General features: G+C 37.4%; 1 protein-coding gene across 1 annotated transcript; it reads left to right on the top strand.

The window, feature by feature from the left end:
• The first annotated feature begins 35,384 nt into the window (after nt 1-35,384).
• Nucleotides 35,385-67,615, top strand: SLCO4C1 (solute carrier organic anion transporter family member 4C1). The gene is made up of 13 exons (XM_072859921.1): nt 35,385-35,604; nt 40,415-40,678; nt 47,010-47,204; nt 49,887-49,983; nt 50,905-51,026; nt 51,919-52,034; nt 52,326-52,470; nt 54,416-54,611; nt 59,408-59,561; nt 62,110-62,297; nt 64,310-64,374; nt 66,224-66,361; nt 67,491-67,615. The coding sequence occupies exons 1-13, from the start codon at nt 35,385-35,387 to the stop codon at nt 67,613-67,615; spliced, it is 2,025 nt and encodes a 674-aa protein (XP_072716022.1).
• The last annotated feature ends 4,474 nt before the right edge of the window (nt 67,616-72,089 follow it).

Below are 72,089 nucleotides of genomic sequence, written 5' to 3'. Positions count from 1 at the left end.
TGAAAAAACCTCACCAAATTGTACCAGCAGTAGCATGGCAAGATAACAAAGACGGCCTTTCCTCAAAGACCTTGTTTACACTGTCCAGGGAAGATGTCCACAAGGCAAACAAAAGTTTGACTGCCTTGTGAAAGAAGTTGCAAGCCCCAAATCTAAGTTACAACTAAGAAAGAGCATTTTTCTGGGTTTGTAATTTCAGTGATGTGGTATTACTGTGTTGTTTCTGGACACAGCACCTGGAGTCCTTCATGCGCATTAGGAAGAAACCTCTGCTAAGCATGTGCTGGCATGTGCATGATTCAGCTGGATAACTGAATCTAGTAACTGTGCAATGTTTTTTTTCATGCTTCATTTCTTCCTTGTGCTGCTACAGAATCCCATGTAAATAAATAATAGTGTTTTCTTCTTTAAAGAACCCAAGAAACTTACACAGTAAAAGCTCAGATCAGCTGTTCAGTAAGGAGGGTATGAGAAAGCAGCAGGAGGGGGCTGCTGTGCAAGGGCCAGGGAGCTGGATGCTGAGGGTAGCAGTGAAGCAGGCAGGGGCACAGGGCACAGCCCATGGAGGGGGAGAGCAGGGAGCAGTGACAGTAGCCAGGGACAGACAGCAGGACCAACACGCATGTGGTGATGAGGCAGGTCCCAGGTGAAGCCAGAAAGTCAAGTTGGTGCATCAGGGTTGGGTGCAGGGACGTGTATGGCCGGGCACAGGCGCACAGGGATATCTGCAGCATAGGTCAAGCCAGGGCCAGGGGCTTGAGCCAGAGCTTGATGCAGTTCCCAAAGGAGGCAGAGATGAGCCCCATGAGGCTTCTCCCAGCTCCTGCTCATGTAGCTCTGGTCCCAGCGACTTGGGAGCACATCTGCACCATGTCAGAACTGGCATGAGCACAGGTGGGCAAACCCAGAGGAGAGGAGATGGATGGATTGGAAAGAGGTTGCGGAGCCTGTTGGTGCACTGGAGGCCGACAGTGAGTGCTAGTGTTTCTCCAAATGTTGTGCTTCAATAATGACTAAGGTAGTATGCAAGGAGTCCATTTATTAATATCTTAACAAACTGATATTACGTCATTAACAAGCTGATATTACGTCATATTACGTGAAGGATTACATCATTATTTTCGTAAACGTTTGGTATTCTCCGAGATGGATTTGTTAAAGGTCTGAACTTCCTGTCGAGTCTCACAGATGGCAGAAGACTGGGAGTGTCAGGAACTGCAAAGGACTATTTGAAGAGTAATAAGAATGAAATTAAAAATTGGACACAAATCATGGTAACATTTTTATAGCATTAATATATGAACTAGATACACCATGAAGTAGGAACAGTTAATTAAATGCTCTTAGGTTAGAGCTCTCTCTGATTTGTTCTTTGTCAGAGTGACCTGCACTAATGTGATTCTTTTAAAGGACAGCCACTTAAAGGGAGGTGCCATATTGTGGGAGAGATTCTGCTCACCAGCTAAAAAGCAGCCTCTTCTGCTCCATGTACTGTCGAATGGTGATTTTTCAGAGTATAACTTGTGGCCATGGTTTCATTTTGTGCCTATGTTTCCTGTATCTTTGTATTGGAAAGTTTGACTGGTAGATACTAAAATGCTTTCCCCTCCATTTAGTTTATACCTATGACTTGAAACTTTCTGCTCAGGTACAAATTCTTTTGCATTTAGAATACATGAACCTGGTTAATACAAAAACTCTACTGGTGCAAGCAGAGCATATTCATTCTCAAATCCAGTAATTTTATTACTTGTTAGAGAACCTTCTGAGAAATAGTTATGCATTATCAGACTTGAAAATGCTCTGCATATAACGAATATGCAAAGCACAGCCTGCTATATGTATAGGCTTCATTTTGTGTATGGAATGATATACATTGCAGGGACAATTTAATCAAATGTATACGACAGACAGATAAAGCAATTGCATTCTTAAAAAAAAAAAATCTCCCTTCAAGAGACTTTGTTAATTAGCTAGTTGATCTTTTTACTTATTGGTCTTCAGGTGACTATTTGAATCTTAGAGAAATTTAAACTGAAATAATAAACTTAGTGTCTGAATAGTTACATTCTTTATAAGCTATAATCAAGCTGTCTGCTTAAAATAAATAGTTTGCATGTAGATCTGTTTAATGTTTCACTAGTATACCATTTTAATGCAGACTAGCTTCTTTGCAGGGAATTCAGCCTGTCACTGGATGTTTAAATTTTCGGTGTCTGTTGTCATGGCAACGGAAATTGACTCTGGTACCCACTGTGTTCAACATAAATTAATTTAAAGTCATAGCATCTTGAAACATTTTATTCTCTTAAAAAAATCTTGCTTTTTCTTAGATTTATTGCAGTAAAAAATAGCTATACTTGAAATAGCATTAAAAATGCATTGATTCTGAGCTAGTTTTACTTGCAGAATTCAATAGATTGAACTTAATAAATAATGTATGTGTGGAAAATTTTTCCTCAATTTCTAGTGGAACTATAGTTTTCAAATAATAGAACTGATACATTTTAACCATTCTTTACTTTGAATTCTTGTGCTTTCAGGTTACAGTTTCAGTGCTTTCAAATCTGCATGTTAGACTGACCAAGTGAAATGGTAGTATTCATGATTTCCTCAAATTTCCTGGTTCTTTTGCAGTTTTGTCATGCTTCTGTGAAAACTGCTAACATGTCTAATTTTATTCTATTAACCTTTATGAAAAAATCTGTAAAACACAGCTATGTGTATATTTAAAGGAAATGGAGTACTTCATATGTGACATCCCCTGGGATTCTCATGGTTCTAAAGAGGATTAAGAAGAGATATTAAATGCGTGTGGTAAGAGAGGGAAGATGGTTCCAGCAAGCATAACAAAATAATTTTTTCTCTTGATATTTGTAAAGTCAGTCACTCACAGCCTAATCTATCCTCTTATATATCTAACTGAAAAGAATAGCTTATAATGTACAGCATTGTGTAGGGTTTCTCAGTACAGGAGACTGTCAATGACTCTGTTTTGCATAACAGTATTGACATTTAAAAAAAATTCCGTGGTTTAACCTTCTTGATATAGGTAGGTCTTACATGTTTCATTCCCTGTGGTTTCTACAGTACAGCACACTTCTCACAGGACTAATACTGAAACAGTTCTTTGAAAGAGCTACATTTCAGTTTTATTTTATGTTGAAAAGATTATTTAATGATTTTATAATGCATATAAACAATATGTGATCCTTTCTGAAAATGCAGGCATCTTAAAAAAAACCATTTTGAAATTAGTAAAGTGAATGTTTTTCTAGGCAATCAAAGCCTTATTTCTTTATTAATCATTCTAGAAATCTTAAAAAAAATCCCGGTTCAATTTGAACGATCATCTTCTAGATATTGAGTCTTATATAATGAAACACTTTACACTGCAATAAACTATGCTGTTCAGATTCTATTTCATTTCTGTGTGGAAAACACTAATTAATATTTAGGGCTTTAAAAATTACTGCTGAAATTCAGATGTTAATGTCTGTTGGTGCCTGTATGTGCCTAGCAGTTATAACCTTGCCATATTGACACATACTGTAATGAGACATTTAAGAAAACAGAAATCTGCTGCAGCTCTGCATGACTCATTTGCACCAGCCACACACATTCATTAATAGCCCAGCAGAGACAACAAATCTGAATCTAAGGTTCCTGTGGGGATTTGTGTTGCAACATTTTCTACAAAAATGTTAATGGTTGCAAACTTTCCTCATTTGGATTAAATCTTCCAAACACCTCTATTTCTTAATGAGTATGCTGTCACTCATTATGTTAAATCTTCTGTAATGAGCTTCAAAGGAGAAAGGCTCAGATAGCTATTCTCATCTGTCACTGATGAAACAATTACAGTCTTGTAAATGACTTCATTTTGTGGACTGCTTGATTTAAACTAGAAGTGAAATAGAATCTTCTCACTCCTGAATTTCTGAGAGGGTTTTTCTTTTCAGTTCAGTAAGCAGTAAGTATCATAGAGTTCACAGCAAAGTTGTAGTGTCTTAAGGGCGTGTTCTTACACAATGTGGATTTAAGTATCACATCAATAAATGTCTTCCATAACACAGAAACTTTATTTTCAAGTTCCCTGTGGGCAGCTGATTGCTCAGTTGATGAACTCAGTTTGTTGGGTCCCTCCTTTCCTTGATGAGAGAACCAGTTCCTTAATATTAGCCAGGTCTTGCAGTAGGCATTGTTAGGGTCCCTCAAAATGCCATATAATCCGGTATCTTTTACTTGTACTGTGTTACTTTTTAAAGCATCTGTCTGATCAGGGATCTTTCAGCTGATTATTCTGAGATTTTTCTTTAAACTGTTTACTAATCTTAAATTCTCTTCCCCTGTTACAAGTAGATATACAGGTGGTGCCTCTTTAAGATAGGCAGATTGTAATACTGAAACATGCCTTTAATTTCATCTCTGATTTTACTAAATTGCTATTTTCATACCACCAAGGTTCATTTTTGAGAGCATGAATAATTTGTCTAACTCCTGGCAAATAGTGCGTAGCTTATTACATAGCTTAGCTTTACCAAGGAGATGGTAAAAACAAATTAGTAATAAAATCTGTTGCCTGTTTGAGAATGCATACCATATGCCTCCATGATTTGCTATGATTTCTTTTCATGATTGGGGAGCAGAGTCCAAGAAAAACAGAATGCTATTGCTAGGAATATGTAGTAGGTTTACTTTTTGAAATGGTTGGCAAAATTTCCTTAAATAAACCATTCTGAATATCTTTGGTATTGTTCTAGGTAAAACTTTCCCCAACCACACATATATATGAATGTATGCAGCTAAATCACATAGCAGAAATCAAAGTTCCAATGATAATGCTCTAATTTTCACTTATTTGGAAAGCTAAGATTTGCCAAACTGTAGTTCAGTGAGGAGGGTTTTTTTGTCTGTTTCTAGGGGCTTTATAGAGGTTTATGTTATATTTTTATGCTCTTATGGAGGAAAAAAAAGAAGGATGTTAATAAATCTTGATGGTTTTGCTTTAGATCAAGATTCCTGAGTTTTTTAATATTCTTAGTTTCTCCCACAGTCACTGATAATGTTCTAGTTTTAATTACTACCTAATATTGCTTCCTTCTGATATTTGATCGATCTGATATTGGCTTAAGTGAACAGGGCAGTCCAAATTCAGAAGTAAGAAGACAGCCAATTTATTTGCCCAAATGAAGTAGTTTGACTGCCAGCCTCTGTAACATTTCCTTAAGAAATTATTGAAAATTGTGTCCATTTTTACTCTGATCTTTCTTGGACACTTGCTGATCATTATTTGGTCTGGTGGCAAAGTTCATAATAAATTCTCCTTAATCCTGAAGTGTATTTTTTTCCCAAGAATTGATGAACACACAGAGAACTAATAACACTTGCCACTTGCTCTGTGTTCTGACTTTTCATGGAAAGCAAAAAGAAGCGTCATCTTGAATTTAGTATGCGTTCCTCCTGTTAGATTTTCTGGTGTGGTTACAATTTTGTGAACAGTGCAGTCAGCAATGCATTTAATGCCTCAGTGAGTTGAATACTCTTAGGATAGTAGCCCAAGTTCTTTCACATGTGATTCAAAACAAGATTTTGATAATTTTTGTGAAATGAAAAAAGCCCCATATAAAATATGGAACAAAAAAAATAATCTGTAGAAGTAAAATCAATAGATGTAAATCTATAGATGTAGGTAGGGGACTGGGGACTGCTTGTCTGTTTTAGAGTAACCAGTGTGTTGCAGTGATACCTGCCCGCGCTCATGTTTGGCTTCCTGTGCATTGAGATTCAGGGTCTCATTTGAACTTTGTCTCCTCTGTGTAATTAGCATTTATTTCAGGAGAATGCATTTAACTTTTTTCATTCCAGGGTTAATTTTCCTCAGCTTTCTTTGAACTCAGTAAACCTGATTTTCTTTCATGTCAAGAACCTTTTGAGCCACTCTGTTAACTTATTTCCATTTTAAAGGGCTTGTGTGGTATGTATGATGGAAAAGGTCATAGTGCAAGTGAAAAATCAATGCCAGTGGCGCTTCTAGACATCTTGTTTGTATCTTTCAAAGCAATCATAAATAAGAAGGGAAAAATGTTCTCACCAGTTATTTGTTTTTTCTTTCCAAATATTGAATCTTTCTTCTTTTAGAAGACTTCTAGACGAAGGCTATAAAAATGTGTTTTGAAAGCTATGAAAAACACTTTCAGCATTTTCAAACTGAATGATGTCCTTTAAAAAGCATCCGAGTTTATTTGAAATAAAAATTTCAAAATGCAGCTTTCCATTTTACTCAGGTTACACATTAATTTCTAGCACTAGGAACAGTTTATGCAGTGAAAATGGGTACAAAAAGGAAAGCCATGTTTTTAGTTTATAACAATATTCTGTTACCTTTACAATTGTGATTGGTAAGTCTACTATGTTAAAGATGTGAACCTGAGCCCACTGAAGGGGGCTCAAAACTCCCATCGAATTCGTAACCAGATTACAAGCACTTCTTACAAAGAAAGCTTGTTTCACATAGTTATATTTATCTGTTCAGTTTAACTGGAAGCATCTAAGGTAGAATGATGCTACATCACTTTCATATGGAGATTGCTCCACTGTCTTGCAAATCTTCTGGCCAGGAAATTTTTCCCGGTGAGACAGCCTATGTTTTCCTTACAGCCACATTAAAGTATTAAACTTTCAGTCCTTTTAAGGTATTGTTTAATGCCAGGCTACTGTGACTGACATTTACAGAAAATATGAAGCCTCAGAGATTTTTGAAGAAAGCCTAAAAGAGCTAGATACCCACTTCTTAGTCATACACTTTGAAACAAACATCTTATTGGCAGGAACTGATCAGCAGGCTGAACTACTTCAGGCTTCTTTGTTCCAGTACTCTGTGTGCCTATGAAGAGGTATTTGTGTTTGGCTTTACTATTTGCTTTCATGGCAGTTGTCAAAATTTATTATTCAAGCAAGAACATTTAGTAATATAATTCATAACTAATACCCAGATTCTCGAATACCAGGCTTACGTATGGATAAAATTGAGATTTTTGTTTCAGTAAAGACAAAGCAATACAAACAGCTGTAAATCATGTGGAAACATACAGACATTTAGCAAACAGCTAAATTACATAGAGAACAAACTCTGAAAACTTAGTGGGATGTATTTGTAACACAATCAGGTCCCTGTTTGTGACAGAGCTTCTTAAGCGTCAGACCTACCTAAATAATAACGCAGACCCATGTGGTGGCATTTTAAATAGTTAAAGCAGATGGGGAGATGCTGTATACAGCTATGTTGCGAGGTTGTAGATCAGAGCTGCAAATAACCATAGGAAAATGGCAAAAGCTTTTGTCAAAGTAAGGCAGCCTTCAGGACACCTTGAGGTCCAGGGTCAGAATCTATTACTTCTATTTGAAGAAGAAAAGCGTCTCTCTGCAACAAATAATTATGGAGGAATTTCCTTCCTGTGGGCATAGTCTGGTTAGCAGCAAACAATTGTCACTATGATATATCCATATTCACTGATCTATTTCATTTTTTAACCACCTGCTCTAACAGAAACAGTTGCAATGAAATGATATCCCAAGGATAAATGTCTACTCTTTGAAAACATTTGCATCTCAGTGTTTATGTTCAGTAACTCTCTTGGTTTCTTGGCTTCCATCCAGCAACAGGAGACTGTCATCCTGGGACAGAATCGTATGCCAATTATATTATCCCTTAATTAAAATATTGCATGGACTCTGTTGTTAAATGTTGTGTCTGTCCTATTTTCAAGCTGAACTGCATGAATGACCCTGTAATTCAGAGAGGCAGCCTCTGCACATCAAAACTGCTATCTGCTCCTCTCTTGACATGTTGTCATTCACTATCACAGTGGACCCAATCCTGGTTTTACCAAAAGCAATGGAAATAATTCCACCGACTTTACAAGGAAAAGAACCAAATCCAACATACAGGAACTGAATTCTCTGTTCAAATAGTGTGTTATGTTTTGCACTTGTTTTTCATTTTTATATTGCTTTCAATAATACAGAATATTTTGCCAGAAGAATAGCAATTTATTGATCTCACTCATCTAGATAGAACAAAAGCATTGCATTCTGCCAACTATTTGATTAAAAGAATTACAATTAGCTTTTCTGTTTCTACTGGGACTTCGACTGAGAGTTATGTTCTTGTCATGTTAAATGAACCAGGTAACACAATATTTATTACAGATTCAGGGATATGGGAGATCTCATGATCTAAGTAACTGCATCATTTTCTTTGACCCACTAGTTAAAAATGGTCTTTATTTGTAATATAAATTTTCCTACTTGTTTTAAATCTAATGCTAGTTATACAAGGTGTTACCATCCAAGATCAAGGGAAAATAGTTTCAAACAGAAAAAACATTTACAGAATCTTTAACACTGATTAACTTCAGAATAGACCCACAGCTGAAGAGGTGTTTTTCCATTCAAAAATTAGGTATAAATGTCAGCCATTAATTTCCCTCTCTTGTTCTGTCTCTATTTCCCACTTAGAATTCCTTGTTACATGCTGAAAGAAATCTAAATTCCAGTGGTGAAATATAGTTATATTTCTCCAAAGAGATAAGCAATTTTGAGAAATACATTTGCTTACTCGTGCAGAGATACTTGTAAGTACACTAATAGTCAGCAAATAAATGTAATTCTGTGTTGTCATTTAGTGTATAAGGCTGTCTACAGAAGATACGTGCATTAGTTCAACTGAAAATGACACCGTTATGTAAGTGACAAGCATTGGAAGCCTCCTGAATCTTCTGTCAATCTCCTGGCTTTTATTCTTTTCTTCTACTTCTCATGCTGAGCCTTTTGTTCCTCAGTAGATATCCAAAGAATCAGCCACAAATATTCTCTTTTTGCAGCGTGAGCCTTTTCATCCTCTTATCCAGGATACCAATTTTGAGGGCTTCTTCTGAGATACTGTGCAGCAGATAGACCTATTATTTGAAGCTTCTCCTGTGCTTAATCTGTAATATCCATTACAAGGGGTCGTGCTGGATTTCAGAACTACAGGCTTCTCAAACTGGGGTCAGCTTGCAGCAACCAGTACTGTCCAAAGGTTTAACCTGCGATTAAACAAAGCTTTCTTATTCCCAGAATAATAATAGTAATAAAAAATACTCATTTAAAAATATACCCATAAACAATGGAAGCATCTAAAAGGGATGTGGGGCAATATGGGGCAAGAAGATGTAAGTCACTGAAGAGCTCTCAGATACCAGCTGTTAACAGTCCAAGTCTCCTTTCAGTTCTATATCACTACAACAATAATGACTTCAAGTGAGATGTTCTCATTTTTCATAATGCAGTTGACAGGACAAAGAGACCAGAATCACTGTCCCACACAGCTAAGGAGAAGAGAAGCAGAACACTCCGATACTGGATAATTATAATAGCTCTAGCAGTTGTAAAGGATATTAAAGGAGATGAGGTAGCGTGTTCTGAAAACAGCTAATGCAGTGTATAATGTCCAGACATCTGCTTCCAGATGCCTGATTTATTAACAACAACCCTTCCACTTCCCAAAACCCGTGTTCTTTAAAGGTTGTGAAGATATTTCTAGAGGAGTTCCATTATTATTGCTTTATATAATGGGAGTAATGATTCTACATATTACTTCTATGTTACAGATTAGAGTTTCTCCATCTTTGTTATATCTTTGTAGGCTGAGCCTGTCATGGATGGTCAGTCCCTGCTAACATTTTGCAACAGTTTGTACAATACCATTTGAGTGTTATGTGGGGACAATCCCAAGTCTTGAGGTTTGGATAAACTCTGAAATATCAATGCAGTTATTTAAACCAACTGAAATAGTTTCTGTTGCTCAGAGACTCCTTTCACTTCTCCTTTCTTTGTTGACATTTCCTTCCTTCTCCTTGACTTCTAACAGTTTCCTTGCTACTTCTTTCTTTCATGCTTACATCAAGATTTCTGCTTTCCTAACACACCCCTCAAAGAAACGACATTTGTGACAGATGTTACTCTCAAAAACCTTCTTCTAAGTCTATTGCTCCTGGTCTGCAAGAGTTCAATAGGTTACAGGTGTGTACCTCTAGCCCAAGAAAGGCTGGCTGAAAGAAATTTAAACTTTTAAAGGAAAACTACAGTGAAGATAAGCCAGAGAAACAGGGTTTTTTTAATATAAAATTCAGAGTCCAAGTATCTATGCAGCTTCAGGGAATCTGGAGCTGAATTCAAACTCATTAGTTGAAGCCACTTTATGAAAATTTTGGTGAACTTGCTGTGGAGCAGGTTGATATGTTATAACAATACCTTCTGCTCCTATATATGTATAACAATACCTCTCCTCCATTTCATTTGAATGTTTAGCCATATCCGGTAACATATCCCTTAGGGCAGTACTGATAACTGAAGCAGCATAAACCTGGTAACTTTTAACATCAGGTTCTTGTGTTAACATTTTTAGAACCATTTTACATACAGAGCTCTCCAAGTAGTTTGTTTAACTAATAATTTTCTTCATATTATGTTGTTAAATATACAATTTATTTTGAGAGCTTTTGCTTTTTATTAGAAAAACACACACAACTTCCCCTTTTAATGTATTCCCCAAACCTGTGAACCACAGAAGTAATTCTTTAGTTGAGAGTCTCTAGCCAGTAAAAACTAATTGATGCCATCTTGTGGTAAGTAAAGAAAATACAAAATTCACGTTCTTTGTCACATCCTGCATAATTGTGCACCAAATATTCCCTTTTTCTTCTCTTGCCATTTCTCTACCTCTCCATGCATGCCATTTTGTTACAATTCGAACTCTACCTCAGCTCTGAAGAGATACTGGTACAGTTGAAAAACGTTACATTAAAACAATAAGCAATCTTCAGAAAAAGAACAATCTGTAATATCTAATATGATCAAATTAAAATAGGAAATATAGAGCAAACAGTTAAGTTTATGAAACTAGGTTGAGCTACAGCTTGCTTCCTTCACACGTGTAAGCTAAAAGCGAAATTATGGAAAGGTTCTGTTTGGCGTAGGCATCACTGTGACAGCACAAAACTTGGCAAAGAGACACATGCTAGATTTTTCAGTGGAAGTACTTGTCTTTGATACTAACTGAACTTCTAGTGCTCTTTGACATACTTCCAACTTTGTATCAGAATGAGGTTGAGAATTTTTTTCCTTAGAATGTTTCATGTCAGTTTGGCCATCCTAGCTATGACACGGTTTCATCACTGCAATTTGCAGTGTCCCCCAAATGCCACCATGAACTCATTAGAAACATTTCTAGAATGTAATGAAATGTAACAGGCATCCAAAAGTGGAGTTAGAGTCCCACCGTGTCATCACATTGTCAAAATTCCATCCTGATGCTTTTCATTGTCCATCATTTTAGTGATGTTCTTGTAATGAGGTAACTAGTAAAACAATAAATAGATAGTAAAAGAACGCATATTTCCTTTAAGGAGTGTTTGGGAGCTTACAAGACTCAGAAATGCCATGAAGACCCTTATCCTAGGCTAGACTATTTCTTTCCATAGTAAATGTATGGGAGAATATAATATTGAGGATTACCTATGGAATAGTTGCAAGAAAAATTCTCACACCCAAATATCCATATGGAATACAGAAAGCCTGGCCATTCTAGGGGCAGGCTTGTGACACTCTTTGGTTATGCATTTCCACCTTTTTAATCTTGTCTGTTCCCCTTTAATCCAGTTTCAGTATCAAGTCATCCCCTAGCTGTTTCTAGGAACTCCCTTTAAAAATGTGCCCTGCTATTCCAAAGTAGTAGTAGAAAAGGCAAGCTCTGCATTATGCTCTTTCCTTTATAAGCTGTTGCAGGGGTGTTGTGAGATGGGGGTAATACATAGTGCCCTGGGTCCCATCAACATTCTTCTAATACCAGCAGTTCCCGAAAGAAAATCAGTGGAAAAGCCTTTCTGCAGTCAAGGGTACATGGCAGGGCAAGGGTGATGACACTTTCATATTCCCTCCAGTCAGAGTCCTCCCCACTGCCAAGCTCAGCACACTCTGTGTCTCTTTCATGAGGCTCAATAAGGCACAAGACCTCTCTGTTCTGTAATTCTGTGGCCCACTCTGTCTCTGTGAGAATCACTTCTCCTCTTGGTTTATGTTCTCTGCAAAGACAGACAAGTGGCACAGCGTGAATCTATGATCTGAAATTGCACACAACACACAACAGCTAATTGGAAAACTATTTCAGGCCTTTATGTGCACTGAACTGTGTATTGTAAATGCCTCCTAAATAGCTGATTATATGCCTGAGAATGTCAATAAGCAATTTTCTAATCAGGTCCCTGCACCTGGAAACATACTGTACTATCCTATCTTGCTTTCAAGAATTTTAAAGCAGATTCTGACAGAGCCTTAGGTTGCTGAAACAGGTCTGAACCCCCAGTGTTTCTTTTGTTCCTAGCATATGAAATTCCTACTCCCAATTTACCCCTTAGTCTCAATATCTTAATTGTGCAGATGGAAACTGAGTAACAAAAACTTAATGGAGTATCTGCTTAGTGGTACTATGGTCATCATAGAGAAAGAAAGACAGAATATATGCCGGCTGTTTTTTCAAACTCAAGATCAAAGATGCAGCCATACCGAATAGTTTAGCCTTCCTTTGTCTATGCTGAAAAGCAAAATTCCACGTCTGAAATGGCCAACAATAATCATTAAATGAGATTCAGCGTAGCAAGTAGTTGGATGAAAAAAATATCAACCATTATGAAAATGTGAGTATTATTTGTTCTGAAAGTTTCTTGGTAAAACCTTTCAATTTTTCATTTCAAACAGCATTTTTCATTTAAACTTAATCAACATTTCACAGAACCATATACAGCCCTGGACTCACAGTACCTTGAGATGTCACCTGATCTAACTCTGTACCCTAAGTCACATTAAACTATACCTTCAGCATTTCTAACTAAAGTTTGTTTAACTTGGTCCTAAGGACCTCCAGTGATGGAAACACTACAGCAACACCAGGAAATCTGTTCCAGTTCCTTACAATCCTTATGGTTGACCCATTTATCCCACTGTTTAACCCAGATATTCCCTGCAGCAAATGGGAAGTTTGGACATGTAGAACAGTTTTTCCCTTTCCTTTTAGCAAAAGCCTTTACAAATTTGGGGATTTATATTCCTCTTCATTTTTCTTTTCCTGCAGCTCTTCAAGCTTCCCCTGTAGACCACGCTGTCTAGGCCTTTGAACATCTCTGTAGCTCTCATCCTTATTGATCCACATGTCCCCTGAAGCATGGTGCCAAAATGCCCTATCAATGCCCAAATACATTACTACTGCAGTATAGAAGGAAAAAGACCATTTCACATTCTCAAAGCTTCTGCTTCTTTCTATTCAACCTGTATTCTTTCTTTTTTTCAACTATATGGCACTACTGACATGGTCAGCTTTGCAAACCACTATGAACTCACATAATATTCTAGGAAATTGTTGCCCAAGCGGTTGGCTTACATTCTCTATTTATGCAGTTGCTAATTTCAGCCTCCACACAGGCTTGTAAATTTGAAGTTACAAGGTTTGTAGCTGGCTTTGGAATTTCATCCTATTTTTTTCAAATCAGTTCTCCAATATATCAAGATTAATGTGCATTCTCACACAGTTCTCCTGTATACTAGAAGCTCTAGATTCTAGCTCTGTCACATGTAATTATAATTATCATATTCTCTGCAAATAGAAGAGAGCATAGTGTATTTTCAGAAAGTTTATGAAACCTGAAATACTAAATTTTCTTTGAAAATGACCAATTTTTGCCCAGTTTTTCAGGTGCTGAAAAAGGAACCCCCAATTTAAAGCAGTCTCCGTATACAAATTTACAAAACTTCCTTCCTGACAGTAATTTCTGCTCATAACCAAACTTTCTTATTAGCAAGAGCAAGCAGGGACTCTCTAAGATCTCTTTAGCTTCCCCAAATTAAGTCTTCTTTGCACTGCAAGGTTTCACTCTAATGATTCTGAGAATCTCTGAATTCGTTCCCTATGAACTGAAAATGGGATACTGTACTGTTAAAGGGTAGATTGTGCAGGAAGTTTCTGGTGTGCTACAAGTATGTTTGCAAGAGATCTGTTTCATTATTTCCTCATATTTGCTATGACAGGGTTCAGGGTTACAAAACTGAACACTCATCTCACACACCATGACTCAGTAGTCCATAATCACTTTCAGCTGTATTTTGTAGGGCTGGAGTTATTTTTTAATAAAAGCATGTGACATATCGAGCCTTAGCTACAGAGACTGTTCTTGAATTTGTTTTTTCATTCAAAAACATGGACTAAGTTAAACTCTTTTGCTGTTTTTTTTTTAGTAGGGTAGATTGCATTTGTGTTGTTTTGTCTTCTTTTTTTGGCCTTGTTATCTGTCCTAGTGTCATTCTTGACTATGCTACAGTCAAGAATGCTATATCATTGCATTGCAAGTGGAAAGCAGCTAGGGTTTAGTGGTGGCAGAATATTTTTCATGCACTTTCCTTACCCAGTTAGCCTCCACATTCATTGTTTGTCACCATGTCACAAACTACAAAGGTTGTTTGATATGTTAAAAAATTTCTAAGGAGGAAGTAGCTTACAGCAACGTGTAAAGAAACAAAAAATTTCTTTCATATTACACAGAACTTCCAGTCCAGTCAGCTGGAATTGGGTCAGTATCCATAGGCCTAACAAAACGTTCTTGTTTCCCAGTGTGTACAGGTATGTGTGAGTATAAGCATACATGTGTTCTATGCTTTTATTGTATGTATGTGCCTCAAGAATATCTATAGCATTTTGGTCTAAAACCCAATGGAAATAGAACATTATTTCTTTGATACCTGTCTTAGGAAATAATGAAAACAATATAAAAATGTATGTCTGAACTTTTCTTAATTTGTTTTTGTATTTCCAAGTTGCTTCTAGAAAGAGATGACAGTTTATGTACTTTGTAGTTAATTTTTGTCCAGTTCTGAAATACTCAATCAGAAGCTGAATGAGTAGAATTTCATTTCTATATATAAACATTATTGCTAGTAGAGAATAGCAGATGGCCTGTGGAAACAGCTACTTATCCGTGCAGCATGAATCATCACACCAAGGTTTTCTGCACAGTCGCCTGTGCAGTCGTAATCAGTCGTAATCAAAACGATATATGTTTGGTGATAGATCTTTCAAAGAAAGACCAGTGAAAAGCATGCCCTTGTAAAGAAGTGTTTCATGTCATACTGAACTATTGATGAAGGATTTTCACAATATACACAATACAAAATGTTTCATTGTATACAGAACCAGTTAAAGCTTGAATCTCTTTTTTATCTTATACCACAGGATAAAAAGAGGGAAATCTGACAAGAAAAGTAATTGAAAATGGAATTATCTACCTGAAAGGCTGTTTTCTTTTGTGGCTCCCATTTGTATTTTTAAATTAAAAGAGATCTGTGTATTGTCTTAGGAAATACAGATGAAACAGTTCAAGAAACAACATACCTCACTGAAGTACTGCCAAAAGAGTTCATAACCCTAAAAATGATTAGTGGTTTCAGAGCTCAGTCTGTCACATAGGGATATTTTCTTCTACAATTTTTCATTCTCCTTTTTTTTTTTTTAATAATAAGACAATGATAAGAGATTCAACACCACAAACCAGAAATAAGTTCTTACAATATTGAAACACGATAACGTTATGGCTGGCAGAATTATGTACCACATACCATTGATTTTATGGGTAGCATTCATTTACGTGCGCATATGAAAATACAATATAAACTTCTCTGCATGGTTTTTATTCATCATGTAGAAGGAATTTTCACAGAGGAGAAGCAGAAAACAACCTCTGATAAAATTCTTCTATCATATAAGTGTGGGATGCACCTTTAAATTTTACCGAAGGAAACTGATGGACAGAGCTTGTGTCAGTCTTGTTTTAGTGAAACTCATGTTTAGCGGAGGTTGTATAGAGGAAAAATAAGATTTAAAATCGCAAATATCCTCTATGAACAAAAACAATTTGAGGACACCCTGAGAACATCTTAGAGGTTTTTAGAAAATAACTGAAATCTCCTCCTAAGTGTTGGTATACTTAAAAATTAAGCATTAAGGTACACACATCTAAAGGCATTATGTTAAACAAACCCCAAACCTAAATAAAAATGCTGGAATAATGCAGTGGCTTGCTGACATAATTCAGGAAACAGTGAATTTTGGACAATGCCAAAACAATGGTATTATCTCCTGTGAGACAAAAGATGTCCCTCAGCAGAAAAGAGGATCACATTTCTTCTGCTACTGCAGACAATGGGACTTTATATGGAAGAGTAAGTCAGTCACTTCATTCTCCTTGTAGTGATAATCTGTGATAGTACTTCAACAGGAAATCATCCTAGAAATTTCACAACCTTTCCTTTTTGTCATTCTAACTTTGCAAACATAGTCTATGCTCAATAAACAGAGTAGGTAAAATTCATCACTGATTCCTTTTATGTCTTGGTCCACACAGTATCTTGCGTGAAAAGATCAGGCAGCTAGAAGGTAGGAGGGTGGCTGACACAAACTTTCTTGTTAGTTTATGAAGAATGTGATTATTATCAAATGCTAAGATAATGTTTTTGTAAGTATTACGAACTCATATATACTGTAGTCTATAGTATAAAATAAACAATAAGACACATGAAATTGACATGGATTATGCACTATAATTGATCATTTCAGTACAAAAAGAAACAGTTAAATTCAAAGCTTTTGCTATTTACATACCAGTTTATGTCATGTTTTCATTTTTCCATTTGGAAGCATACAGACAGACGCCACATTAATAGCATCAGAAGGTAAAATAAACAATTCTGAAAAGAAACAATTTCCCATTAAAGTCAGTAGTGAATTGAGGATTACCTAAGTTTTTCTACCAAAATTCTTCTAACAGAAATATGAAGCTGTGATTAAATATTTTTTTGTTGTAATAAATACTAATTTTTCCTAAGATATCTCTAAATAAATTTTGGCCTAAAAAACAAATTTCCATTAGGGATTTTTCTTTCTTCTTTAGTAAAATCTGAAAAAAAGATTTGCCTAAGTATTTTACATACATGGAATTCTGGGTTTAAAAGTTAATTTCACCCCAGCAAAAGCAAAGAGGAAGGATTAACTGCTAAAATCAGTTCCAGAAATGTAATGTGACCTGTTCCTTTTAATTAAAAAAAAAAAAAAAGTCTTGAAGATATTTTGCTTCTTGACAGATTTATCTCTCTTCTTTAAACAGCATCAAGTAATTACTCCAGCTTATTGCAAATCTTTTGTCTAGGAAAAATACACAACTTCATGAATTATCTCAGATAGAAATGTACCATTTAGCCCAAAAGATTGTCTCTCTTGTTAAAAAAACAGGACTTTTTTTCTCTTCACACTTGTGGTTTTGCTACAGAGACACTGTAATCAAAATAAGTTTCATCTCTAGATAATAAGAAAGTATCTTCACAGAGATAGTTTTACAGTGGCTGTAAAAACCTCTGCAAAGATCTGATGAAACTTTTCACAAGAGATGACTAACAGCCAGTTCTCTTTCTCAATGTGCAGGCAGTTACCTTGGTCACATATATTAGTTACGGATTAGCAAGAACTGTGTAGTGAGCTTTCGCCTAAAGCAGTAAGATTCAAAACAACCGGGTGCTATCTGGATCAATATGCTCACCATAAATTTCATCCAAGACCCAACTGGAGTCATGGATTCTATGGAAAATTTTATATTTTTTCTTGATATGGTGGGTTAACCTCATCCAGAAGCCAAGCACCCACACAGCTACTCGCTCACTGCTCCTCTTGCCCAGTGGGACAGGGGAGGGAATAGGAAGAACAAAACCAAGAAAACTCATGGATCAAGATAAAGACAATTTCATAGGTGAAGGAAAGAGAAAGAATAAAAAAAAAGTGATGGAAGGGCAATCACTTACCACCTCCCACAAGCACACCGATGCTCAGCCACTCTCTGAGCAATGGACACCTTAGAAGCCAAAACCACCCCCCTCCTTCTTCTACCTCCAGCTTTCATTGCTGAGCCTGACATAATAGGGTATGGAGTATCCCTTTGGCCAGCTGGCATCAGCTCTCCCAGCTGTGTCCTCTTGCCCACCCCCACCGGGCTCACTGGCAGGGGTGGGGGTAGAATGCAGAGTCGGAAAAAGATAAATTCTTGACACTGTGCAGGCACTGTTCAGAAACAGCCAAAACATTGGTGTGTTACCAACTCTGTTTTAACCACAGATCCAAAACACTTGATGTGAATAATCATATAATAAAAGAACCAGCAAATTCTTCATAATAACATATTTCAAAATGTTGCATGTATCATATGGGTCTGTAATTTATACCTCAGATAATGATGACACTGACAGCTGCAGCATCCTTTTTTTGTTTTTTTTTTAAGTAAAGAGAAAGGTGTCTTTTTCACCATGTATTCCTGTCTGTAGCAGCCACCTGCAAATAATTTTTATATGTGACAAGACCCATATACAAACATGAAAAACAACTTGTGGGTATTCTTTCTCAGTAAAGAGGGTGTTGTTTCTCCTGATGATTCAACTAGCTTACCATGACTTGTCTTGACTGAGTTCTCCAAGCACTAGTCTTTGCTAGACAATGCTAAGGAGAAATAGCTGATATCTAGAGATGTAGAGCTGAACAACATTATCACCCTAGAGTATCAAAATGTCTGTCCAAATGTCCTTATTAGGCAGTTAAGAAATTAATGTGTGTGTTTAATAAGAATGACAAGATGGAGCCTTGTAAAATCCTGAAGGTGTAACTGCCTACTCTTTGCCGGTGTTCTCAGAAACGGAGCATATTATCTCAGGATCAACTAAGGGACTAAAATCTCATGATCAGTACTAAATAGCCAATAGATAGATATACATGAGTGTGATATCTGACTTTAATTCCTTACACAGGTCAAGGCACCCAGTCAACTAGAGTAAATGTGAGACCAGAGATCTCTAGCCTGACTTCATCACATTTTCCTCATATTAATAAAGTGGAAGAATTGAAGTAGATAGGCAGCTGGGAAAGGTGTCTAGAAAAAGAGGTAGTTTCTCTGCTTGTGATACCACTGCTGCTGTATACTGACCTTTACAAGGCAGGTCAGTTCCCTAACTTTGCAGAAGGTCAAACTGCAACGTACACAGACTTTGCCAATATTACAATATTTGCATTGTATAACACACAGCTTAGAATTTATTCCAAGCATTAATGGCCATCTCTTTATAACACAATCAAGTTCTGAAGGAATGAGTGATTCCCAGTACTCGCAGTTATTAAGTTACTCTGTCTAAGAATTGATTTCCTACAACAGAACATCCTCAGCAGCCTGTTCAGTAGCATGCCCATCATTTTGTACTTGATGATTCACTGCTCTCTCTAAGTTTGAAAAATTGTTATTGAAATGTAAAATTAAAAATGTTTATTTCTTTGTGAGTCATCAAGATTAGGTTGGCTTCCTTTAAAACAACATTGCAAGGTGTATATTCTGAAATGTTCACCTTACTATTCTTTTAAAAATGACCCTGGTTTTGGTTCAGACTGTCACATAGCAAATGGCAAATCAGTGGTATCTGTGGGACACTCCTCTCTTTCTGATTCTATTCGCAGGAGTTAATTCATATAAAAAGAAGAGCAGAATTAATTTGAGTGTATATGTAAATATATTGGGTTCTGTATTTCTCAATTCAGTTCTAAAATTATAAAAGCCATGGTAACATCAAACATTCCTTTATGCATCCAACAATTATTATTCCTAACAATTCGATTTTCATTGTTTTCTAAGAATCAGAAATAATCTCTTAGATATAAACCTAGTATTTCCAATGTGTTTTCCTTGGTACATTTTTATATTGGCTCACCAATATTTAAACTATGATATTTGCTAACTTCTGAGATCCTAAATACAGAGGTATGGACACAAGCAGAATTCTCTGTATCTCTTTAACCAGAGTATTCCAGCATTTGTTTTTAGCATGTTACCAAATTCTATATACACTTAGTCATGTGAGGACTGAGAAAAATGCACAGGGATTGTCTTACAGTCTTCACATACTAATTACAAAATTTACTCATGTCCTACATTTCTTAAGTTAGAAGCAATATATTGAATTTATCTACTTAAAGAATATAAATTATAAAAGAAAAAAAAAGTATGTTCTTTCCATTTTGCAGCAGCTGGATTCCCAGAGGAACAGCCAAGGCCGAGAATGTGACTTCATCATTAATATAGTCATTTGTTCAAATCAACATGCAAAAAATTTGAGGATACACTAAGCAACCCCTTTTTTGAAGAAGAATAGTGCCATATATTCTTAATTAAATTTATAGATTACTTGAAGTATAAGGATACAAAGAAGGACTGGGGTATAATATAGATCAGAACAAATAAACAGAAAAGAAAAAAAATGAAAGCAGACCTCCATTTTGGTAGGGAAGAGAAGAAGAATCAAGTAGAGCTCTTCAGCTAAAGGTGACAGTATAACTGACAAGCCAGAAAAGATCTTGTCAACAACATTTCCTAAGGGGAAATGCACCCATGAACGTGAGAAAGGATAGGAGATGAATCAACAACCCTTTCCTCATGGTTTTGGATGAAACTGAGAATGACAGTGTAACTTGGAATGGGAGCAGAGAGGATTTTAGGGAAAAGATGGGGAATTTGCTTTTGTCCAATGCGGGCATACAGGAGGGGGTGTTAGAGAGACAAAATGAAGTGCAGGAATATAGTTTCTTAGTTCCAGAGTGAAATGCTGTGTTAAGTGCAACCAATTTAGCAATACATCTTTTACAGTTTCCTTTTATCTGAAAAGTAAACTCTCCTACAGTAAACTAAATGGCTTCAGTTCAAATCCTGCTAGCAAGAAGGAGCAGTTTATGATGTCAATAAAGCTTCTGTAATGAATCATTGCTTAACAAAACATCAATATCTTATTTTGCTAAAAGATTTGTAAGAAGTAACAGCAGGGTGGAAGACTTCCGATTGTGAAATTTGGCAAACTTTTATAACATCTAGTATTTAGTTTCTCCATTTTCATCTTTTTCCTCAGTTGCTACTGAAATAACTGACGACAGAAATTCTGTTTGTGAATGGAAACTCCATTACACTCACAGAAAGAGTTTCCATCCATGCAAATGCCAACATAAAAAAGTAAGGTTTTCCTTGCTACTAGGCCATCTGAAATCAGCCGTCTGGTCTCACTTCTATTTTAACATTCTAGTTCTTGTGCAATTACTAATTCCTGAAAACAGAAAATAGAGAGGCCCACATACAAACCTGAATTTAACTCCAATTCACTTCAGTGGAGGAGCTTGTGCTTCCACAAATCAGTAAAGATCCAACACAAGCACAACAAAGATGGAGCAGGCACAGCACTTGAATTTTTCCTTTCCCATAATGACAGTCTTCAAAAAGCCTTAAGTAATTATAAGTGACTTTTCTTGAAAAGAGCTATGTATAGAGAGCTATATACTCTTTATACCAGCTGCCAGTGTCCTGAGGGCACTGCCAGCCCTGACTGTCCCTGCCTGGCCTCCTTGGGGCTCCCCTCACTTGCCCATGGCCCAGGACCCCATCTCAGCTCCCTGGGGCCATCAGCCCCTGCCCCAGTGATGCCACAGCAGGGACCTTCTTCAGTTCCCCCCAGCCCTGCCCTGCCCATCCATGGTCGCTGCCGGGCCAGGCCCCACTGCAGCCATCCCCATCCCCAGGGAGGTGCCTGATGCCCAGGGCTGGGGCTGCCCATGGTGCCCCCTACTCCTGACTGGGGTGGTGGGATAGGCCCTGGCTGCCAGGCCCTGCCTGGTATTGTCCTCAACTTCTGTCCCATGGGAACCGCTGGCCCTTGCTGGGCCCTGGCATGGAGGAAGAATTGTAGGAGGAGGGAGGAGGAAGACGCTGCAGGTGAGCCCAGATGCTGTGGACGAGTTACCCTCTGCTGCTGGCAGAGCCTTGCCAGATCTTTTCTTCCCATGGCTGTTGCATCCATCCCATGCTGCCCTGTTGTCTCCCTGGGACGGTTTCCACTGAGAAATTAATTTCAAAATCCAAGCAGCAGCAGAAAAGGAAAAAGCAGCAGAAAGCAGTAATAGAAGAGAAAATGCTTCTGTTAAGCTTCTGTGCTTTGTTTTGATAAAAAAAATTGGGGTCATGCCCAAAGTTCTCATGCCCTTTTGTTTACTTTTAATTATGGCATTATTACATGCTGCACAGTTGTTCTTTGTGGTTTTTAAAAAACATGCTTATTAGAAACTGCCAATTAATTAATCACTTTTTGTGTACCCTGGCAAAATATACAATAGTAGCAAAGCAGCACCTGTCAATTGAAACAATGACAATAATAAATGCAAAATGTCAATTGAAACAAAATGTCAAAAGAAACAATGGTAATAATAAATGTAAAATATTTGTTACAGCTGACAGTTTATATCAAGCTGCTAAACAAAACCTTCTAGAAGTTTCATTTGCATGCAAAGGCATGTATTTTAATAAATGCGTTGCCTAGGGACTGAGGAGAAAATTATTGCTGGTGTCACTATAATACTTGTCCTGGGAACTTTCAAACTGAACAGGAACCTTCCCCAAAGATGGTATTTCTGTTAGTTAGATTCTATTAAGTAAAGGTGATCCTAAAGCACACTGAGAAACCAGCACATGAGCTCTAATTGCTGTGCTTTAGGATCCGAGGAGATATTATTTCAGAAACTTAGCCAAACTCAGACTTCCACATGTGTTTCTTTAGAACCTTATCTTTGCTAATGATGGTGAATTCTTGGTAATACAAATAAAGTCTGCCTGTGTTTTTTGAACGCCGAGTATTAGTAACTTAAACTCACTAACAAATTACTAGCATCCAGTCCAGCAACAACATTTCATTCTAAAGTAATAAATTAAATATGTACATTATACAACTCTGTTAAGTTTCTTCTGTCTTGAATTTGAGTCAGCTTATTGTCTTTCTTGACAATGCCATCGGCCAGAGCATCAGAGGATACAAATGAAGACAGTGCCATTGAGATACTCTATTTACCCTATCTTTACTATGGTTTACTGCCTTTAAATCTTCAGGTAATTGTTTTAACTGGACACCAACATAATAACTTATTCCTAAAACAGTGTTCCAAGCAGTGGTATTGATCTTTTTGTATTTACATTCTCCACTTCTGGCTGCTACCCAAGTAGCTCTTGTGAAATTGCACTGGCTAAGTTGGAACAAAACTACTCAGCCTTACCTCCAGTTTCAAGCTAACTGAGATTTCTGAGAACAGGCGTCAAATGTTGAAACAGGAGAAAATTACCTCCTTGTGGATAAAAAATTTGCCTGATCCAAGTCTGGTATAAAGGAAGAAATTAAGTTAAATGCAGCACTATTCATAATTTGGGAAATTCGAAGACTCTGGCATGAATAGCATGAATAGCATTTAAAGACCACTGTTGAAGATTTCATAGAATGTGTAATGACTGGTTTTTGGTATTGGTGTAAGAAAGTAATTTTTATTTTTATAATTTTTTTATATTTAATTATATCAACAGCATGTATATTTTCTACAATGTTTTACTGATGTTATTGCTTGCACACACTTAAAAACAGAATTCAGTAAAAACAATACAGTCAATGTTTCTGTTAGTGTTAGCAAGCATTAACAAGCTCCAGCTCAAAACTTTTCTGCAGCAAAAATCTGGAAAGTACAGAGCCAGGAAACTGGCAGAGCAGAGATGGAAAGCCTTGAAGAGTCAGGCCACTAGGAAGGTGGGGGACATGATGGCATGTCTGCTGATGATGGGATGATTTGGTGCTCCTGCAATAGTTGCTATCCCTGACATCTCAGCTGCTCTCTTGGCAGAAAGAACTGCAGCCAGCCTGCCTTTTGAGGGCTTTGCATTGATAAAGTAGTCATGGGCAGTTTGCTCATTAACTATTCTTTTCCTTTGTCTACAATTGTATTAGTTAATATAAAAAGCTTTGTACGTTTATTGTATTTTCAGAGATAAAGAGAAAGATTCTGCCAAACTCTGGAAGAAGAAATAGGAGGTAGGAGAGGCTAGAGAGAAATGGAAGAGGTACAAGGAATTTCCCCGACAGCCTACCTCCCCAGCTGTCCCTGGCTGATTTATCACTTGTCTAAGCTTCTCCTAGAGGGGCATGCAATGACAGCTAAAGAACTGGTCTCTGCTTTTCCATACCTGCTAGCACAGGCACAGCTTTTGAAATATTCATGTGGTGCTCATACAGTCAATGCAATAGATTATTTCTGGTAATGGCCCATGCCTGGGAAAACAAATGGGCTAGTTTAGTATGTATAAACGATCGTAAAATAAACTGCAGCAGGGGTGACTCAAGAGTCTCATAGCTTCTTCTCTATGTTCCCATAGCAAATCAGGAAATGACCCTCTTCTAGAACTATCAATGGAACTGGAACGCCTCTTTTTTGTTCCAGCTTGAGTTCTCTCATAGAGGCACAGTTAGCCCTAAGAATGAAATGTTGCCAGAAAAAGACAATGGTAGAAAGTCATAGTTTGAAGAAAAAATTCTTTCTTGTCAATGAATTCCTTTGTGTTTCTTGCTGGTGTGTTCCTCTGTGTTCTCCCAAAATGCAGCTGAGGACTAGGTACCTGCTAGTTTCTGCTGAACAATATGAACATAGGCATTTTACAGGTATTCTGTTATGTAAAAGGTTTGGGTCACACTATTGTTTTCACATTGCAACATAATTCCAGAAATAATATCTTTAAAAGTGGCATTCTCACAGTCAGTTGAAATATAACCCTCCTCCCGCCCCTAAAAAAAACCCCCGACCATTAGCATTAAGGTAAGATACCATTAGGACAGCAAAATATATGACTGATTTTATTGTAGGCATCAAATGTGAAACATAGTAATAAAGGAATTACCATAATATAGACTATCATTCTGTCCAGCAGACCCTGATGTTCCAAAAAGGAGCTGCAATACTTGCTGAAACTGGAGCCATGAACATTGTTGGAATTTCTAGCCATTGTGCAGATCACTTTAAATTTTTGGCATTTTGGCAGTTCACCCAATTCTTAACAACATTTACTTATTCTAAAAACATAAATGTCGAAGCTGAGAAAGAATAAATTTTGTTGCTTTATGCCCAAACAAAATTCATTTGTTATGAGGATGAGAATACAATATGCAGTTCTCTCTTCACTTATATGACCACAGATACATAAATTTGCTCACATCCATTGCTTGTTACATTCCTTTTCTTTATTGAGGACTAAAGTTATGCTCTGATATCATTAACAGCAATTTTTTGAGTTTTTTTAACCTAAGTTCCAATACCAAACTCCTGAGTGACCAATAAGCAAACAACCAAACTCTCTGTCCTCCCCCAGTGACTTGATACAGCAATATGCTCAGGCTTCTCTTTGGCCTGTGCCTTAGAACTGAACCTCCGAAACTGCTCTGTCACTGGCAGGTGCTAGACAACCTGCCATTGCTTGCTATCCCTTCTCATTGTCGCAACTTTTATGAAGTTGTGGTGAAGGTGTCTTCTCTAGAGACATGCACTGAAAAGGCCAGTTTCTCCTGTTAATCACAACACTCAGATTTCCGGGACACAGGCAAGTTTTTAATACACTGCTGCAAGTTTAACAGGGCAATTGCTTTGCAGCTGGCTAAAACACAGATACTGATCTGAGCCTTACTGACTCATAGCACAGACTACTTGTTGCCTGTGCTTTCAATGTATGTTGAAATCATGGGGTAATGACCACTGCTATAATTGAGTGCATTATTCACCTTTAGCCATGAGGTGTTCTTAGGCCTTTAAAAGCTAGAAATTAAATTCAAATAATAGATAACTGAAAGATATTTCATGCATTGAATTCCTTTCTCATTTTTGTAAGAACTTTTTGTAAGACAAACTTGCACTTTCAATTTTGTTATTGAAAACTGTTAAATAAACAAGATGAGAAAAAGAGAAACATAGGTTCTAAAGTATTTGTTTTATGAAATAAGTAAACACTTTCCTAAATACATTATTAAGAAAAATTTTGTGGTCTAAATCAACTAAACTGACTAATCAAGTGCTAGCTTGCAAGCAGATGAAGACCAAAGCAGTAGCAACAAGTTAGGTATTTCCAGAGTGTACCAATGTCTGTGAATATAAATCTAAACAAAATAGTAGCCAAATAAACCAATTATTTCAAAATCTGGATTCATTTTGTCACACAGAATGTGGAAAGGCTAATAAACCCCCGCAAAAGGTTGTTTTGTTTTTTTTTTTTCTTTTTCTCATCTTAGCAGTCCAATTTAGAGCCCTCTCCTTGAACTTCCAAGCATCAGGAAGGCCAAGTGAAATTCTAGTTAACTTTGTACACTTGAGACCTCATGCACAGAATCAGTGTGTTTCTTTAGTTCTTTTACTTTATATGAGTCACGTTTTTTATACCAGCTCTTCTATCTCAAATATTCAGACATACAACAGTTGTATTACTTGAAGCAGGAACTTAGAAAATTCTTCAGCTATTATGTATTTTAGAAAGACAGAAAATTGGCAGCTTGAGACATGCTACTAATTTATATATCCTAAAATGTTATACTCTTAATATTAACATGAATCTAATTTTAATTTTATTTTTTGTACAAAAATGGGATTATGGAAAAACAGCAGACCACTTTCTCACACTTCCAAATGATTTTTAAATATCAGAATTGTGAAGTGATAGCCATGTATTTAGTTAATTAAAGATAAAACCTTATTGCTTCAATATTTGAATTGAATTTAATACTTAAAACATGGAGTCCAAACTTACTGTTACAGAAATTTTTTGAAAAGTTCTCATTCAGATATGTAGATTTGAAATAAAGCTGCTTTTACAATTTTTCCTTTCTCAAAGGAGAAATTAAATAAAAGTGAATTAAAGTGAGTTTGAAATATTACACAGGAAAATGTTATGTGAATTATGTCAATAATATATTTTAATAAAAAAATTTAAGTATTTAACAGGTGAAGGGGGTTGGACCTGTCTTCACAACCATCTCAACATAAAGGATGAATTGAGAAAGTTAACAGTAGTACCAGTATGGGATGGGATATGAATAATCCCTTCCTTTAAAACTGCTTTTTTTCTCTCCCCTTCTCCTTCCTCATCCTTTCCACATACACGTTCACTATTTGCAGCAGACATGTCCTACAGATTTGATTGATCAGTTTATTTCTGAAGGTCAAAACCAGAATTTTTGAATGCTTAATCTGGTTCTGAAAGAGAGCCTGAGTCTCTGTGGAATAACATTAGCATGCAGGGTGATGCGTGGGTGAACACTGCCTTCAAATTTTATTCAGACTAAATGTTAGTAGTAAACCCATGGGGTGACTGCTTGGGTAGAAGTTTATTTTTCATAACTACTATTGTATTTAGTTCTTACTTTCTCATGAACATTTCAAACATTCTTTGCATTGTTTGATTTAGTGCTGTGGATTTAGCTTAATGTGTACGGCTAAATCAATTAAATGTGAGGTAATATTACAATTTACATATTGCCACATAACTTATAAACTGGACAGATTGCATTTATGAACTGAATTTTTAAAGTTTCACATGTAACACAGCTTACAGTAATGCTGCCCCCGAAAAATAAGTGGCATAAAGAGTTTCATAAAAATATCCAGCATCTTTTTTTGTTTCATCCCATAAAAGCATTTAAATAATGAAACTGTTTTAAGATAAATAATCTTTATATTAATTTGTAATATTTGTATATTATTTTATATTTTGTAATATTTTATACTTGCATTTTATTTTTTATATCAAAATTTTATGTATTTTACCTAGCTTAAACTAACAAATCCTGAAAATTACCAAATTTTTAGCAGTATCTTACTTTCCTGTTTCCACATAATGAATTTATTCCTCACTCACATCATCTGCTACTAGAGACACACAGGTAATTTATTAATATCAGTGGATATTGTCCCTTTACATCCTCTGAAAAGTATTTCCTAAGGAGTTTCACCTACATTTATGGAATAATATTGCAGTCATTGAGAGTTCGTACATTCTTGATGATGAATACACAGTGTAGTGTTCCTACTCACACAGGTGTCCCATTGATGTCAAGGTGATTATTAGAGTGGATAAAGTGTATGAAATGGGTATGGTCAAAGGAAAAAAATCCTTGCTCAATGATGTAAATGTCAGGATAACCTTCAGCTTCGATAGTGTCAGATATTCGGAGTATATTCTTAAATCAGGCTTTTAAAATAACTCCAGTCAGTGGGATACTTACTTCTGGCATACTTGAATTGAGCATCAACATTTGTAATTCTACCTAAAAACCATCTTGAAAACTTCCTTTTCCCTTCTTCTGGACAATTTAAACTTCTCTTTTGGGATTTACACATTTAAACACATATTTCAAATGCACAGTTACATCATAGTTATATTCTGGTTTTCATATGCTTTTAAACGCTCTTCCCAGAAACTGGTGCATTAAGCTATATGCATAGTTTCCTAAGGGAACACATCTCTCAGCAGGATTTGATTTAAAATTATTTGCTTGTGAAGCGTTAGATAATTTTTTAGTGAAAAATGTTTTGTGTGACACCAGTTCCAAATGTCAGCTGGGGCATGTGTCATCATAACTTGTTGTAATTGTGACAGCTAACATCAGTAGCAAAAATAATGGAATCATACCAAGGACAAGTTATGATGACACCAGATTTGCCAGAAAATTCCTGATGTGTTGTCTCTATAAAGTAGTTTGAGCTGTCCAAGAATCATTCACAGAAACATTATTTTTGGCCAGGAGGATAATAGTTAGTGAATGAAATCAGACTTAAGTCTCCTAAACAAACAGAAGTTTTATATCTTTAGAAAGAGGGAAAATCCTTGAAAAACCCTGGGCAAGTTTATGCTGCACCAATAAAACATGGAGCAGAATTGTGTAGTTTCAGTTTTATTACACTTAGTGGTAAAAATTTCCTGTAAAAGGCTAGAACAGCTTGAAATTTTTGACATTAAGACACTTCTGAAAATCAAAGCAACAAATTCAGGATTTACATATTTATCTGATTATATACCTGATATATAGACAGAATTATCTAGCTGATAAGGAGCCTTGTTCATGCACTGTGTGGCTATAATTTGCAAAAGTGCTACAAGACCCATATAATCTTGATCCCGTGAATTGCAAAGAATGTTGTATTAATTGATCCATCCCTTAAAACACAATGGATTTTCTAAAACTGAAAACATCCTTTTCTCAGAAAAATCTGAGATTCCTCAGAAAATTCAGGTATCTATTCTGTCAGTTTTTAAGACAGGAGACATCAAGTATTGCAATAAGACTGCCCAAATCTAACAATCATATTATTTTGTCACATATTTTTGAAAATTTAACTATACAGACTGTACAGCTTTAATATTGATTGGACTTCTTTTGCAGTGGCATCTCTAACATACTAGCAAGTTTCTTTCTGTACAGATTTCTTTCAGGGATTTTTTTAAAAGCCCAAATGGAGAGACTTGATATAATGTCTTTCTAGATGCACATTCATAGCAGTGTTCTCTGTTAGTAAAGAGGCAAAATCAAGAGTAACTAAAACTGTGACACGAGATAATTATACCATCCCACCCCAAAAAGGCACTTTTTTTCTGCTGCTGAAATCTTTTTTGTGACAGACCACAGAATCACAGAGTGGTTGAGGTTGGCAAGGACCTCTGGAAGTCATCTTGTCTAACTGCCTGCTCAAGCAGCACCTACAGCCAGGTGCCCAAGACCATATCCAGGTGGTTTTCGAATATGTCCAAGGATGGAGGCTCCACAACCTCTCTGGGCAACCTGCCCCAGTGCTCGGTCACCCTCACAGTGAAAAAATGTTTTCCTGACGGCACCTCCTGTGCTTCAGTTTGTGCCCACTGCCTCTGGCCCTGACAGTGGGCACCACTGAAAAGAGCCTGGCTCTGTCTTCTTTGCACCCACCCTTCAGGTATTTATCGACATTGATGAGATTCTCCCCCTGCCCCCCGATCCTTCTCTCCCCCAGGCTGAACAGTCCCAGCTGTCTCAGCCTTTCCTCATAGGAAAGATGCTCCAGTCCCTTCATCATTGTACCAGCCCTTCGCTGGACTCTCCATTAGCTCAATTTCTCTCTTGTTCTGGGGAGAACTGGACACACTACTCCAGATGTGGCCTCACCAGTGCTGAGTAGAAGGGATCTGAGGATGGAGCCAGTGAAGCAGAATGAACATAGAGGGGGTGTGCATTTTCACCTGCCATGTGAATATTAGAAATAGATTAAATTCACTGCTAAAAAAAAGGAGTTGCCATCATAGTAAGCATAGCATTTAAGAGAGAAATTTTGCAGATTTACCTGTTCCTGCTCTGTATATGCAGAACTTACTTTACATCATAAATCATTACTAACTGCCTGCCACTAGAGGTCATGTATTTGCTATTGAGCAAACTATGAGCCAGATCAAATTTTGCTTGTTTTTGTTCAAACCGGGAACCAAGCAGAAAGAAAACAGAAGAGACTGCCCAGTTCTAGAAAACACTGAAACTAGTGTTTCTGAAAAGAAATGGAATAATTAGTTCTTCTCTATTCATCTACACATTAGATTAGAAGGGTAGAGTAAGAAAACAATCCATGGAAAATCTATGTGAAAAATCAATGACTGTGGTAAGGGATTTGTCACATTAGCTCTGTATAAGTTTACAGCTCAAAGAACATAAAGTTTACAGAAAACAGGCAAGGTTTGGTGAGAATTAAAAGATTACGGCATTGAGATAAAAATAGATGCTTTGAGTTTTCACATTGAGGCATATTCATTAGACAGTTTAATAAATGATGGGAATAACTATAGGAATTAATTGTAGGATATTAGTTTAACCCCTTTACTATCACTAACCAAGTAAACAAACCTGCATACACTTAAATGTATTTCACTGCAGGATAAATTGGTTGGACTTCTACAGATGAAAATGACACAAAAGTAAGAACAGAAGATCCATTACTAATGTCTTAATATAATCATTCAAGAAAATGTCTCCTTTGCCATATATTCAAAACAGGGAAAAAGTTGATGTTGCTTCCTTGGGCCTATACTGGTGGCAGAATTGGACACAGGGCAGATTAAGAGCTACATTACCTTAATTAATATAGATAAAGACTCTAAACAAGCAGAGAGGTTAATGCTGTGTTGGCAGAAGCACATGGCTGCCCTGAGGCACAATGTAATTTAGAGATACCTTGAGCTAGTTCAGATCCTACAGCAGAAGAGTACACAGCTGTAGGTTTGGTTTGTTCACTTTCAAAAGAATAAATGTGTTCAAAAAGAAACAAAACCAGATCATTTTTGCATAACTAGAAAAATACACAGAGACAATCAAAATGCTGATTTTACATTGTTTCCAAAACAAACACATCATCTGGACTTAAAGAGAATTAAGTTTTTACTAGAAATATGAAACAATGAAGACAGTCAAGAGAAAAGATAACTAACGTATTAAATTCCTGGTTCTGCAAGCCAAGCAGGCAGGCTAATTTCAACTCTATTATGACTCTCTCTGGGTGCTAACATATCCCAATCCACATGCCTCTTCAAAACAGAGAAATATACCTGGTAGAGGTGTGAACTGCATCTTTAAATACCATAAAGTAGATACAAATTCAAGACCCAAGGCTTTTCTTCACTGGAAAAAAAAAAACAGACACAAAGGAAGATCCTTCGTTTAAAAAGTTAGCACTGTTTTTTCACAACTTCCTTTGAGTGAATTCTGACCTAGGCCAAATAACAGAAAATTATGTGGAGAGAGCTACCACAGTAGAGATAAAATAATCCACAGAGGAGAAGGATTTTATTCAGAGTGCCAAAGTATCAGAAATAAAGTTGTGGAGGAATCTGACATCTGAAACATTCAGCAAACACTGAAAAACTGCCTGGAAAATGTGTTGTAAGGATCACAGGTAATCTACTTTGCACCTTATTTTATAGCTGGTAGAGTCAAAGGGAGTATTGTACTGACAAAATGTTTTGCCATATTTCTGGGAGATAATCTTTTTACAAGGTGAGAGTGGGTCTGTACACCACTTGGCCTTTAAATGAAAGGGGATGGCTTTGAGATGCTTGGAAAAAAATGTTTTAAATATGCATTTTTTTTGCCTTATCTGATGGCAAAAACTCAATCACTTTCTTAATTCAGAGAATGGCAGTTCTCAGACATTTTAAAATGCAACTCTATTTCTTAAACAAATCCACAGGTCTTATCTAGCATTCCTGTGGTGGGTTTATGTCTGATCAAAAATGTTACACACCATGATACCACGCAACAGGAGAACTACAGCTTGCGAACCTGCAGAAGCTGTAGCTGATCAAATACAGTACTGTGAAGTTAGAAGGTGGCTACATTTTATAATCCTTCCACAAATTTATCATTTTTTTCTTTAAAATAATTGTTTGTCTCTCTGCAAGGTATTCCAGTATGAATTTTATTATATTCTTCTGAGTTAACCATCAGTTTTTTCCTAGAATATAGCTTCCCATTCCCACTTCACAGGAACTTTGGATCAGAAAAAGACCTCCTAGTTACTCAGTTCTCATGTCCTTATCCTAGTCATAATTTGATCAAGATCCATCTAAAGCTTTAGAATTCACTAAATCCATTAGAAGTTTGTTCCAGAACTCTCTTCTACTGAAGATTAAAAGCCTTCTAACTTCTAAGAGAAAATTAATTATGGTCAGCTTGCTCATTTTGCTCTAAAATTTTCTAAATTTTAAAATTTTCTGTTGCTTTTTGTCCTTCTTATGGTTGCTTATCATTTCATGGAGCACTTCACTTTGCTAGACTGAACAAGCCTGTTTCTTTCAATTCTCTGTTGGAAAATAAACTTCTCTAGTAATCTTTCTGCACATTTTCTCCTTTAAAAGTGATTCCTGGGAAGTTGAGGATCTAAGGAGGATATACAGTATGGGGATAGCAGCTTGTAGAACAACTTTAGCAGATCTCCATTAGCTCTAATAGTAATACACACGTAAATTATAGGTCATGTTTGCCTTCTCCAGGAGCAACCTCAATCTAGTCCAACAGATTATTCACCTCACAGTCTATTACCATTTTTATCTGAGCACTCTAGATACTTTCCTAGAAACCAGTTGTATTTTGCCATTTTCAGGTAGGTTGTGTATCCCAGTCTTGAATGTCAGGAATTTAAACTTCTTTAATAGCTTTAAGTAATGTCTCATATTAAAGCAGTTTATAAAAGCTGGTTGGATCTACTGCATTTCTCTATAAATTGCCTGTTGAGGAACAACAGTATCACTCAGGCAACATAACATAGAATCATATTTTATTCCCTCTCTCTCTCCCTATCCCTGTGGCTTTCTCCTAAACTCTGTATTCTATTAGCATGGTATAAACTCTTGAGAGTTCACTCCTATTTCATTCCCTGGATTATTCAAGTCCGTATTTAATTCCCAGACTAGGCCTAGACCAGACACTACAATGCTACCTCCCCAATTTTCTTAAAAATGCTGTTGGCTTCAGCTGAACACACTATTTTTCATAGTGAGCTCCACTCACTTCTCTTTTTCCCCTCCTTTCTGTCATCTTCCTGTGATGATAAAACCAAAACCATCAGCTGGGAGGGTAACAACTAAATGAAGATAACAATAAACTTAGCTGGCCTCATAGATCAGGGGAGGTTTTTATGTCTCATTAGCAGTACAATAATTTAGCAATTTTGTGGATTGTTCTTACTACTCTAGCATGTAGGCACTCTAACAAAGATGAGGATATTATTTCAAATTACGTGTCCTATTTTATTTTAATTAGGGGGAAGAAAAAAAAAATAAAATGCAAACAAACACAGGCATAAGCAGACTTTACTAATATGGTATTCCTGGTAATATGGTATTCATACAAAGGTATTCATCCTGAATACCTTTACTAATATGGTATTCTCTCCTCTAACCTACTGTTGTTTTTTTTTTTTTCTTCAGAAGATCATCTCCAGCTCCAGTTTCTGTGCTGCTGCTGAATATTTGAAAATGTGTGCTTCTCTCTGAAGGGCTGTGACACCAGGGGAAGAGAAGATGGTTTGGAATTCAGGAAGGTGCTCTGGCTTTTACTGTGAAACCAAAGCCACTGCTGATGTCTCCAGCTTCAGTCTTATTTCTCTTGTCTCTAAAATGTTTTGGACTCTTGAAAGGGGAAGGACTCTTCAGGACAAACCTGTACTGCCCAGAGATTAACACCAGTGGTGACAGTTAATTGATCCCTGGACTCCTTCCCAGTTGTTCTTGTGCAGATGAGTAAAGTAATTCCCACTATATGCAAACAAACTTGGTACTTCCTTGTACACTTGACAAATTTTCATGGTTGATGTCTGCAACTGAATAACTTGTTCAATGACTGGAAGGTCCTGCAGGTGGAAACTTTCTGTGGTACAGTAGGGGAATAATATTTCCAAAGGATGACATTTGCAAATGTCCAGGGTTTTTTTGTTGGAGATGGGTTTCCACACCCAAGTGGGTCACGTGCCAACTCACTTGCCTAACGTGGGAAAGTACCATATCTGGAAAAACATCCCTTTCACTTTTCCCAACACTTAATAAAGAACATTTTGAATTTTTTGTTTTTTCAGAAGAAACGTTCATGAGGACTTTTTTCAGGTGCTTGATTTTTTTTTTTTTTTTTCCCAGAGCGAACGGTGCTAGATAAAATCGATGTGCCATTTTTGCTGCCACTGCTGGGTATGTGCCACTCGCATTCGCTGACCACCGCGTTATGTCCCCACGCCTGCTGTGTGTGGTTCTGCCTCGCGGGCGGTGGGCGCCGCGGCACGCTTCCACCAGTCGCTAACTGGAAGTTTAAAGCAGAACTTGATCTGGCTGCATTAACTTGAAACAAAACACCGGTGAATCAGCCCTCACCGCACCCCGGGCTGATCCGCCCGACGTTAATGTTAATCGCTGCTATTAACGTTACGTGGCTCCCGGTGCGGGGCATCTTCCTTCAGGGGGAGCGCGGCGCCGATGTGGACTGGCCCGGCCGGCAGAAGAGACTCGGGCCACGGCCCGGCGGGGCTGCAGGCCGTTTCACCGAGCAGCCGAGGGGCAGGTGCGGGGGGCGGGCGGTGAGGCAGCGGCAGCGGCCACTGCCGCCTGTTCCCCGGCGCGGGCTCAGAGGCGACACCATCAACGCAGGGGTCTCGCCGGGCGACGGGAACGGTGGGAGACGGCCCGCGGCGGGGCGGGGCGGGGCCGGGCCACCCTCCGCGGCAGGAGGGGGAAAGCGCCACCACCTGCCCCCGTCGGGGCGGGCCTGCCCTCGCGGTATTTAGCGCAGCGTTGCGCCGGTTGTCGCTCGCAGCCGGGGCCGGGAAGCAGCTTCTTAGCGCTATGAAGGTTGGCGGTATCGTGAACCCGGTGTTTGAGCCACCTAGCCCCGACCTCGGCCGCCAGCGCCAGCCGAGCCCCGACGGGGCAGGTGCCGGCGTCCCGGCAGCTGAGGCTGAGGAGGGGCCCTGCGGGTGGGGCCGCTGCGCCCCTGCGGCACTGCAGCTCTGCAACAACCCTGAGGGCTACCTGGCTGCCTACAGCCTCCTGGCTATCTTCCAAGGTAACCCATCCCTGCCACCTTTCCCTGAGCCGCAGGCCTGCTGCTCTCCTCTCCATCTTCCCTGTGGGACCCGGCCTCTGCAGGCCTTCTGCTGCTCTGGGCACATCTCATTCCCCATCCTGGAGCTGTGGGGGAAGCTAGGTGGGAGCCTGGGCTGGGGAAGGCAGGGGAAGAGTGATGGTGATTTGGGTAGAAGGTGAGGGAAGGCAGGGTTCCTCCAGCTGTCTGAGTCTGGTGCTGTTGCTGGAAAGTCACAGTAGTGGCTTCACTAGGGGAAGAAAGTACCCTAGTGCCTTGGATAGGGAAGTTGCTCATACAGTATTACTCTCTGTACTTCACTCTGTTCCTCCTTTTCTTCTCTTCCCACCTACCTTTTTTGACCACTGCTGAGTCCATGGTCCCATCAGCTCTGTGCTTCATGTTCTTGTCTGTATATCTTGCCTTCATCCCCATTGCTCACAGGGAAGTAGTGCTCCATATGTGCCTCACAGGTTGAGACATATGAGCTAGGGAATAAAACACACCATATAAACCAATAGACAAAACTGTAGTGCCCTAGCATGTACTTTGTTACCTGTCTACCAATTTTAAAAGTGCCTTGGCATGGTTGGGTGGGACTTTGAATAATGAAGATGGCTTTAAAAACATCTGGTTTTGTTGTGTGGATCCTAGTGCAGCCATCTTTCGAACTCATAACTAATGGCTTAACTTAATCTTGGGGGGAACCTGAAGTTTAGCTTGCTTTCAATTTCTGTTGTTCAGCTTCATGTATTCTTGTCCATATTTTGGGTTTTTTTTCTGTAACAATATTTTTTAGGGCCTTGGCAAGCTTTAGGCTTAGAAAGTAGTAATAATGGCTGAGGGGGAGGGGAAGCATTAGTGTACCAAATGTACAAACTGGAAGTTTGTAAAGCTTAGGTATTTGTCCATCAAATGGAGCTATTGGATTAATGTTCAGAACCCTTCAACTTTATTGGACTAGCTAGAAAAGAAAATTGTGTTTCCTGAAAAATTATGAGGCTTTAAAGCTCATCCTTGTTCCTTATAAAGAATGAGACTGCTGTAGAGGGGTGGGAGGAGATGTAGAAGAGATTCAGTGCTAGAAGAGCAGGCAGCCTATGCCAAAGACATGTGGGATATGGATGGCTGTGTTCCTGCCTGGAACCACACTGAGGTAACTGGGATGGTCTGAGGAGAACTGAGCAGGAGGTTCTGCTTAAAAGCTATAAGGATCTGACTGCTATTTGTGTTGCTTGGAAATCCTTAGAAGATATCCTTAGAAGAACCAGTGTGTCTCAGTACGTGTTTCCATGAACTCTTTCTGATTTCAACCTGTTTAGAATCTGGTCTTTTCTTAGCATACGCATGCTGTGTTAGAAAAGAAGTATCTAGAGTGTTTTGGGCAGAGCCTGTTGTTCCTTGCTTGTATTTGAAAGGTCATGCTACAGCTGGTAGGACCAGGAGATGATTACTGTTGCAGTTGTCCTGCTGTTAGCTCAAATTTATTTTCTCTAACATAGTAAAAAGAAAGGGAGCAGTGGAAGAACTTCTTACATAGCAGATTTCAATGGTAGCTGAGGAGTAGAAGACTTTTAGATCATGCATGTATATTTTTGTAGCTTAGGAATATGGATAGGCAATGAAAAATGTCCTGAATGTGACACTGAAAAGTTTCATATTATAATACACTAGACAAAGCATCTTGGATATTTCCAGCACTTCTAAATTTGCTATAGCAATATTTCTTAAAATCCAGTTTGCTGTGCTGATTTGATCGTCTGCTCAGCTGAATAATGAATTCAGTATCATTTAAATTTTATCTCTTATTAGTAGTGTGGGTAGGTTCCTAATCATAAAAAGGTCTTGTATTATAAGAATCTCTGTCCCCTTAGGATGCTATGGGTATTGGTTGTGCCACTTAACCAGGTCTTGGTCCTGTTATCTAACTGTAGATGTATGCCAGACCTCAGAGAGGTTCCTGTCTAATCTAGTTCAGACTTAGGGCCTTAATGTAAGGAAACTTCTGATGCTTGTTTTGAAAGCTGTGGTAGGCATGACTATTACAGACCTTGTGGCATTCTTCAGGATGTGTTATCTGGATTTTCTGAACAAGTACCTTTCCTTTGGCTACATTGTAGGAAGGAAATCAGGCACTGAAGACTCAAGTTGTAACTCTTTTTGACATGCAGAAAAAACAAGAATCACTTTCAGACAAATTCAGTGCTGCATGTGAAACTTTTTGCAAAAATATTCATATCTTGCAGCTTCAGAGTTTAGATAAAAGCACACAAAACACAACTGGGATTCTGAAATTATGCGAGCTACTACTGTACTCTAGCTTTGGGTCTAATTATTATTTACGCTCCAAATTACAGAAACCATCACCGATGAAGATAAAATATCTCTCTAAAACTTGCTAATGCTAATGTACTTCTAGGAAAGTTTATTTTCTAATGAGCTGAAGAATAATGAATGTATGTTACATTGTTACACTAGACTTTTTACACAATGAGTGAACATAGTAGGTAGTTATCTGCAGTAACCTGGTACATGTATGTAGATTTTTGTATGTGTGTGTCTAACTGAAGGCATGTATTTATTAGGTTATTTTCTGGCTGCCCTAGAAAAGAGGTTATTGTTAACATTAGCACCTGATTTGCTGTATTTCAGCTTCTCAGAAGAGTCCAGGTGAAACTTAACTCTTCATTTCTGGCTGTTTCTGTTTCAAGTACATGTGAAACCTGTATTTCCAGAATAGAAAATACTTCTTTGTGTAGAATGTGGGTGCATGACTAATACCTGCTTTCTGTATGGCACTTAGAGTTGCATAAATGTATGACTGCATCTTGTAATACAATAACTGGATATGCTGCAGTAGCAAACAAGGTAGAAGTTATCTCACTATTTTGAGTACAAGAAGGACTGTTTATTCCTCATGTCAGTAAAAATTTTATTAAACAAAACAGAACCACTGTTTGAGACTGGTCCAGTCTAATCTGTCTGAAAACTTTGGATAGCACTACTATTTTATACGCTGATTGGAGTTGTTACTGGAAGGACTTTTTAATTATTTTTGTTTTTTTCTTTTTTAATTGGGTGTCTGCAAACCACTGCTTTAAAGCCACCATACTAAGAACAACTGTAGAGCATAGTTTTTTTTAAATGGATGAAGAAAAAATACACTTGTTTTTCATTAGAGCAAATTAAACTGGTTTATGATTAATCTGGATTTTGTGGATCAGTACACACTGTACCTCAACTTCTAACAAATGTGGCAGGACAATAAGCTTTTGCATGAGAACAATTAAAAAATAATTTCTGTACTAGTATTTAAGTGTTGAGATGTCCTTGTAGGATTTGTTTTTCAGATCAAGTTAGTATCAGCCAGGTTCTATCTTTCCTGAAGAAACTTCAGTGAGAGACTTAATCCTAGATGATGGCATTGCAGAAGTTATGCTGCCAGTGATCACATGTACATTTTTACAGATGAAATCTAATTATCCAGTAAAATTAACTGCAATGTGTTATGTCTTTTAGGATGTAAATTAAAGGTGGCAACTTAAACTACAGGTAAAATATAATGTCTTGTAGTTCTGTAGTCAACTTGCCACATAGCACACCTACTTCATGTGAATGTTTTAAGGCCTTAGTAAATGTTTGAAGTGTTGGCAAATGGGAAAAACTTGTTTGTTCATTCCTTCATGCTAGTATTGTTCTTTGGTCAATGCTCCTTAAGAAGAAAGCTGCCAAATGTATAAATAATGGTGGTGGAGTAACACCTGAATACTTCTGTTAATCCCATATGAGTTTAAGTGTGGTGGTCAGACTGACAGGTGAAATTGTCATCCTTAAAGAGGCTGTAGTAGGGTATTAGAAAATCAAAACTGTGCCAAGAGCTGCCTCCTTATAGAAAGCTGAAGTGTTTAGTTATGGTGGGGATTGCACTGATAAGAAAAGAGCTGGTTGATCACAGATTTGGAGTAGTTTTTTTTTAATATGTAGAGCACTCCAGGCAGATCTGTTGAAGTTCAGCCTGTGTAGTTGTGCTTCTGGATGGCAGCTTACTTCTACTTCTGGATCAGTTTTTTGGAGTTCACCTGTGCCTAAGTATGGCAGCTCATGCAAGGCCTTTTCTCCAGGTTGTCTGATACTTCTGCTTCAGGGAACTTCAAGATTCAGAGGGCAAATTTTTTTCTCAGTTAAAGTAAATCACCTCAGTTGCTCTGAAACAGTTGCAAAGTATTTTTAAATAGCTTTACACTTTTTTATATTATAGGGAAGGATGTCTGTTCAAAAGCCTTCTTGTATCTTCCCTTTGTGATGGCAGGGAGGAAATGATGTTTGTTTGACAATCATGATTTGAAAGCTATGTCCTGAACTTGCTTCAGTTGTAGCTTGTATTCTAATGCAAGTCATAACGTTGACTAATTTTCTTTTAATTTGTACAGTATCTTATGACACTGTAATGCATTCCATTTGAAATCTCTCTGTGCTTCAAATTGAATCTGAAACCTTAATACATGAAAAGAGTTTGAAGCATCGTATTTCACTGGCTTAATACTTGAGTGTTGAATCTTCAATGCCCACAGGAGAGAACAAAATTGAATAGGTCCTGTGCAGTTTCGCTGGCTTAAGTTGGCACTGTATCATTCCACTACATACCTGGATTTTAAAGCTAATAAATACCTTAAAATATAGCTTTAAATATATTCATTTTAAGTCTTCCATCACACAATGGTAAGTTTACCCTTGCAACTCTATCAAATTAAAGTATCTTTGACTAATTATCTCCTTTTTTTTTTTTTTGCAGGTATTGTGGTAAATGGCCTGATTAACATTAGTATTTCAACAATTGAGAAGCGTTATGAGTTGAACAGTTCCCTCACTGGCTTAATCTCTGCAAGCTATGACATTGCTTTTTGTATATTGTCACTGTTTGTATCTTTCTTTGGAGAAAGAGGGCACAAACCACGATGGCTTGCTTTCTCAGCATTTATGCTAGGATTGGGCTCACTTATGTTTTCCTTACCACACTTCAGTAGTGGAAAATACCACTATGGAGCTAAACTTGAAGGTAAGCTTATCCTTACGTTTTGAAAATGATTAAAAAAAAAAATCTCTGTAGTGACTTGGTGCAACTCTTAATTTGGCAAAAGATAGTTAATATATCAAAATCCTAAAGAAGAGGGTATTATCTCTAACACTGAGAACAAAATGATTCTGTGAAATCCATAGGTTAAAGAGCTGTCTCTGCACAGTGAACTTTCTCTTTCAGAAGAGATCTCAGTGTCAATATCAGTTCTTGCTCATAAGCAACATTTTAATAAAATGCTTTTTGACTTGCATTGATGAATGCAATTAAAATTCACTTTGAGTAAAAAATGATCTGGCATTTCTTTGTGAATAGAAATGCAAGGTAGGTCAGTGGTGTAGAATAAATGTTAAAAGCAAGCTGTTAGACTTACTGTCTTGTTGAAAGGTGACTACATGTTGCAGTTCTCTTGCCTTTTGAACTATTAAAGGCATCTTGAGTAATTAACAGGTTTCACTAAGTTCTTCTAAAATGTTGATTAAAACTTGTGGGTTGCTTTGAAATAAAGAGGGAGCAAGCAGTACTGAACTATACTGAACAAAGCAGTGCTGAAATTGTGGGAGCAGCCAGCTATCAGATCTTGTATATCTTTTCTCATAAAACAAGACTTTAAGTGCAGTGTGCTTAATGCCAACTATTTGCATCTCAAGTTACTGGCACACCTGTAACTAATAAAGAAACATCCAGATATCTTTAAAGCAGGATGACTTACTCTTTTAGGATTGTCTTAGTTGTTATTGCAGTATTTAATCAGATATGCCTTCAATGATTAAGGATATTAGAGTGTTCACTAAAAAAAAATCAGTAGCTATTAAGCAATCTGATGGAAGGTTCTCAGTCTCCTGGTTGTTGATTCTCAAACTATTTTTTTTGTGTTAATCATGTCACACACTTCCATGAGCTGTCCAGACATTGACCATTAGTTAAATAACTTTCAGCTATTGTTCCCCATTTAATAAGGCAGAAGTTAAGTGAACAAGGCCAAAAGGAAAAACTCTTCAGTGTTTGGAGGCTATGAGCAGATGATTACTCGTTACCCCTTAATAGAGGGGCAACAGCTTACTTGCTCCTGGCTCTATTACAGTCCCATTTCTCTATAATTTCAGTTTCAGTATTACCCTCACTACTTCACTAGTATGGAAGGGAAACTGAATTTAATACAAAGAAAATTCCAACGTGATTGTACATTTTTTTAATTGAAACAAGATACAGACAGGGTGGGAGTGTGAAGGGAGATGGGCAACTATTGCAGCTGATCTCTCGCCCTTCTACCAATTTTGGTTGAAATATCAAAGGATCTGTTCCTGTTTCATCAAACATCTGCCACTTCATCTGCCATTAAAGATGCTGTAGGTGTAGATACCTTATGAGAGCTCATATTCTACATGGACTTTTGAAATCTAAAGGCTGTATGGAAAACTTTAAATGGTATGTGTGCTTTCTTCTCCATGGCATTGTAAGATGACTGAATTCATGCTGTTTTGACTGCTGTAATGCAGATACCTATGCTGCGACTGTGGTGAGCAGATTTAAGGACTTAAGCTGACTTAAACAAAACACTATCAAAGATAAATGACTACAGAGTGCAGGGAATATCTGCACCATGACAGACTTTATGTAAATCTGCAGGTGCTGTGCAATAGCATCCTTTAACAGTTAAGTTAACCACAGTACATGATTTTATTGCATGTCTGGTTTAGCTAGTTCTGGTGTTGATGAAGCATTTTAGCTATACATTTAGTTGCAGAATTTAATAGCACCACACCCCAAAAAACCTTCCTTGTTGCTTATTTGTTTGGATGCGTAGTTTATAGAGATTTTAATGTATTGGGAATAAACTCTTATTTGATGCTTTGTATTAAAATCTACCACCTAACTTATTTTTGAACAGTTCCTAGTTGGTTACTTGATTATTTATGTTCATATGTAAGTACAGTGAGTTTTACCTGCAGGACAACTTCAAAGTATAGTTCAGAGCAATATTTAATATAGCTGACAAGTTAATTAATAGAACTAGTCTGGAATACAAAATACATCTAGCCTCCAGTATAAGGCTTACAGACTTCCTGGAACTTACTGTTTTACCTTGATATTAACTTACTTTTATTCTGAATATATACATATCCTACTCTACAAAACAATTCCACTGGAAATATTTATCATAATAACACTCTTTAGAAATAGTTCAATCCATTTCATATTGAAAGAGTAGCTAACCAATGGTCTACCTATTTACAAAAAATTTTATCCACAGCAAGCATGTCTTGTTTAATCTACAGAAAGGCTTCAGACTCAAATTTGTAACGTAGAGGTAACCAGCTATTTGTTCTGATAACTCTTTTAGGTTACGTAGGGTCTTCAGTCTCAGCTGGCTCTGATATTTGTAGTCAGGAGTTCCATCTAGTGGTTTGTCTGTAATGAAACCATTCTGTATTCGATTACCTGTAGACAGTACAGAGAACTGTAAAAACTGCAGATGCTATAAGCAATGTACTTTTAAACTTCTGTCTCAGATCTTATTGAAACATGTTTACATTTGTAGAAGATGTCTGTCACAGCAAATGTGAAATGTAAATTTTCACTTGACACAAGGAAGATAACTTTATTGTGAGGGTAGTCAAGCATTGGAACGGATTACCCAGAAAAACTGTGCAGTCTGTATCTCTGGGGGGGGGGTTTAAGACCCTACTGAGTAAAGTCCTGAGCAACTTGGTCTGCATTCAGTTTTGACACTGTTTGGATTAGGATGTTGGACTAAATGACTCCCTGATGCCTCTACCAACCTCAGTTATTCCATGAGCCTCTTCAGTAACAGGATGTGAATGATGTCTTTGGAAAAAAGATATATTTCTTGTTAATAACAAGTTAGCTTATCTTGTTAATAACAAGTCTTAGCCATTTGAGTTGAAATGTGTGTGGTGTGACTTGAGAAGGGGGTGAATGACTTGAACACCTTTCTTCAGTTCTCTGTTCTACTGGAAACTCAGGTGGTGGATAAGTCATTTAGGGTCTGAGAGTTAGTGAATCTTCTCAGAAGGGCATTAATTGATCTGCCTTCCCAGAACATGCCAAGGACAATTAAAGATTGAAGAGGACTGTGGCACTTGGGTACTAACGGTGACAGAATATGTGTGATGCCAGCCTCTAATGTGACTGTTTTATCTTGCACCATCAGTATGTCTGTGGTTTTTCTCTTGGTTTTGCTCTCTGAAGAGGATATCTGATTAGTTGAATAATGGTTAGTGCTGCTGTTCTCTACACTGCTTGGTCTCTTTATACCATTTAGATGTTCTGTAATACTGTAATGTCTGCCTTCAGAAACTAAGAACTTAGTCTTCATTCAGCATGTTCATTGAAGCTTTGAGTGACTTTTGCATTCAAGACTTAAAGGGGAGACAGATTTTTAAATTTAAAAAGGAATAGAAAGCAACCTGTTCTTTATTTCTCACAACTCTCTTTAAACTATTCCCTGACCCCAAAAGACAAAAAACCCCCACACCTACTGGCTGCAGTTTAAGATGTGGGTAAAACTAGTCTTGACCTGTCTTACTTCTAATTAATGTGATTGCTAAAGCATCTCACAGCTGGTTCCACCTTCTTGGCTAGTATGTTGCGTTAGATATTTGGGAGTATTTTGGCCTTTACATAACTTGGATTCAGGTAGATGTGTTAGATTAAAGCATGCAGGAAGGTTTATAATGACTAAGTCTGTTGGATGGTGTTGCATTTAATGCAGTTCTGCTCTTTAAAATGCAAGTGTAATCCACCGACTTTATAAAGGGAAAATAAGTTTAATGAGAAAAGGTAGTTAAATGGTCAGCCACACATCTTAAACTTCTCCCAGGGCTTGGCTTATCTCAGTTAGACGTTCTTGATCATGTAAAGGCAGTGCCTTCTCTCTCCACCATTCTTATTACAGCAGCAAATGGGCTTGTGAATCTAATCCAGGTTAGATTTAACCTATGTCACTTTACCAATCTGCTTAAACCTTGGACTGGTACAAGAAGAGGATGATATGAATGGCTGAGGTGAAGTGAGTAAACTGTTGTTTGATGGCAGTTTTGACTTATGCTGGTTTAAAGTAGTCTCAGTTTTGTGGTAAATTGTCTTTGCTTTTAAACTGTTTCTTGGAAATGTGAAATATGGGCCATGACTCTACTCAGCAAGTACAAGTGTACTTGCTGACTTTAAAAAAAAAGTCTGATAGCTGATGCAAATAAAAGGATTATAATTGTGTTAAAGTGCGTATTGATCGTTCTCTTAATTTTGTAGTTAGACCTGATTACATGGTTCTGAAAACAAACTAGTGTGATAAGCTTCTCTCATCTCAATGTTAGGATAAATTTCCTAGGGCATATAAATTGAAGAGCTAGAAAACTGAAGGAGAGAGGCTATAGTCAATTAGTTACACAATGGCACAGGCTTTTAGATTGACAGGAACTGAGACATTGAGGGTGGGGATGGAGATTCATGAAGAACCAGTCTGTCAGAGTTCAATTGCCTTTACCATATGTAACCTGCTTATTTCATGAAGCTATTTCTAGATCTCAGTTAGACTACCCTTTTGATATTTAACATTGTTCATGGCATTTTCTTGCTCTGCATTACTTGCTTTCTGATGTGTGTATTTTAACAAGATAGTATTATATGTGTAGTACAATAAAATAACTAGCTAAATGCTGGTTTAGACTTGCCCAATAGGTATTAGAGACTAACTTATAACTGCAGGTATATTCTATATATGTGCTGTACATGAATATGTGTACGTTAACAAGATATTGTAGGACGTGGTGTCCTTCTATAGTCAGTTTTAGATGCTGTGCATGTAAGTAGTACAAAGTTAACCTTAATTTCCTGCAGGAAAGAAGAATATTGTTAAAGAAAGCAGATTGACAATAAATGGAAAATATACTCTAAAAACTTTACTTTTCAGAGTAGTGATTCATAATAAAATGTTGCCCATGTGCCTTCAGTATAGCATTAAAATGGTACTGTTCCTAAGGAGAAAGGAGGTAAAATTTTAATGACTCCTTCTCTTGAAGTGAAGTTTTCCCATCACTCTACATTGGCCAGTTCCTGTGCAACAACACTGAATCACCTATTGTGTGCTGCATGAGTCCACCACCACAATGGTGATGCTCCTTCTGGAGAAAGGCCTGATAAACCCATGGATGCATTTATGATAGCATCAGTGTAGACAGTTCTCTTTAAATATCTGCTGTGTGGCAAGCACTTCCTTGTGTTTTATGTCCTGTGAGCCCAAAGTGTGGACAAACTTGCCCTTTGTTTGCTTAAGTAAAAAGTTTTCTCAAATGTAAAAGGACCTGAGAAAAATGATGCAATAGTTTTGTAGCAAAATATTGAGGATTAATCAGTCTACTCATCTGATCTGAAGGGTGTTTTCATATATTTGCTCAGTATGGCTTGTTTCTACCAAACTGATGGGTTTATCCTCTTCCTTAGGGTTATATGCTCTTCTGTGGAAAAACCTGGAAAGAATCATGCTCCTCTTTTTGATCTTGTCACTTGGGACTGTGTGCTACTAAAAGTGTAATGATAGCAAGAAGAAGAAGAGAAAACATACTCCCTGTCTTCACTTCCTCTTTTCCCTCCTCATAGCACCAAACATTACAGGAGTAGGCACAACCTTAGGCTGTTCTACCTCTGCTTCCTTCTGTGTGTGTGGACAAGTACAGAGGCTTTACATTAACTTCTCACTCTGGAGATGTGGCAGTGTGTGCTCTATGTGAGATAGTGGTGTGGTGGTTTTTTGGGGGAAACACTTCTCAAAACAGTGTATGAGAAGGGATGATTATCTTTGCTTGTGACTTTTGATGACTGCACTTTCTTCTCCAGCAGTCCAACTTTCCTCAGGCTGCTCTGTCACTTAAGAATGGAAGTTGTTGTTAGTGCTCCTCAGAATCATTATAAGGTACAAGAGCAAAACGAAGTGTTTGTTACCTAGGAGTATTCACTAACCTGTTGAATGACTACTTGACAGTTTTTTGCATACATCTGGTCAATAGTGCTTTCAACAAGTCAAAACATTTTAATAAGGCTATTTCATCCATCTTTCCTTCCTGGTAAGGAAACAAAAACCAAACCATGATAGTATTTCTTTTGGGCGATATGATATCATAGAAGGTTAGGGCACTGTCATATTGGATATATTGGTAGGCCTGAAAATTAAAATGGGAGCCTGGCGCTAACAGCACTTTATATATAGTTTAGCTTTCAGTACAGGTCTTTCTTCAGTTGGACTGTGATGAGCTGGGTAACAGAATTCTAAAGTCTTGCTGTCTCTGTCTTTCAGACACATGTCAAATTCCAGGTACAAGCTCTGCTAACTTCACTTGCAGTGCCAGCACAAAGTCTTCACTTCGCAACTATCTGTATGTCTTTATCCTGGGACAGCTGCTGCTGGGAGTCGGAGGAACTCCACTATATACTTTGGGGACAGCTTTTATTGATGATAGTGTCCCAAAACACAAGTCTTCCCTTTATATAGGTAACTTTTTAAAAACTGTTTATAACATGTTGTTTGGATAGATCATAGACTGCAATGCCTTACAAATGCTTTTATGAATTCCTCTAATTAAATCAATCTTGTCATTGTTTACTTATATGCATAAAGTGTTTCTATATCAGTTACTGTGCAAGTTAAGTATTAGTCTGCTGCAAGTGTCAAGTCTTTTCAATAGTTATTTTGCAGAGCATGGTAAGGCTACTTTGTGCACCTCTTCTGCTTTTCATGTCAGTAATTGAAAGTGATTAAGTGGTTAATGTAGCCTGCCTGTTAACAGAATAAGTTGTAGCAAAATTACTTTTTACTGTCACAGGTATTGAAAACTACTGTATATCAGGTCAGTAGCCACCCCTTACTGTATCCTTTAACAGTTTTATTTACCTTCTAACAGTAGGCTGTCCCCTCAGTGCAGGGACACTCCTATGCATCATGTGATCAATGCAGTTGTCTAGCCACATACAAATTTGGCACTTCAGGAGGAAATACTGGAAGCATCTTTCCTTAATTGAAAGTAAAAGGATTGCATAGAAACATGGAGCATGTGTTTGTCTTACTGTGTGGCTGTTTGAAAGCTAAGGAATACTAATTCTTAGCAGTGGTTTTTAATCCTTCCAGTCAGCATCGTCTGGGTTATATGCATTTTTACTCTCAAGTTCATTGCAGTCTAAGTGTGTTTTCTATGGGTGTGAAGATATTTGGCTTTTTCCCCACTTTAGGTGTAAGCTGATAAAAGTATGTTAGCTATACTGGTAACTCTCAGGAGGAATTCAAAGCATCTTAGATTCTTGGACTGGTTTCCAGATGAAATCAATATTTTAGGGGCCAAAATTGAAATCATCATCTATTTGCATACAATTCTTGCTTAATTGTTCCAGGCAAGCCACTGCATTTGATGCCAACAAATAGAACAATTGCACATGTTAAATCTTAAATAACAAATACAGCTTTTATTTTTGCTGTTTCTTTATGCTGAGAGAAGATTACACTCTTTTTCTGAGGGCAGTGAAATAAATAGAGGAGAATTAGGGCTGTTGGCATGATTAGGGGATCAAGAAGTGGCCTGAAAACTCAGGAGAAAGGTGTCAGCGTTCATACTTAAAATAACAGACTAGTACAATAAATTAATGCTTGTGTGATCTTCAGACAACTGCTGAGTTCAGAAGTACAATGTATTCTGCCTAATATAACAAAACTAGAATGCAAGTGAGCAGACAGGTAGCTACATTAAGTGTTAATTCTTTTTCTTGCTTTTATGCAATGTATTGAGCATTTGAAATATATTGTGTTGCTTAACCTAATGCAAGACTTGTATAAGGCAGCAAAAAAATTCTAAACCTTTCTGCTAGTGTCTGCAAATAGCTGCTAGCATCTTTGACTGTAAGCTTGCAACTCATAAGCTGGAAGTTTCTTCTTCCGAAACTGGGTGTGTTTTCATGAGGACTGTTCTCTTGAATTGAACTGAGGCATCTACATCTAAAGCCAATGAGAAGCTAAACAATTCCAAATGGTAAACTGAATGGTCTGTAGGAGGAAACAGGCACATTGTAAGCTAGATTTGAAGTTCTGTAGGATGAATGTGGACCTAACTCAGAAAGATCCTATAAGTGTGTCATTATTTCTAAAACACAGGAAAACCTGTGATATGTCAACTCAATATTTATTTTGACTTACTGATACTTGAGTGTCCCCTTCTGTGTCTCTTCCCCCTCTTGCACCCCTCCCAACCCTTGCACGTGTGCCACCCCCCCCCTCCCCCCCCATTCCTTCTTGCTGTCTAAAGAGTGAAATAATACTAAATACTCAGGATCCAGGCACTTTGGAAACAAATGAGAAATTCAAATTCTTCAACATGGGGAGAAGCATAGAATATCAGCAGTAAGGATCCATGTCTAAGCAATTACTTAGACAATCTAGTTGCTATTAGTTGCAAGCCTTTATCTGCAGAGATAGTGCTGCTGCCAGCAGTGCTAAAGTGCCACAGAAATCTGGCTGATAGGCCAGAGAGACTATTGTGACATCAAGGCCAAAGGCAAAAAAAAATGGATAGACCTAAGAGTGCCCTTCAGAAGGATATGGTTGCACCTGCAACTTTAGGGTTTTTTTTAGAACTGTCAGGAGCCCTGGCTTTGTATTTTAAAGCTCATATCAATAAATGAATGTGCATATGATTTGAGTTCTCGATGAACTCAAGTGGCAGATATTACTCCAGTCAAAAGTGTTAATGGAACCCTGCCTTCTGGTCTTGGCAGATCTAAAAACCACCTTAAGACTCAAAATAAAAATATAAATATGTAGGTTCTTAAAGATTGTGGGCATGTACTGTTAACAACTGATGCTTGTAACAACCTCACTTCAGAAACTTTTTCACAAGCTAGCTTGTGATTGTAGGCACAAGACGTGCAAAAGGTGATCTAATAATGCCTAAAGGTCCTGTCAGTGAAGTGTCTTGCTGAACCTCTGAGTTGCAGCTTCTAATGAGAGCTGCACATTTTCTTGTTGAGGGACAAGTAAAAACTTTGTCTTCTACATGCTATAGTCAAAGTAATGACAGTGAAAGAACAGGCTGAATTACAGAAACCATTTGGTCTGAAGTTGATTTAGGATTATTTTTTTAAAAGAAAGCTTTAAAAATGTATGGTGAACTTGATGTATTTTCTCTTCTAGGAATTGGCTATGCCATGTCACTGCTGGGTCCTGCTATTGGCTATGTCTTAGGAGGGCAGCTACTTAATATTTATATTGATATCCAGATCCCAGAAAGGCAAGATGCAACTTAGTCTTTTGCTTTCTATTTTCTTTTCTTAATAATTCTTATTAATCTTCAAATTTCTCCATGTGAGGAGGAGAAATTGTGAGGAGTTTTTTTGTTTGGAAAATACTGCATTTTTCAAGAGCCTCTTTAACTTGGTAACAAGTTGCATTCACAAGGGCTTCTAGCAAGTGAGTTACTTCCCACAGTGAGCAGTCACTCCATTGTGTGTGAAAGTTTCTCTGTTAGTGCAAATACTAGTTCTAGCTTTTTGAAATATTAGCTATTTTAAAGCTGATTAACCAAAAATGCTTTGTCTTTTGATTAGTTACTCATTTAGGTTGCAACTATTGATTCCTTGTGCAAAAAGTTTCCTGGAGGTGGGATATGAGGGGTAGGATGCTGCTACTTACCTCCTGGGGAAAAGCTTGCTAGAAAATCTACCAGTTGAATAATAGTCCAGTATTCAAAAAATGTTATAAATTATACTTCTGTCCAAACCAACAACTTCATTTACACTTTTATTTCCTGTGTTTTAGGGACTTTGGATCAATGTAACGACATTCTGAACTTCTGTATTGGCTTTCACATAACTCATTGACTAGGAAGATTCTTTTTAAAAGAGCTTTTTCAGTATCTTAATGCTACAGGATCTTGAAATCAGGGTCAAATAGTGGCCTTTAAATCAGGATGAATTTGACTAATGAGTTGAAAGCTATATTTGATAGAATGCCATATTATTATGATAGAGCTGATGAATGTGCTTTAAAAAAAGCAAAGAATAAATTTAATACATGTAGAAAACAAGAAAATTACAATATTCAAAAGCTTTCTGTTAAATCAGTATTAAAAAAATTCCAGCTCACTGACATCTGAAATTGTTGGTTTGAATTCATGAATGGTAAACCTGCTTTTTCCAAATTATTTTTCCAGTACAAAGATGGACCAAGATGACCCACGTTGGCTTGGAGCATGGTGGATAGCATTTCTTGCGTGCTTTTTTGCAATTTGGCTTCTTATAATACCTTTTTCATGCTTTCCAAAACACCTACCGGGTAAATGTTTAACAATAATGGGCTACTTTGGAAGATATATTTGTTTATACTTGTGGGTTATAGACTGCTGGACTGAGTGATTGATTCATGTTTGATTCTCTTTCTCAGTTAACTGTCTCTAGCTAAAACCTGATGATAAATACCTTGTTTCCAATATGCAGCCTTTAAAACAAGGTGAATGGGCTAGAAGGAGGATCTTGTATACATAATGATGTACGGTAGGACTGGAAACAGGCAGAGCATGGAAACTGATGGTTAAAGTTTGGAAGACGATTGCAGCTAAGCACCCAGGACTTTATTTAAAGCTGCTACCAAGAATCATAAGGAAATTCCATTGACTTAACTCATGCATTGTTGTCTTTGACTCTATTCCACCCAAAACAATAAGGCAATAATAAAGCATGAATCAAAGTATCCCAGAGCAGTCTTCTAAAAAGAATAATTTCAATAGAATTTCTGTTCAGGCAGATATTATCTAGGAGTCCCTTGGAAGAGCATCTAAAGGAACTTACCATCCTTATCTGGAAAGAGAAATGATGGAGGAAGAGAAATAACAAAGCAGGGAACTGGGGAGAATGTGAGGACAATTAGAAAAAAAAATTGTATGGGCTTCAGAATAGTCTGAAATTCTTAGGATATCCCTGATAATATCTTCTTACCGTCAAGGCCTTCCAATAGAAGCATGATGCTTTCAGCCAAATTCTTCTTTCTGCAGCAATACATTATTGATCTTTTTATGCATCTGTACTAATAAAATATTAACGAAGACTTACAGTGTCTGAGCTAGTTTTCCCAAGGGAAGGAAACACTTATTTTGATGCTTTTTCTGACTTTAAGTCTAAGAACACAGGTATTCAATGTTTTCATTGTCAATAAATATGCCCATTTGTAGGAACAGCAAAAATACAGGCTGAAAAAATCTCTGAAACCCATAATGATGGAAGTGAGGCGCTTGTTGAGACCAAGAATATTGGAAAAAGTTTTAAAGACTTTCCTGTGGCTCTCCTGGTAAGGAAATCTGGAATTTACTAAAACTGATATATACTGAGAAATGAAATTCTTTTTCAGGTAATACGTAAGTGTTTAGAAAAGTAATTGCTTCTTTATCATGTTGTGATAGGAAACTCTCCAGTGCTACTGATAATTTAATGCATATTCATTTTGTTGATGCTTAAGACAAAGCAAGAAAAGCATATTTGAAGTTCCACATGAGAGTATCTGCCTTAAAACATAGTGACTTCTAGTCTACATGGTACTACAATGAAATTTCCTGAGTGTTATATTAATTTCCCCCCATAGATACTGTTGAAGAATCCAGTGCTTATGAGTCTAATAATAGCCAGTTCTTCAGAAGCTTTAGTTGCCACTGGCTTTGCTACATTTCTACCAAAGTTTATAGAAAATCAGTTTGGAAAGACGTCAAGTTTTTCAGCAACTCTTGGAGGTAATGTGGCTTTTCATTTTTAAATCTTAAATGTATTGTGCTGAACACCTCTAACATTATAGGTGGAGGCTTATATAGTCATCTTGTGTTTGTCTGAGGTATTTGTGAATATACTTGTATGAAATGCAGTTTTCTGCAGGAACAGGTTTTTTATTATTCTTGCCTGCCCTATGAAAACCCTGGTACTTAATTTATCAAGGGTGCAAAGCTACTCATTGTCTGTAAGTTCAGAAGACTTGATACTCGTATTCAAAGTAGAATGAGAATTTTGTGTGCTGCTGAAACTGGAACTTATTACCTTCTTATTCTTGGTGAAAAACTTATTCTTGCTGAAAAAAATGAAAAGTATTCCTAATTTAAAATCAGCTGAAGGAGCATTAAGCCTTAATACCTACTAAAGGAAGCAAGATGAAGGACAGCTGGAAAAAGCAGTGCTTACTGCAAGTAAGGGGGTGACTTGGCCTTTCCCTTCAGTTCTACTTTAATGTTACAGTGAGATAGCTTACAATAAAATGACTAATCAGGATATATTATAAAACTATTGTGTAACTGCTTCTATAGTTGGCTTACTGACACTTATTCCTACTATCTGATATGTAGAAGTAACAGGTAGAACAGGGGAAGGCTATGAGAAGCTGAGTTTTGGAGAAACAAATAGAAAAATCTGATGGAAGAGCTGCACTAGGTAGGGTCACATGATTAACTCTGACACAATTACTTCTGCAGAACAGCAACCAGATCAAGGCAGATAGGCCAACAGATGCTTGCAATGTGTCAGACTTAATATTTCTGGAGCATGTCTTGCTATATTGCTTCAGCTGTATAGGGCTGCAATATAAGCATATGCTAGTTGAAGTGCTCTTTCTCCAGAAATACATTTGGGAGAGACTTTCTAAATGACTTACTCCCCTGGATAATACTAGATAGTACTATCACTATTCAGACATTATTGCTTCAAAACAGAGTATCTGTGAGTTTTACATAGAAATACACTGGAATACATGCTCATTTGTTAAACAGTAATCAGCAGTGAAGTGGAAAACTGATTTTTTTTTTGTCTATAGACCTTGTCTGGATTTCTTTTTAATTTGAGTTGAAATTATTGATAGTGTTAATCAAATGTACAGCTTTAAAGAAATGCCTACACTAATGTTGAAAGCTAGCTGTACCTGAACTAATGTTGAGCTAGCTAGTCTGTCACCAATGACCATGTTAACTATTTAAACTACCTTTGACTATGGGTGTCTGCAGCCTGTGCAGTTCTGCCACTGTACCTGAACTGTCTCTAAAATTAGCTGTCTCAGGTCAGTGCAAGTTACACAGAGTTCTGTATTGTATTGTAGATTAGCCATATAAGAATACTCAGTATTCTTATCTGGAGTCCTAATAGTGCAAAGAGGATAAATCATTATGGACTACATGGACTATGACAGCAAAACTGACCCACTGCTCTAGACTTTTTTAAATCTTTCTGTAGATGTCTTATCTTGTGCTGTCTCTTTTATAATAGTGATTGTTCTCTTATTAAAGTTCATAAGACAACACAAATGTATAACAAAGAACATGGATGTGAAAAAAACACTGAAGTGGTGAAACAGCATTTTCTGTTTTCATGAAGCAGCCTACTGGTGTTCAGAGATTCCTGCCCAGTATGTAGCACTCTTAAGTAACCTAGTTTTGCTGTGTTGAACTTGGGTTTTGGACAACTATAAATTACACTGTCAAGTTGAACTTCTGAAAAGGCTAAAGTTAATGTAAGGGTAGAATAAATTACTCATGCTGACAGATTCTGGTAGGATGGTTTGAAAATTACATCACATGGACTGCATCTTAAGATACAGGTAACTGTTGTGATTTTTTTCTTAACATAAAATTGCATTCTAAATTGCTTCACTAATTATGTCTTGCATTTTTGTGTAATTGCTGGTGTCTCGTTTTCCTCTAGGGCTTGTATTAATTCCAGCAGCAGCACTAGGCCAAATCATAAGTGGCACCTTGGTTTCCAAGTGCAAAATGGATTGCAAAAGCATAATCAAGTTCATGATAAGCACTTGTTCAGTGGCCCTACTATTAAACACAGTGTTTTTATTTGCTAAATGTGGGAATGAACCTTTCGCAGGTGTCTCTGAAACATATAATGGGTAAATATATTTTAATGCACTCTTGGGTTTGGTGTTAATGCTTAAAATAAATAAGCTACCTCACAGAATACAAAACCTTTAAAAATGTCATATTTTGCCTTGACGTATGAAACTGAAATGTTTTCTGGAACTCTAAAACCTTGTTCTTGGAATCTTTATGTAATAGACAATTAAGAAAATGCTGCAAAATGTTCTGAGCAGACTGGTCCTGCTTGACAAAAAAAATCCCAGCTTCTGTAACCATTCTAGGTGTAGGAGCCATGGTATTGACTACAGCTAATTTTGTATCTCTGTAGAAGTAGTGCGTGATTTGTATCTTGTTTTATTAACCAACTCTTGACAATCTGGGCAGTTTGTTCCTGGAAGGAGTCTGCCATGTGCAACAATTTCATGAGAGAGCACTGAGGTGCACTGCAACTTAAACTGATTGCAAATTTTTCCCTAGAAAAACAAAGACATTATTGTAGCATCAGATTCTAGCACATCTAGCCTCCATTTACAAAGGAGGCTTTCTTTTTTCCTGGTAAAATGGCTGATAAAAGTAGAAATTTAATGCAAGGAGAGTATAGCTCAGTGACCCAAGTTGAAGAATAAAATGGGTGGAGTAACACAGTTAACTGAAACATAATTCAAAATCTTTTTGGCTAACATGTATAGGAAAGACTTCTCTAAACAATGTATACTTTTCTTTCCCTTAAACAACACAATTCTCATTCCTAATGATAATGCAGTCTATCACTCATTTCTAGATATTTGTAGTAACTGTAATAAAAATCTAGGATGAATGTTTTTCTCGTTGCTGTGAACAAAGCTTACTCTGGAAACCAGTATGGCAGTGAGGAAAAAAGTCACAAAAGTCATAGTAAAAATGAAGCAAGAGTAAAAATACTGCAATGATAAGTATTCTTCAGAGAATGTATTTCTACGTCCACTTTAAAACTTCAACATTGAATGTATGTGATCAAATCACCAGCATAGGCACTATGTTGTATAAAATGCCCAGTCATGCCTTATTAAGGAATTGACTGTAAGTTTATAATATTTCCATTCTCATAGTTTTAAATAGTACACACTTCTGTAGCATGAGCAGTGTTAAAAGCAGGAGGAAGGCAGCTAGCTGTGCCAAAACTGTGCTCTCAAGTGGTTGGTTACTCTGTTAGAATTGACAGAGCCAGAGGCAACTCTAGCTGTTTGAGGGTCTGCCAAAGAGCCAGATGCTGTTGTGCAAAGTAACTCTAGTAGGCTGGTAGCTAGGGACTGCTAGCTGCTGTTTTTGGAAAAAATCATAAACATGAGCAGTGTGCTGTGCAACTGGGTGAATAACTTATCAATACTTTTTTGTTGTCTTCCCCAAATTCACCATTTTAGAAAAGGGTTAGGCACGGCTATCTTGTATAAAAGCAGAATCTGTAAGTTATGCTTCATTGCATAAAAAGGCATTTGAACCTAAATAGGATGGGGAAGAGATCTTTGCACTTTACTGACACAATAGCATGAAGTGCACCATGAAAATGCAGAAGATGGTTTGGGGGAAAATTTGGTTTTGTAGGCTCTAATGCAAATGCAAGTTGGTAATACTTCTAGGAAAAAATGATAAACATCTAATCAACAGTTAGGCTTATATGGTTTCTTCACTTGATATTTATCATGCTTTTTGACTGACCTAAAATGAACATATAACATATAGAAGAACGCAGGAAAATCACATCTTACTCATGGAGGCAACTAAGTGCACAAATATCACAGAATATGAAGGCTACTAATTTTCCTAGATCCATTAAGGGAATCATTGACATAAACATAACTGACAAATATTACAAAATTTTCCCCAAAATGCAAAGAGTGACATGAAAGACTAACCAGATATTTTTCAGATCTGTCACTTAGGTAAATGTGAAAACAGTAAACTAGATAACCTTAGGTTAACAGGACAGAAATCCAGAGGTCTTGGAGGCAGTAGTGGTTGAAGGTAGTCAGGCTTCCAGTTCTCTAACAGAGTAGAAATTCAATGCCACAATACCTTAACCATTCATTTGTATTTCCTTTTCCAAACGGCATACAAAATGGATAAACCAAACTTCATACACTGGTGACTAGAAAAAAAATCTTTAATGCCCAAGTTACCACTCATTCTGATTCCATCTTTACAACTTGCTGTATCAATTGATGGTATAGTCAAAGGCCAGTGTTGACATTTGACACTTAAAACATGGCACTGCTTCAGTGTCTGAAAAAATGCTAGCTGTAAGATTATTGTAGACACTTCAGAACTGTGAAAACTAGGATGCAGACTTTGGTTGTGGAAAGTTTATCGTTACATATTGAGCAAAAGAATCAGTATGTAGCAACTGAATTCTGAAGAGGTTGTATAGAAAATAGTATGTGAAGCTATCTGTATTTCTATACCAGGTCCTATGATAATGAGCAGCTGAACTGATTTTCATCCTCAGTTAAATGCAATTAACTTGTATTTAATAATTTTGTTATTCAAAATAACTGTAATAACTGTAAATAACTTCAGCAGTTATGTAGTTTAACTGTTGCTGAAGACCTCTTATCTACAGCAATTTGGAGTTAACCAATCCTGAAATAACTATCTCCACTCAGTATCCATTATAAAAAATGGTTCAGTTTTATCTAATTCAGTGTTACATGTTGGACTATAGTTTGTTGGACATGTGATCTGCATCAGAATAGTTAGTGGCACTAATATAGTGTCATTTTTTTCCATGAAGGAATAAGCAACTGAAATATGTAGTAGTAGCTTTAAAGAATCTGTAAGCTTGTGGAAGAATAGCCAAGTGTCCAACTCCTGCTTATGCTACTGAACAAATGCTTCTGAAAGAACAAATTGTGAGAGTGCTCTGAGAGTTGACTTGGAAGCTGATGCAGATTCATTTTTTTTTGTGGAGATGTTGAAGAAATTCTTCATGGCAAGCATTCTCTTTTTATTGAAAAATAGTTTGGGGGTGGGGAAAGCTTTTGTAAGTTTAATAACAGAACCACATGAGTACAGGATGACTTTTGAGTTCATATGTTAAAGAACAAAATACATTGTTTGTAGTAACTGTGTTTATTAAATTAGGCTATAAGCAGAACTAACATGGTTTACTTTGTCTAGTATACACCTCAAAGAATTGTTTTTGCCAAACTTTTTTGCCCAGTATTTCCTTGAAAACTTGAAGAAAGAGAAATGCAGTGACTATTTCTGTAGTTCTGCTCATTCCCACAAGTCTTTGGGACTCCTTGTTTTGTTTTGCTGTGAAAAAATATCCAACCTATAGAGCTTTTAAAGACCATTTAATGGCCTCATCTACTAGGTTTCTTTAGAAAAGTGGTTAGAACAAGAAGTTCCATTTCATAAGAACCTATGTGCTAAACTGCATTTCTTCTGGATTTTAATATTTCTCTGACTATGCATAACTAAAGTTCAGTCCCTCTTTGTAGGTCAGGGAAGAGAGACATTGTCCACACGTGCGAACAGGACAAACGTTGCCATTGAATTGATTAAATACTCCTAGGCTTGACGTGCCTTGTAGGCTAACAAGGCACTGTATGAACAAACACGTGATGAGTGAATTTGCTTATGGTGCACTGTAGTGCTTTAAGCTAGAGCAAAATAACTTTGATTCTTCTATGTATGAAGAATGAACTAATGTAACAGGGTTCAACAATATTACAACCAAATGAAGTATATAGGTAGTGATGATGTCACTAATATTCCATGTGCACTTTGAATTCTATGTAAGTCATCAGCTTAATTCCTAGATGAATTATTTCTCCTCTTAGTATTTATGACCATCTTAAATTCTCTTGAAGAAATTTGCCTTTTAGGTAATGAATCTGGAACTTTCAGTGTACAGTACAATATTTAAACTACTGGCAGTGTCAATACCCTGGTTTCAGCTGACTGAACTTAAGCTGTGAAGCTTCTTTACGTATTACATGCACTACTATTAGAAAATCAAAGGGTGTTTTTATTCTCTTCAGTTATATCTTAAGAAGGTCTCCCCACATCCCAAACTGACTTTTCATACTAATGATATAGTGTTATATTGTTACTAACATACTAACAATATAGTCTCATAGTGTGATTACTTCAGATACAACCATACTATGGCCTATACTGGAAGTAAATACCTAAATTGAGAGTAATTATAGTAAGCAAGACTTAAATTTAACTCTGTTCTTCATTAGTTCCCTAAACAGCCAGAGAAAATCTTTAAGGTCCTTTTGGGTGTGATAAGACTTTGTATGTCATGGCACTCTGCATTTAGCATGTGCAGTTGCCTTGGTGCTGGAACAATCTAGATGTCTCCATAACAGTGTTAAAAATAGTAAAAATGCAGTGGGTTTGCAACTGGACTTGAATACAAAACAGAAAAAAAACTTAGAATATGATCAGTAGAATAAACAACACCAAACACTGCAATCTTGTTGCATTTTTTCTTAAAATTGTAAATTGAACAAATGCAAGTGTATAACTATATGAAAGAGGAGATAAGACAAGAATTGGGTGGGGACACAGAATTTTGTTGCCTCTTTTGTGAATGGAAATTGGAGGAATAATCTATGGAAGTAATAATAGCACAAAAATAACTAGGTACAGAATAAATAGGAATTCCCTCTGGAGTTGTAACTACTAGGAACATGGCTTATTTTTAAACAATTAAGTGAATAAATCACCTGAATTAAGTATTTTGGGATTTATTATCCTATAAATACTGCATTACTTATTTACATATCTGCTGTTTTTAAATTACATTATTAAAAGCCTTTTAACTTTTACCTTTCAGAACAGGCATGCTATATAACTTAACAGCACCATGCAACGCTAACTGCAGATGTTTGCGCTCTATGTACTACCCAGTTTGTGGCAGAGATGAAGTCCAGTACTTTTCTCCCTGTTTTGCAGGATGTGCATCACATCTTTTTAACAACGGGAAAAAGGTACTTCATGCTACAAAGACAGCTGACATAGTCTGTTCTGGTTTCCTGCAAAATGCATTCTATATCGAAAACATTCTTCCCTTAGTATAACAGGAAATTGTGGAATTTCTGAATCTAAGTGGTAGTTACTACAGGAAAAATTGGTGTGGCTTGGAAATGCATGTCTAATTAGGATAAATGTTGGTATGTGTCAGTCAATACTCTCTGACTAGGTGTTTTTAGATATTCCACTTGTAGAGGGTGTAAAGTTTAATATCAGATTTTCTTATTTGATGGTAGTTGATGTTACACAGGATTTCTGATTTAGAGTGATACAAAATATACTGAAAACACAATACAAATGTAAGTTATGCTTAGTGAAATAAAGCAATTGCAATACACAAGTCAGTCACAATACGAGAGTGATTCCCATTTCTGCTCTCTAATATGCTCACCATCATGATGCTGGGCCTCCCCAGTTGTTGGGAAGGCCTATCTGGGTTGAAGCCAGCTCAAGCCCATTGCTCTCTTTGAAATTCTTCTTCTAGTTGTCTAGCTTTTTATACTCTGTTGGGCTAAGCAAAACTCCCCCCATGCTGGTCTGGCTAAATTAAGGACACTTTCACACTCTCTTAATGAACTCGGGGAGAAACATTTACACTGCTGGTTGATCCACTCAGCTGACATAGCTGTTTCTTTTCTGCATAGCTTTCTTTGCAACAGCTGTGGTCACTCACAGCCTGCATTGTTCTGTGAGCTTCATGGGCACATCACCCTTTCCCATCTCCTCTGAGCCTTCTTCCCTTGTAGGGGTTTATTGGTCAGTCACAGCATGTTTTTCACTTGTGCAGTGTCACGTTGCAAATGTTATTTCTACTAAACTTTCTAATGCTGAAAATACATTAAATCTGAATGTACTTTAAATAGAATTGACAATCAGAAAAGTAGAGATCAGCAACTGCCTTGACATTAAACTGCAGTTCTTATCTAGATCTTAAGCATAATGCAATGTTTATTGTATGCATGGAAACCTGCTTCTGTGAATTTCCAAACCTTGAATGCCAGTTCCTGCTGATATAGGAGTGGTAAGCCATGAAAGTGACTGGTTGTTATTGAGTCTTCCCAGAACTGAGAGGCTTTCTGTGCTTGTCTCTAGTACTACAACAAACTCTTGAACAGGGGTGTGGGAGGAGTGTGGGAAGATCCTAAAGGTAAGCAAACTGAACCAGGGGATGCATATGGGGACTTTATATGTCAGAAAGACAATGGTAAATGAGGGGAGGTATTATCTAGAAGAAAATATAGGAGACAGACTACTTGCTGTGGAAAATTCACACTTCACTGATATATTTTTTTTTAAACAAACTTGGGTGGATTTAAATGAAGAGTACAAAACTATTCTATTTGTTCACCTCCTTACAAAAGCAGTCCAACATTGCTTCTGTTCTTTCCTGCTTGGAAGTAGAGCTTATGTCTCCTCCTGTCAAGTCCAACGCAGTGTAAAAACCAGCCTGTTTATAGCCAAGACTGTCAAGCTAGGTGATCTGGGACTTGCCAGCATCTCTGAAGAATGTGAACTGTTGTGGCTTCCAGTTTGTTCTGCTACTGTTGTAACTGGATATGTATTATCTAAGCTTGAAGAGTAAGGCTTGAGGAAATAGTGGCGCAAGTAGAGATGTGAATCTAAAGAATTAACCCTGTTCAAGTAACAGTTTTTAGTAGTCAAGACATTTTAAAGTTCTTTAGAGTATAACTTTTGAGTTGTACAGAAATAATCAGCAGCTTTGTTTAATAAACTAGGTAACAGTTAACATTACCTTATTTCAATATTGGAAAACCGACTTTTGAGAGTTATGTAAGGTATAGCCTACTGTAAGGGAACTGAAGCTTTTGGCTACCCTTTGTTCAGAATTTACACTTTGCAAATGAAACCAGTCTCATGGGGAAAAAGAAAAGGAACATTTCCTCCCTTCCTCCAACCCTTGACACCCTCCACGGTGTTTAACGATTTCAAAGAGGTGATTTGTTTGAAAATTATACTTTCAAAATTTTTTATATCTATATACATTGATATAAACAAATCTTGTTTTGAACACTGCAGCTTGCCCTTTCTTAATTGTATACAGTAACTGGTGTTATCTTCACTGATTTGTAATAAGATTCAAGTGTCAAAGTTAGCATTTCAAGGCTTACTCTGGTGGTTTTGTATAATATTATGTACTGCATATGGTTGTTCCTCTAGCTCTAAAATCTTGTTTAGTTTTAAATTTTTTATGCTTATACCTAAAAACTTGCTCCACACAAAAGGGAGGCTATTACTGTCTTTTTAGATCACAAAGCAAAAAATAATTTTTGCTCAGGTGAGCTAGATCAGTCAAGTTCTGCTGAAACAGTTTTAAAATGAGGGTTACAGTGCCATATGATCATCAGGAAATGGACTGTTTCCCATAGTGTAAAATCAGGGTTTATTCTTGTATTCAGTGTGGTGCAGACCCAATGAATATCTACCATATTAGTGTTACTTAGTGTCATTGTTAGAGCTAAATTTTATTTCATAAATTATTTGTAGATGTACCGCAACTGTTCCTGTATTGGGAAACCAGAAAGAGAAAATGGTTCAGAAGACTTTATCTATGAAGCTGTCCCTGGGAAATGTCCAACACAATGCAAATTTTTACCTTTATTCCTGACCTTCTTCTTTTTTGCTGTTGTTTTTACATTTATGGCTGTTACTCCAACAACTGTGGCCATTCTCAGGTAAGTGTTTTGGGTTGAGAAGTAGGTAGCATTCTTGTGAAAGATCAGTGAAATACTCTAATTTGGTTTGCTTTGGAATGTGGACTTAAACCAATGTACAAAGGATTTCCTGTTGTAGTACTTCGTGTAGTAAGCAGGCAGTACTTGAAACAGAGGACAGTTATACCACTGTTTGCTATCTCTGTAATTACATTGGGTTAGTAGATACTGTTTGAATCTATTAAAATAATCTTGTAGCAAAATCCCTTTTATGGGAGCACTCCTGATAGTTAAAGCAAGAAGGAATAAATGTGCCATGTTCTTGGATGAAGAAAATATTCAACTAGCCCATGTGTCGGTAGTGCTAGGACTTCAAATTGTACCAAGAAAAGAACGAAATAGCAATCGGTCTCATATTCTCAACCTTTGATTCCTGTCTCAGTTCAGAGTTCTGCCTTGCAAAATTGTAGTCTGTCAAGAACTGTAGACTGCCTTTCATATGATATTGATGTTGTATGTGTGGTAGTCATTAATATAAAATGACAGCATGTATGTGGCTGTTAACCAGTGGTTTGACTGTCTTTCAAATTGCTGAAACTCATATGCATGAAAGCTAGATATATGGTTTTTTAATATGTGGTCCTCATTCTGAAAGTAAAGCTGTCTCACTTTATGTTGAAATCTGACTAACTTTAATACTTCTAGACAGAAAATGTTCATGACGCATAGGCATACATGTGCTATACACATGATGCCTTGGGAGGGTGCAGTTAGATGCTTTTTCCAACTTTCTAGGCAGGGGGTTGGGGAGGGGAGTGATACACTGCAACAGTGCTTTGTAGTAGCCTCCTGTTCAGGGTTGGTGTAAATCTGGAATTAACAGCTTGTCATATTAGTGTGGGGGCAGAATAATGTGAAGTGTTGCATTATCTTCAAAACTGAGATGACAGTTTTATTTAGATAATTCTAAGCAATAACATTTGGAATTTTGAATCCCTGTACACTTCAACTGAAATGGTGAAACATATTTCATGGAAGAGATATTATTTAAATACCTAAATGTGAGGTAAGTTACTACATTGATTCTGATATCTTTTCAGTAGGACTATTTTGAGCAACTTCAAGTGTAAACCCGTGTGTTCGTGACAGTGTTCTAGTGCTAGAAATAGCCACCCACACTATGCAAAACTTTCTTCTTCCTCTACATGCCTTTATGAGTAGGGGGATCCTAACAGTGACTGCTGGTAACTGCTCATCTTAGATGTTTTTCTATGGCTAATCCTCATATATGCTCCACAATGTGGGAATAACTGCTGAATATTTAAATGCTGTCTTTTTTAGCACTGACAGGGCTTCAGTGATACACTCTATTAAAGAAAACAGTGCTGAAAGTAAATTGTATAAATAACTAATACGTAACTAACTTAACTAGCTAAGTTAGGTTGTATTTAATGTTTTGTGGTAGTATCTTTAAGACCTTGTCAGGATAAAATGTTTGTTGCTAGAGAAGTATCTGAAAGAAATAGGTAGGAGGTACATTCTGCTAGTTGTTAAATCAACATATTGATTTGTATAGCATAGGCCAGAACTGATTAATTGTAAGGTCAGGTGACTATACCTAAAGGTAATGGGAAATACAACACCTTGGGCTGTGCTGAAGCCTAGTCTCAATTCATGTGCTGCTTCTTTAGGAAAAGCAGCTCAGGATTACATTCTAGCACTGTCCTTAAATCCTTAGTGGTTCTGTGGAAAAAATGGTCAATGGTGTATCAGGGTGCTGTTGGTAAGCTAGCTTTGTTAAACCAGTTCAATCTAAAATTCCTTGATGAGCTATAGGAGTTGCTTCTATTTTTTTGTCAAAACACCTCTTGAAGTTCTTTAGTTACTTGTTCTGCACACTGGATTTCTCAAACCCTCTGCAATTAACAGGTTAAAAGAGTATATTAAGACAAAGCATACTCACTGAGGGACAAAGAGAAATGGAACAGTTAAAACTTGTTTACCAAGTCTTAAACTGCAAATCTTGTTTACAGGTGTGTGCCAGATAAACAGCGCTCATTTGCTCTTGGAGTACAGTCAGTGTTTCTACGACTACTGGGTATGACTTTCTTGTTGAAAAACTTGACTTTGAATAATCTACTTATTTGACACTTTTCTAGACTTAAAATAATGCATTAAGAAGCTTTCAGAGGAGCTTGAAGCAGCCTGTCATGGGCTTATAGAATACACTTGTTATAAGGCAGATGCTATCTGGATTCAAATTCCTTTTCAAATAGGGCAGGTGTGCTCATTTTAGCCTTTCTTGTTCTTATTGGCATGAACAAAATACAGGTAAATGTCATTCTTTCAGCAAAAGGCACCTGCTGTCAATTTCCATGAAGGAGGCCTATTCTGAAAGCTGAGTTAAGAAAAAGTAATGTAACAGAAAAGAGCTCATGTAGTTAACCTCTCAAGTTCCAAAAGCTAAAAGAAATGACACTTTCTCATACAGTTCTATCCTTATTGGCCATGCCAGTATATTTTGAAGTGGATAGGTGGAGTCTTTCCTCTTCTCCCTTCCTTTTCAATTCCTTTGACTAATTTTAGCCTTTACTGAAATTGTAGACACTTGTACATAAATAATTACTGAAGTTTTTATGTGGGAAATCTACTATTTGAATTCTAAATCTAAGCATCTCCAGGATCTTGGTAAGAATCACCTTAAATAAAACACAAAGCTAAATGTATGTATTCTCTGAACCACTCATTTGACTTTTCTCAGGCATATTTTAAGGTCTCGTTTTTGTCTTAGACACTTTTTAAATGGCATGTGTAATTCAAGGCCCAGTTACTGAGTAGACTTTTATGTCAATATCCAGTACTGCAGCCATTTCCTGCCATTTAATATCAAATATCTAGCAGTGCAAGTTCTGCTTTGCTGTACCTGTTGAAACTCCAATTAATCTAAGTCATTCTACCACTAAGGCATAACAGGAGTAAACATCCTCACAGGAAGAAATTAGCTGGGAGGTAGTGTTAAGTGTTGTATGAGGGCTTCTTGGTTTCATTTTAATCAAAGTTAAGGTATCTATGGCAGAGTCTTAACTCTTCACTGTGGAGCAGAGGATAGGAGAACTCTTTGCACTGTCTGTACAGACTGTAACTGAAGAAGGCAGCAACTAACAGTATTACTACCAACAAGATATTTATGCTGTAGACTTGAGGAATCACACAGGGGTCCTAGGCAGAAAAGCTGTAGGGAGGACATAGCTGCTTGTTAGCTGAAAAACAGTTTAGGTTCTGAGTAGGTTAGGTAGACATGCAGTGATGTACCTAGAGTGTTTATAACAAAATTGGCTATACCTGGATGCAAAACACTTGTGCTTTATAAAGCACTGTTGTAACAAAAATCATACAAATCTAATAAATTCTATGCAGGAATAATTTTAAGCATTACTCATTTTACATGAAACTTTTCCTAGAAGCTTGACTGCATCTGAGGGATGGAAAAAATGTTTAATTGAATACATTAACATAATACTTTAGATCTTTGCATTTAGAACAGGTTAGTGTATATGATCTGAGGAAATTGACTTTTCCTTCAGTTAAAATCCTGCTTCCTTGTTAAGCTGTTTCTCCCTAATTTTAATCATATTTTTCTTTTCCAATTAAAACTGAGGAAGTTACGAGAAGCTCAAGTCTTTGAACTAAGTTCTTGCTTGATAAAGTGAGAGCTGTACAAAGAATTAACTGACACTCTATGCATCCTACCTATTAATTGAGAGCAATGGAAGAGGTACACTTGCTATGTAATATGAGCCCTATGACTTTGATTAAAATGTTATGTTTAGTGTGTGGCTATCCCATTTTATCTTCCCCACCAGCTTGGCATTTCACTGTATGCATTAGGACCAGGTAAGACTATTCCAAGTAACTCATACGTTCTAACATGTTACTGTGGTTTTTAGGTACTATTCCTGGACCAATTTTGTTTGGTGTTGCTATAGACAACAGCTGTACCCTGTGGGATATTAATGAATGTAAAACTAAAGGAGCCTGTTGGGTTTATGACAATGAAAGAATGGCTTATCTGCTGATGGGCATAAGTAAGTGACTTCTTCATACTAAGCACATGTACAAGGTCATAGGTATACTGATCTTGACTGCTAGATGGGAATTATTTTAAAATAGAATCTTAACGTTTATTTTTTAGCAGCATTGCTTTTTTAAAAAAACCTTTTTTCATAAATAATAAAAAGCAAAGTATCATGGAAAGAGCAAGACCACGTTAAGTGGCTCTTAAAAATGACCTAGAAAACTTTTTTTTAATAATAATACAGAGTAGTTTTGCTCTTTGATCTTTCTTCATTGTCACACTATTTACTGAATTTTAAGGGATTGGCACACATTTCAGTCTTATCTGGCTTGGTCTTTTGGCAGCTTAAGGTCTGAGGAGCTTTCTTCCTCTTATATTTCAGTTCTTTTCCCTAAATTAATATCAAGATCTTGAAAATATCTCTGAACACTAGTCAAAAATTTTCCCAACTTCTTTAACAATCTGTTCCCTTCAAGTGTGTGAGGTACGTATGTTTCGGGGAGGGAAGGCAGGCTAAGCTTGCATCTGTGATAACAGCTGTTGTCCTGTCTTCTAGCAACTGTGGTACTTACAGTACATAAACTGAACTGCTAACATCTTATCTTGAAACTGAAAAAGCAGGAGTCACAACTTCAGGTTTCAGTATCTCAGGCATATTTGTGATAAAATACAATCCCTCCTCTTTTTGCCCTCTCCTTGCTCCCCCAAGTTGCACAAACACCACTGTACCAGTGATGAGTAAATGGACAACCTTTTAAGGCAGCTGAGGATAGAATACTTAAGACTTGTATGTGGGGAGTTTAGTTTGTGCAAAGAAAATATTGATGCAGTGAAGAGCAGTACTGAAAGAAGAAGTAAGGAAGACTTACTTCAGGCTAGGATGGGGTGAAGAAATACAGAACTGAAGTAATGGCAATAGCTGCTGCAAGCAAGAACTGGCAGGCAGGTCAGGGGTCTGAAGTCTGGAAGACTGCCTTTACCTGCCCTTCACAGTTCATCTAAAATACATTTAAACGGAGGCTGTGAATTTCAAAGTCTTACAGCGTAACTCGCAGTGTGAAACTTTATAAATTACTGAAATACTCTTGTCTACTATTGAAGGTGACTGCTACAAGGACTCTTCTATTCTTTGCATTCAGGTGCTGCTTGCAAAATAATCACAATCATCTTTGTGGTCATGGCAGTATGTTTGTATAAGCCTCCACCAGCGAGTACAGCCCTGTCACAAAAGGATTCAGAAATGGTATCTGCTATACACACATAAATCATGAGCAAATCAGGGGCTTTCGAAAGAAGCAATAAGAATAAGCACTGCTACAACACTTGTACCAAAGTTCCTGTACCTGTTCCTTTACACCATTAGCTAAATATAAAAGATCATATTCAGTTCTTGAACAACTTAAAATATGCATGTGTAGTGTTCTCCAACTTGCTAAACATACTTTTTAGTATTGTTGTGTATATCAAAAAAGTGACACTTAAATTTGCAGTCTAATTTTAAATATCTAATTTATAACTTAAGTGAAACAAGGTGGAATACTCTGATCAAAAAAACCAGGAAGAATGAGCTGAACTGGGCTGACTGTGAGCCCCATTTCCCCCAGCTTATAAAGTAATACCTAAGTGAGACTATAGTGGGAGAAAACAACTACCTTTTGTATATTAAAGGAAACTGTGTATGTTTAAAATTGACTTATTTTAATGTGCATATAATCTGGACTAGTGCCTTAGTTGGGGATTTTGACTGCAGATACACTTTTGGGAATGTGCAAGTATGGACATGTGTTAAATTTTTACATGTTATCCTAATGGTGTAAGTTCACTTTTTAGTGTTTGCAGAAAAATGTAAATAGTTATTATACGATAGCTGGGTTTGTAACAGCAAAATGTTTGTTAATTTAAGTGCCTAAGTTTCTATCTGGAATATATACAGAAAGTTGCTGTCCAGCTGCTTTCTTTAGGCATTGTTAACATTTTTCTATAAAATTGAAATAAAACCTATTTTCTTACTACTTCTGTGTATGCTATGTCATTTCTAAGTGACTGACTTCTAGGCTTCTCAACTCCAAGACACACAATGCTGGAATCACAGAATCGTATAGGTTGGAAAAGACCTTTAAGATTGAGTCCAACTGTAAACCCAACACTACCAAGACCACCACTACACTATGTCCCTAAGCACCTCATCCAAACGTCTTTTAAATGCCTCCAGGGATGGTGATTCAACCACTTCCCTGGGCAGCCTGTTCCAATGCTTGATAACCCTTTCAGTGAAGTAAAATGTCCTAATATCCAGTCTAAACCTCCCCCAGCGCAACTTGAGGCCATTTCCTCTTGTCCTGTCACTTCTTACCTGGGAGAAGAGACCGACCCCCACCTCTCTACAACCTCCTTTCAGGTATTTGTAGAGAGCAAGAAGTTCTCCCCTCAGCCTCCTTTTCTCCAGGCTAAACAATCCCCATTCCTCAGCTGCTCCTCATCAGACTTCTGCTCCAGACCCTTCACCAGCTTCGTTGCCCTTCTTTGGACACGCTCCAGCACCTCAATGTCTCTCTTGTAGTGGGGGGCCCAAAACTGAACACAGTATTTGAGATGCAGCCTTACTAGGGCCAAGTACAGGGGCATGATCACTTCCCTAGTCCTGCTGGCCACACTATTTTTGATACAAGCCAGGATGCCATTGGCTTTCTTGGCCACCTGGGCACACTGCTGGCTCATATTCAGGCAGCTGTCAACCAACAATCCCAGGTCCTTTTCTGCCAGGCAGCTTTCCAGACACTCTTCCCCAAGCCTGTAGTGTTGCGTGGGGTTGCTGTGGCCCAAGTGCAGGACCTTGCACTTAGCCTTGTTGAACCTCATACAATTGGCCTTGGCCCATTGATCCAGCCTGTCCAGGTCCCTCTGTAGAGCCTTCCTACCCTCAAGCAGATCAACACTCCCGCACAACTTGGTATCACCTGCAAACTTACTGAGGGTGCACTCCATCCCTTCATCCAGATCGTTGATTAAGATATTAAACAGGACTGGCCCCAACACAGAGCCCTGGGGGACACCACTTGTGACTGGCTGCCAACTGGAGTAAACTCCATTCACCACCACTCTTTGGGCCCAGCCATCCAGCCAGTTCTTTACCCAGTGAAGAGTACACCTGTCCAAGCCATGAGCAGCCAGTTTCTCCAGAAGAATGCTGTGGGATACCGTGTCAAAGGCTTTACTGAAGTCTAGATAGACAACATCCACAGCCTTCCCCTCATCCATTAGGTGGGAAGTTAGCAAAGAATATATATGCAAGCATCAAAAGTAGGAATATATATCTGTAGTTGTTCCTTTTGATTTATACACTGTATGCTATTAAAACTGTATAGCACATCCATTGTGCTATACAAATTAGCCCACTCTTACCAGTTATTAAACTATTACCGGTTACTGAAATATCATTCAATATTGACTGGAAACTTTTAATGAGCAAGATATCCTCTGCACTTGCTTTACTTTGTTAATGTAAACTTCCTTTCTGTTGCACTGGCTATGCATGTCACTTATGTAGCTGTGTGTCCTTTTCATCTGGTTACATGGACTCTACTCATTGACTCTACCAAGGTTTTTAAACAAGTGCTACAGCAAAGGATTGTGGCATATAGGTCATATTTCATCTAATTTTTTAAATGCAGCTGTTAAACTAGGTAGAGGTTAAGTATACAACTGAAGAAGAGGATCCTCTGTAACTATTTAATAAGAACTATCTGGGAAATCAAAACAGACTGCACCTCCTGAAAGCACAAGAATTCATGGCTTTTGAGGCAGAGGAGGAAAGGGGCAGAATACAACAACTGAATTTATGCTTACTCTGTTTAGTCTCCTGATAACTTAATTTCCTCATAAATGTGTTTATAGCAAGGTGGGTAACTTGCTTTGAAAGAACTAAATACTGTTCTTCCACAAAGTGTGGGAATATGGCCTAAAACTCTGAATTCCATTTCGAGCGCTGATCATGGTTTGTGTGGGGTATAGCAAATCACTTAATCATAGTAAAGACATGCAGTATGGTAGCTAAAGTGGTAAACTTGCTTCTCTTGTTCTGTCTTGGGCTGTGAGATCATAGTTTACAGTTTCTGCTGATAAATATGATTGCACAGATTACAAAACTTGTGGGGCAGAGCAACAGGAACTTCCTCTTCTGAGGAAGTTATCAGCACTCTTAGTTGCACTGGAGTGGTTATTTGGGTGGAGAAGGAAGGAAGTATGGCCATGGTGTAAAATTACAGTTAATGCTAAAGGCTGTTGCAATTTGTTATCTAGCCTATGACTTGTTAAAGATTACCCTCTCTAGTTTAGGAAGAGCAGCACAATGATTAGAAGAGAGAGCAAATATTTAGAACTGGGTAAGTTTACCCATTTACCTTGTGTCATAGCAATGGTAAATTAATTGATATAGCAATAGATGGCAGAGAGCAGTAGGTGTTGTATCAAAGGTTTTACTAAGTAAAGGTAAACATCACAGACAAGCTGAACATGCGTGTGCTAGACATTTGGACAGGGAGGGTGAACTAAACTGCCCAAATGACTGGGCGCAGAGGATCAAAGCACAAAGTCCAGTTCAAGTCAAGTCACTGGTGCTGTACCCCACAGATCAATACTGGGGCCAATCCAGTTCAACCTCTCCATTAACGACCTGAATGATGGGAGAGATTGTGCTCTAGAGGAGTGGCTGATAGACCAGATGATTGTGTTCCATCCAGAGGGATCTTGAAAAGATGGAGAAAGGGGCAAACGGGAACCTCATGAAGTTCAACAAGGGGAAGCGCAAAGACCTGCGCACCCAGGGACAAGTAACCCCATGCACTAGTAACATGCAGGGGGCCATCCAGCTGGAAAGCAGCTTTTCAGAGAAGGCTCTTGGTTTCTGAGCTGGGGAAGCTCTCTTCAGCCAGGAAAAGAGAAGGCTCAGGGGGATCTGAGCCTTGAAGAGGGGGAAGCCAGACTCTTCTAATTAATGCCCAGCTGTGACTGGACGAGAGGCAGCGGGCACAAACTGAAACACATGAAGTCCCCTCTGAACAAAAGATGGTTTTTTGTTTTAACTGTGAAGGTGGTCAAACATTGGAACAGGTTGCCTGAGAAGTTGTGGAGTCACCATTCTTGGAGATGTTCAAAACCTGACTGGACCTGATGCTGAATAATCTCTTCTGGCTGAACTTCCTTGAGCAGGGGAGTTGGACTAGATGATCTCAAGCGATCCCTTCCAACCTAAACGGTCTGTGTTTCTGTGAGATGCTCCTCAGTGTGGCCTTTCTCCCATTCACCTTATGATGTGTAACTTCCATATGGATTCTTGCAAGGGAAGACCTATCTGTTCTTGTGGAGTGTCCTTTGGTTTCTTCTTTTGGGTTTTGTTGTTGGTTTTTGTTTGCCTTTTTTTTTTAATATCAGCTTGTATCTCACATTAAACAACATTTAGCAGCTAATACTGTGTGTATGTCTTACTGGATGATATTAGTTCTTTTCGTGCTAACAGTGATAAAACATTCCAAACAGCAGTTGATGGTCTTCTGTGATTTGTACATGCTCTGTGAACTACTGTTTAGAGTGCTTACACTGCTAAATTCATGGACTCAGATCTTTGAGGTTGTATTAAGTACCATGGATTTGGGCTTTAAGATGAATCTCAAGTATTGCCCAAAATAAAGATGATTTAAAACTTTTTGAAAGTTGCATCTTCTAACTAGCATGATTATTTT

Source organism: Ciconia boyciana, chromosome 4, assembly GCF_034638445.1.
Source record: "Ciconia boyciana chromosome 4, ASM3463844v1, whole genome shotgun sequence".
In the NCBI taxonomy this organism is placed as follows: Eukaryota; Metazoa; Chordata; class Aves; order Ciconiiformes; family Ciconiidae; genus Ciconia; species Ciconia boyciana.
Note: the sequence above shows the minus strand (reverse complement) of the source record. Positions and strands in the feature narration are given on the sequence as shown.

Excerpts from the sequence above, each read along its gene's own strand:
- SLCO4C1 (XM_072859921.1), top strand. The coding sequence starts at position 35,385 with ATGAAGGTTGGCGGTATCGTGAACCCGGTGTTTGAGCCACCTAGCCCC. Across the intron at positions 52,471-54,415 it reads TTTTTCAGCAACTCTTGGAG|GGCTTGTATTAATTCCAGCA; the intron begins GTAATGTGGCTT and ends GTTTTCCTCTAG. Across the intron at positions 62,298-64,309 it reads ACAACTGTGGCCATTCTCAG|GTGTGTGCCAGATAAACAGC; the intron begins GTAAGTGTTTTG and ends TCTTGTTTACAG.